Genomic DNA, 52,249 nt, shown 5'->3' on the forward strand with positions numbered 1-52,249 from the left:
AATCACCACTGGAAGTTCATACCAGAGCAAGACATGTATTCACTCTTCCATTGGTAAGATCCTTCTCACACACGTGTGTGCACACACACACTGGAAATTCATACCAAAGCAAGATGTATATTCACTCTTCCATTGGTAAGCTCTCTCTCTCTCTCACACACACACACACACACGTGCACGTGCGCGCGCATGCACACACACCTGTCCTGCCTGCTTTCCACCACACTTCAGCATCCTCTCCTTGCAACAGCTGGGAAGGACAGCTAAGGGCTCAAGCACAGGTCACAGAGAACGTAGCCCCCAGAAGGAGCTTCGGAAACAATTTCTTCAAACACTTGGCCTTTGAGTCTCTCCTCAAATGTTGCCTTTGAACCTCAGACTTTTCAGAACACAGTAGCACACTAGCTCTGGCCCCGGGGAGCCGCCCTCCCACTCTTGCCCCACTGGGGGCGCCACACACCTTGCTCTGTTGCTGGACTCCAGCGCAGAGCCCACAGCCCACAGCTCCGGGTGCTTCCTGAGCACAGCGGAGCTGAGGCGCCCAGGGGCCCAGCCAGGCCATCCCTGCAGAACCCCGCTCCCTCTGACTGCCAGCCAAAGTGCAGGCTCAGACTAGACTTCTCTCCCGGCTGAACACTCAGGCTTCCCAGCATATTTAAACATTGAATTTATTTATTTAAAAGCAGAGATACAGTAACAGAGAAATCTTGCAAGTACTGGCTAACTCCCCAAATGTCCACAACAGCCAGGCCAAATCCAATAGCTCAGAACTCCATGTGTGTCTCTCACATGGGTGGCAGGGACTCAAGTACTTGAGCCATCACCTCTTGTCACCCTGGGTGCTTACGAGCAGTGAGCTGGAATGCGAAGTACAGACAGACTTGAATCCAGGCACTCTGATATGGGATGTGGGTATCCAAAGTAATATTTTTTTAAGATTAATTTATTTGAAAGTCAAGAATTGTAGAGAGGAGGAGGAGGGGAGAGAGAGAGGGAGAGGGAGAGAGAGAGAGAGAGAGAGAGAATCTTCCGTCCTCTGGTTCACAGTGGCCAGGTGGAAGCCAGAGCTTCACCAGGGTCTCCAACATGGGCGGCAGGGACCCAGGCACTTGGGCCTTCCTTCACTGCTTCCTCAGGCCATTAGCAGGGAGCTGGACTGGAAGTAGAGCAGCCGGGACCCGAATAGGCTGGCCCCCAAGTGGTGTCTTAACAACTGCCCGAACCTTGCCCCCTACCCCCAGCACATACATCTACGCTGTCTCTTGCTAAAAGCCATCTGAGGCAACTTCCTGGCATGTCTGGCCCTTGGCCTCTCCCAGGCAGGGCACAGCCCATCTAGCGAAAGGGGTCCCGACTTCCATCAGGCTGCTGTCCCGGCTCCCAGCCTTGCCCGCCAGGCTCTCCCCATCCACTCCCTTCCAGCACTCACCCCACACGCTGCCCCCATCTAGGAGCTGGGAGGCCTCCATAGCTTGACTCAGGAAACCAGCTGCTCCTTGTACCCCAATTGCCCAGCACATGGTAGGTACAAAACACAGACTGAATGAATGGACACGCGGCCACGAGCTCCTGGGAATGGGCTACGGCTTCTTGGGGTGGAGGATGGTCACACAGAACTAAGATGTGTGCACTGGAACACCGCACACCAAGTCTACATACAAACGTGCGCACGCCCGGGAGCACACCCCCACGCTGGGGACCCCGGGGGCTCTAGGAAGAGGCCAGCCCCTCGGCGGCTGCTCTGTCTGACCCCTCGCCCTCCCAGCCAGAGTTCTTCTGCAGCTCTTGGAAGAAGAGCTGGTGCTGCAGGCTTCTCAGGCTCTCCAGGTCCTCGGGAGAGAGGTGCTCGGCGGGGCCCTGCTCCCCCTCCTCTCCGTCCTCCATGTCGGCATGTCCGTCGGGGGGCTGCGGGGAGCTCCTGGAGATGTAGCCCTGGTCTGACTGCACTGACTGCCGCTGCTCTTCCTCGTGCGGCGTGTACAGGTCTTTGAGGGCCACGGCGGGCCTCTCCCACCCCTCCTGGCCGGGGCAGCTCAGGCTCTGCTCAAACAGCGAGACCATCAGGCCTTCCAGCTGCTCCCTGACAGCCCCAGCCAGCGGCTCCGGTGACGCCAGCGGCTCCGGTGACTCCAGCGGCGTGCTGCAGAGAGGCGAGTCCTCTGGGTCCAGGGGGAGGAACAGGAGGCTGTTCCGCCGGGGGCCATGGCCCCCCAGCAGTGGACAGACCTCCCCCTCCTCCACCACAGCCAGCCGGCTTGCTGTACTGCTCCCGTCAGCAAGGGGCTCGGGTTCTAGCACGTGGGTCACGGCGACCTCCTGCCCAGGGAGCAGCACGGTGCGGAGGGCCTGGGCCGCCAGCTCCCCCTGGGGCTGTAGCTGAGGTTCCAGCTTCGACGGTCCCCCCTCGGCCTCGCCGACCAGCGGCTCCACTGCCACACAAGCCTGGCAGGCAGGCTCCTGCAGTAGGGGCCTCTGCCTGATGATGCCGCCCTCAGGGGGCAGCAGCGGCTCTTCAAACACCTCTTCGTCCAGGGACAGGGGGTCCTGCTCATCCGCCGAGCCAAGGTTCTCGCACTCAAACCAGTTGGGGCAGCGGGCCTGCCACTCCTGGAACCTCTGCACGGCCTCCTTGAGCTGCCGGCCGCTGGGGCTCTGCAGGTAGTTCTCCCCCGTGAGCTCCCCGATGCGGTGCATCCGGCCAGGCTCGAACATCTCCAGGTCCTGGATCCGGAAATAAACCTCCTCAAACTTGTCCATGAGGGCGTACCTGGGGGTGATGTTGAAGAGGTCGGGGACGTCGCTCTCACTGCTGATGCCGCTGAAGTAGCAGACGACGTAGGTGCCGAAGCAGGCCGGCTTCTTGAAGTCTGGGAGGATCACGTTCATGGCCACCGTGAAGAGGTCTCCCGCGGGCTTCCAGCGGTCGCACCGCAGCTGGACGGCGGGCTCCTCGCGGCCCAGGATGGCCTGCCACTTGGCCCGCGTACCTCGGGAGCACAGCACGATGATCTTGGAGTCGCTCTCCACCATCTCTTGCTTCTGGCGGCCCACCCAGGTCACCACCCCCACCTCCGAGATGACCTGTTCTTCCAGGAGGTCCAGGGCCACCTCGGTGCCGCAGGCTGTGAGCAGGAACTGGGCGAACTTGAGGACCACGTCCACGTAGAGGGGGTGATCGGCTGAGTAGATGATCCAGACTTTTCTTGGCCTCAGGGGTGGGGGGGTCAGGTCAGCCGCAGGCGGGGTGCCTATGGGACACAAGGGAGGCAAGACTGACACACAGGCTGAAGGCAATGACCCCTCTGGCCAGCTCAGGAGGGGCTGTGCCAAATGCAGAGCTTGGATCCCACCCCTCAGCCTTGGAAACACACCCGAGGCCTGCTAGAGGAAGCCTAAATGCTGCCATTTCACCCTATTTTGGCTATATGAAAAAAAAATTACAGTCCTGTGCCTCGAGGGAAAAAGAATCTTTCTCTTTGATTCCCACCTGGCCTTTGGCCGAAACTTGAGGCTTTTTAATTGAAAAATGAAAAAAGGCACAAAGGCCAGCCTGTGGAATAAACACCTGCTCTAGGGAAGGCCTCCTTTCCAAAACAGGGTGCCCTCCCTTCTGCTCTTTGTCCGAGTGACTGAAAACACAGCACTCTGGGCCTGGCTATTTGGAGGGCCCTGAAGGCCCTGTGTGGGCTGCAGAAGGTAGGCTCCCCCTGAGGGGACTGGGAGTCAGCACACAAAAGGTGACCCACCTCCTCATCCCAGAAAACCCTCCACCATGCCTTTAACACACACACACACACACACACACACACACACACACGCCAGCCCCCAGGAACCAGGAAATACTGACCAGTGAATCTGGTGTCATTACCACGTTTTTCATGAGATCCTGTAGGGAAAAGAAATACACTGGAGTGGCTCTTTGGAAAAAGAAGCAGGGACAGGAGCGCTGCCCTGAACCGACCAGTGGTTGCTCCAGGCCTCGGCCAGGGGGCAGGGTCTGATGGTTGTGCAGGTGCGAATCCTGGGTCTGTGACCTCACCTCTGCAAGCCAGTCTTCCTCTGTGGGGCGGTGCGTTACCTGACATCACATATGCTAACGTGCCTGGCATATCACATGCACTCAATCAGGTGGGCTCACTGGGATTGTTTTGTAGTAGCCGGGACCCCCAGAACAGTGCTGGGGGCCTCCACCCTGGTCCCTGGCTTCCTGGCAGTCTGGCCATCAGTAACAGACTCCACTGGAGGGAAAGCTCTCTCATTCCCAACTCTGTCCTTGCAGGAGACATATATATATGTACACACATACACACACATATATTTGTGTGTCTATATATGTACACACACAGATTTTTACTCTTTTTTGTTTGGAAGGCAGAATGACAGAGAGATCTATCTACTGGCTTACTCTCTAACAGCCAGGGCTGCACAAGGCAAAGCCAGAAGCCTGGAACTCAAGTCTTTGTGGGTGGCAGTGACTTGAGCCTTCGCCTGCTGCCTCCCACAGTGTACATTAGCAGGGAGCTGCAACTGGACACAGAGCTGGGACTCGAACCCAGGCACTCTGTATGGCCCAAACACCTGCCCCTCCTTCTAGAAGCAGCCCCCAGCAGGCCCACTTACAACATTTCCTCCCAGTATTTTTGAGGTGAGGAGGGGAAACCAACAGAGTGAAGCAACTGTTCCCCTCAGCGACGGTGAGGAAACTGTGGTGAGGGAGTTGGCTTCTCAGTGGCAGCTGGGATGAACGAAGCTCACAGGTGACCGAGCCAGGGACTTAGACGTTTCATTTCAATCCTCACTCTTTGGGCCTTTGCCCACAACTCTCAGAAGTCGGTGAACAGGGCTGGTGTGTGGAGCAGTGTGTTAAGCTGCTGCTTGTGACCTCTGTCACACACACAGGAATGCAGGTTTGAGTCCTGGGTGCTCTGCTTCCAACCCAGCTCCCTGCTAGTGGGCCTCGGATGGCAGCAGATGACAGCCCAAGTGCTAGGGCCCCTGCCACCCACGTGGGAGACCAAGGTGAAGTTTCTGGCTCCTGGCTTCAGTCTGGCCCAGATCTGGCTATTGTGGCCATTTGGGGAGTGAACCAGTAATAGAAGGTCTCTCTCTCTGCCTGTCCCTCTTTCTCTATCATTCTGCCTTTCAAATAAATAAATAACCTTAAAAAAGAAAGACAGTGACATAACCAGTGTGATGTTTTCCCTTTCCTTCATCAAGCAGTGTAGGGTATTTAGAAAATAGTCAGAGGTCTTAGTGGTACTCCAAAAGTTTGTGAACAATGCCTTTAGAAGTTAGAAGATGAGTATATTTTGGTGCAAAAATCTTTGAAATCCATATGCATTTCTATGAACTTTCTGAAGATTTTTCACATACATGCTCTTCTAAAAAACCTGTCATTTAATTCTGTTTCACATGAACTTTTTCAGTGGGTTAATCCTCTGCCTGCGGCAACAGCATCCCATATGGGTGCTGGTTCGAGTCCTGGCTGTTCCACTTCCAATCCAGCTCTCTGCTATGGCCTGGGAAAGCAATGGAAGATGGCCCAAGTCCTTGGGCCCCTGCACCTGCATGGGAGACCAGGAAGAAGCTCCAGGCTCCTGGATTTGGATCGGCTCAGCTCTGGCTGTTGTGACCATTTCGGGAGTGAACCAGTGGATGGAGGACCTTCCTCTCTGCCTCTGCCTCTCACTGTCTGTAATTCTATCTTTCAAATAAATAAATAAAATCTTTAGAAAAAAAAGATTTATTTAGGGGCTGGCGCTGTGGCATAGCGGATAGAGCCGCTGCCAGCAATACCGGCATCCCATATGGGTGCTGGTTCGAGTCCCAGCTGCTCCTCTTTTGATCCAGCTCTCTGCTATGGCCTAGGAAAGCAGTGGAAGATGGCACAAGTCCTTGGGCCCCTGCACCCGCATGGGAGACCAGGAAGAGGCTCCTGACTCCTGGTTTCAGATTGGCTCAGTTCTAGCTGTTGTGGCCATTTGGGAAGTGAATCAGTAGATGGAAGACCTCTCTCTCTCTCTCTCTCTCTCTGCCTCTCTGTAACTCTGTCTTTCAAATAAATAAAGAAATCTAAAATAAAAAAAGATTTATTTATTTACTTGAAAGTCAGAGTTGCACAGAGAGGAGAAACAGAGAGAGAGAAAGAGATCACCTATCTGCTGGTTCACTTCCCAAATGGCCACAACACCCAGGGGTGGGCCAGGGTGAAGCCAGGGGCCAGGGGCTTTTATGGGTCTCTCACGTGGGGATGCTGGTGTTGCAGGTGGTTTTGCCCGCTGTGCCACAGCGCCAGCCCCTGCATGAACTTCTTGAGGTCACTTCATCAACAGCAGAAATGAAACAAACAGCCCCCGACACCTAGAGAGCCACATGGCTTATTAACAGGAGCTCTTAGTTATGTTTCCCGACTCCCCCAGCATGGCTACCACACCACAACACCGAGTGGTTACTACCCCATCCTGCAGAGCCTTGGTCAGCATGGCAACAGCTTCTCCAGGGCCATACAAACAGCCCTATGACCACGTTCTCTCCAGCTGTCAGCACAGGAGGAGGCCACTGACTGACAGCCACCAGTACCACCCAGCAAGCACACTCCTGGACTGTCTCATGTGCTCCCATGGAATCCTCCCTTCAGCTCAGGCAGTCCCATTTTACAGAGAAGAAAACCGAGTCTAAGGTTTGTTAAGTGACTTGCCTCTGACTGGAGGTAAAGTGAGGTACAGCTGGAGTCCACACCCACCCCCTGGCCCAGAGCCCAGAGCCTGAAGCATCACTATCACACTGCTCTTTGCCCAGACCTCAGACGCACAGGTCTGGGGGTTGCAGGATGGGCTTGTTCAGGCTGCTCCACTTGCCTGGCTGATCACTCCTGAAGCAGGCAAACTCTACGCTAGCTCCTTCCAATGTGTTTATTTTAATAAAACTGATTTTAGTAGCAACAAATGTAATGGTGGCTAAGAGATGCTGAGCAAATATCACAACTCAAGTTCTATGCTAAGGACTCTTGTGCCTTATTTCACTTCTTCCTTGTACACGGCCCCAGCAGTAGGTGGTAGGGCTGGTATCTGAGCCCAGGTCCTAGGTTCCCAATAACTGAGTTGGAGGTGTGGCATATAAAGGGCCACATCTGTCCTTAAAATTAGCAATTGAAGAGCTGAAGGGTCCCCTGTGGGCACAGCCTCACAGAGAGGGTCTAGAAGGAGGAGAAGGGAGAAGGTTGGGAGAAAGCAGGGAACAGGGGACAAAGCCCCAGGCCCAGGCCCCTTACCAGAGATCCTCCACGTCATGCAGATGACCAACAGGATGACAGAGCCCACCAGCATGATGGAGATGCCTGTGATGAACACGTACACCCACAGCGGGACAAAGTCTGCAGGGCGTACAGCACCGTGAGCAGCCTGTGGGGGTTCCCAGCCCCTCTCCCCGACCCTTGGGCCCTGCCCTCCTGACCCCCTCCCCCAAGATGTTCCTTGACGTCACAGGTGACCTCACCACCCCTGCCCCCACGCCAGCTTCTGGCTCAGCCTTGTCTGCTTGGCTCTGGATGAGGCTCAGGCAGGGCCTTCTCACAAGGTCCCCAGGGGCTCCGGCAGCGTCCCGGGAAGGAGATCTGAGCTCACCTGCAACGGAGTCTGCAATGAGAACACAGGGAAAAGGAAAAGCAGTCTTCTTAGTTACGGGAGCGACCACAAACAGCAGTGCTGAAGCCTTTGATGACCCTGGCCCAGCCCCTGTGCCTGCCGATAGCACCGTGTGGATATGGGTTAAGGGAAACCACTGCAGGGAATACCCATGGCTGTGGGCCTGAGGACAGAAGCTCAGCTCCCACATGGGAGGCCGGGGCTCTCTCTCCTAGCCTAGGGCCACGTCTGCTGCTTCCTAACCAGTGTGGCTGTGGCCAAGGAAGTCACGGAGCACAGGCTTCTCAGTGGCAGTGCGGGGGAGGCAATGGGCTCCTGGGTCTCACAGGCTCAGGTCGGAACCGGGGGCTCGGCCGCGACCTCGGTGTGTCATCTTGGACAAGTGGCCTAATGTCTCCTCGGTTTCCTCATCTATGAACCTTGGGGTGGGAGTGTCTCCATTTCCCAGTATCCTCACAACTTGTGAGGATTAAAAATGAATGGTGTTGGGGCCGGCACTTGGTGTAGAGGGTTAAGTTGGGCTTGCAATGTTGGCATCCCGTATGAGCGCAGGTTGCAGTCCCAGCTGTTCTGCTTCCAATCCAGCTCCCTGCAAATGTACCAGGGAGAGCAGAGGATGATAGCCCAAGGACTTGGACTCCTGCCACCCATGTGGGAGACTTGGATGGAGCTCCGGGTTCCTGGCTTTGGCCTGGCCTGGCCCTGGTTGTTATGGGCATTTGGGGAGTGAACCAGCAGATGGAAGATTCTCTCTTTCTGCCTTTCAAGTAGATGAAAATCAAACAAAGACAAAAACTGAACTGTAACTCTGAGATAGTAAAATCCCATCCTTCAGTCAAGGAAATAGAGGATCTGAAAGGCTCAGTACTTTGCCCCAGGCTGCACAGCTAAAGAGGCAGACAGGAGTTCGCCCAGGAGTCTGTGCCTGGAATGCCCCACCCAACACCCCAGGTGTGGAATCAGCTCTGGCTGCCGACCCCCACCCCCAGGGTGACCCGCCCTGGACAGCCCCGGCCGTCCTACCTGGAACATAGAGGATTTCAGGGCAGGAGACGGTCACAGAGTGTCTGAGGCAGTCGTTCTGGCAGCTGCTGAAGAAGGGCTGGATCTGGAGAGCAAGAGCAGAGCAGGGGCACATGAGGCCCTGCGGCTCTGTGCAGGCAGAGGCAATGCGGCAGCAAGGGACCCGGGCTACTCCAGACTGTCCGTGTGGCTTTAGGACAGGACTCCCATCAGCAAGAGAGGGCAAAGGACCCCTGTCCACAGGAGGCTGGAAGAACGGCGCAGGAGAAAGGCAGACGGCGCCTTGCTGGGCAGAGAACTCTGGATGGTAGCAAGTGCTGGGTGCCTGTGGGGAGCATGAGTGCTCAAGCCGCCCTCCCTCCTCACCTTGCCCAGCCAGCAGGAAGGCCCACTTGCGCATGCTCTCCTTCACCTGTCTGCACACAACTCACCCACCTGCACCTGGTGGCGGCAGCACCACTCGGAGCTGTGCAGAAAGAGCGTGACGTTGCATCGCTGGTGGAAATCCTCCCGTGCGGGCTGCAGAGAGGGGAGAGGCCAGGTAAGCGTTGCTGATTGAGAACTCTGCAGCAGCGCCACATGGAAGCAGTGCTGCTCAGAAAACCCAACGCTTCCACAGGACGGGGAGCTAGTTGTTAAATCTCCCTCTGGCTGCTGGAGACCAGGGGGACACAGCAGCACTGGACTGCACAGCTGCAGGGAACAGCATTTTGTACTAACCCAGCTCCATTGGATTTCCCCTTTGTCTTAACCCCGACAGTTCTCTGGTCCTCAAATCCGTTCTTGAATAAAGTGGAATAAACATGGCAAAAACATAGAGAATGGGACAGAGAAGCCTGGAGGGCTGGGCAGGGCAGCATCGACTCTGTTTCTGTCAGCTACAGAATCAGCTGCAAGACCACAAGAGAAGTCAGCTACAGTCACCTACGAGAGCACCTCAAAAGGTTCACAAAAACTGGAATTAAAGAGAGAAACTTACATTGGTGCAAAAAAAATTTTGAAATTCATTTTGTTATGATGGGCATTTCTATTAACTTTCAAAAATTATTACTCATTTGAAAGGCAGAGACAAAGATCTTCCATCTGCCAGTTCACTCCCCAGATGCTAGCAACAACCAGGGCTGGGTCTCCCACGTGGGTGGCAGGGACCCAGCTACTTGAGTTACCCCCTGCTGCCTCCCAGGGTGCACACTGGTGGGAAGTTGGAACGGGCAGCAGAGCTGGGACTCACACCCAGGCACTCCAAGACTGGACGTGGGTGTCCCAAGCAGCGGCTAAACTGCCACGCCACACCCTCACCCCTCCACGAACATTGTGAGGAGCTCTCGTCTCCCTCAGCATGGAAAAGGGCAAGGCGCTCCATGAGACCACTGCTGACTGAGCAGTCTTGGGCTCCGAGTGGTGAGAGAGCTCGGAAGGCTGAGGATTACCGCAGGTATCTGATGAATGTGCTCGAAGCAGCTGCGGTTCTCGGCGTGGGGAAAACTGTTCAGCAGCAGCAGGTAGTGGGCAGACTCGTTCCACAGGGTGAAGCTCACCCGCAGCTGCTGGGCCTCCAGCGTCTCCACGGTGATGCTGGGGTCCCATAGGCTGCCTGCCAAGGACACACAGCAGGTCAGAGGGAGGAAGGGTGGGTGTGCACACACACACTGTGTGCATGTACCCGGCAGAGGTCCGCCCGGGCCAGCCACAGCTACCTGAGCTCACACACGGCGTGGTCATCTTCATCCTGGGGTCCTCGCAGCCTGCCAGCCCAGAAAGAAGAGACATCATTAAGCCCTTGCCTTAGGAGGTTTGTTCATCCAGACTCCTGATGCCAGGGGAGGCACAGGACCAGACCGCTGCCACTGGCTAGTGGACCCCAGGGTTAGGGGCTGCCCGGGCTGTCCCATTCTGTCTCTCCGTGGGGACCCTTATTCTTCCTAAGCTTGCTTTGGGTGACCAATCTGCCTTGGGTCACTCCTAATTCTTGTCACTGCATCTGCACTGGCCTCTCCAGAGCTGCCGCTGCCTTTGACAGGCAGAGCTGCACGGATGCCCTGCTGCGTTGTGCTTGTGAGTATCGCCTCAGTGACTCAGCAGGGCTGGGAGGGCATCGATCTGTCAGCACTGCTGGCCCATGAGCGTATCTCGACGACCACCATGGCAGTTACCTTCCCAAGCCCCTCTGCACTTGCCCGCCCCCTGCAGTGGTTTCCCTCTGCTTAGGACGGACGATGTGTGATAGATGTGTGATAGGTGTGAATAACCAGGAGGACAGGGGAGGTTCACTCATGCACCACGTTCTTCTTGAACATCTCTTGTGCCAGGCACTGTATAAGCACTGGAATACAAGCCCCAGCACTCAGGAGACTCGATTCTTGGGGAAGAGGTCAACACCAGCACAGCGGAAGCCTGAGACGTTGTGCCAGGAGCAAAGGATGAGCCCCATGCAGAAACAGACAGAAGAGTAAGCAGGCAGTGTGTGTGTGTGTGTGTGTGTGTGTGTGTGTGAGTAGGTGTCCAGGGATGAAGATTTTAAGGTTTTAATTTGAAAGGCAGAGAGAGACAGAGAGATCAATCCTCCACCCTCTGGTTCACTTTCCAAATGCCTGCAACAGCCACGGCTGGACCAGGTCAAAGTCAGGAGTCAGGACCTCAATGTGGGTCCCCCGTATGGGTACAGGGACCCAACTATTTGAACCATCACCTGCTACCTCCTAGGGTGCATAATAGCAGGAAGCTGGAATAGAAGGTGGAGCCAGGACCCTAACCCAGAGACTCTGACATGGGATATGAGCACCTTAACCATTGCACCAATGCCCGCCCCATCGCCACCCTCAACAAGAACTTCCTGACCAGCTACTGCATGCGAGAGGTTCTGAAGATTACACAAAAGGGAAGACCCAGACCTTGTCCCGTAGCTGGCTTTGAGCACCTGAGATGTGGGGAGGGCAGAGAGAAGAGGCACACATAGCAAGTGAGGGTTTAGAAGGTAACCCAGCTGTCACCATGGGCAGCATGGAGGAAAGGAGAGGAGGGTGTGTCACCCCAGGAGGGGTGTTAGAGAAACGCAGGTGGGACACGTTGACAATGGTGGAGGCTGGGGCTGGCCTGAGGCCAGGGCTACCACCCTCCTGAGAGTGGCCTGTTTCCCAGACACGTTCCAGGCAGGAAGTAGGCGGCTTCTCTCTCAAGAACTCTTGGGAGTGTGGGCCAGTACCTACGGCAGTGTCATGAGAGAAGGGGCTCTGTTTTGGGGAGTACAGCCTGCAGCCATACATCAAGGAGCTGGCTCCCAGTGCCTGGTGACTGTGGCTGCTGGGGGAGCTGTGTGTTGAGGTTCGGCTGAGCCACCAGTTGGTTTCCTCCCACAGAACCCCATGGTGAAGGCAATGGCTGGGCAGGATACTCTTACCGGGCACAAGAACGTTCCTGGACTGGTGGTTTGGGTCCCCATCGGGGATCGGCTTGGGCAGGTGGTGAACAGTCACCTCGTACTCCTGGCCAGGTTCCACCACAAAGTTACTGAAGCTAAAACGCCACTGAAAGGAAAAGAACTGGAAAGGTTACACGCACACCTCTCTCATGCACTTGGGCTCAAAGCACCCCCTTCCCCACCAGCTCCCCAAAATCAGTCAAAAATAAGACAAACTCCAAAATCCAAAAATCTGAGATTGCATCAGTATATCTGTATTCTAGTTTTTTTCTATATATATATATATTTGTTTTAGAAAAAGAATTTGAATTCTTATTTACTTGAAAGACAGAGGCGGGGAGTTAGCTAGCTCTCCTATCCACCAGTTCACTTCCCAATGGCTGCAATGGCCAGGCTGAAGCCAAGAGCTGGTAATTCAACCTGGGTCTGACACACAGGTGGCAGGGATCCGACTACTTGAGTCCTCACTGTGGCCTCACAGGTGTGCATCAGCAGGAAGCTGGGATCACGAGCAGAGCTGGGACTCAAACCCAGATACTCCGCTATGCAGCATGGGCACCTCGACTGCTGTGCCGAACACCCACCCATGCCTATTTCATACATCTTTTTTTTTTTTTAAGATTTATTTATTTATTTGAAAGTCAGAGTTACACAGAGAAAGGAGAGGCAGAGAGAGAGAGAGAGAGAGAGAGGTCCTCCATGCAATGGCTCACTCCCCAGTTGGCTGCAATGGCTGGAGTTGTGCCGATCCGAAGCCAGGAGCCAGGAGCTAGGAGCTTCCTTCGGTCTCCCAGGCAGGTGCAAGGGCTCAAGGCCCTGGGCCATCCTCTACTGCTCCCCCAGGCCCATAGCAGAGAGCTGCATCAAAAGTGGAGCAGCCAGGTCTTGAACTTGCACCCATATGGGATGCTGGCGCTTCAGGCCAGGTGTTAACCCACTGCACCACAACGCTGGCCCCTATTTCATACATCTTAGATGTGGATCTCATCAGTGGGTACTGGAGTCATAGACAAAAGAATTGGACAAGTGGAAGTAGCCATTCCCCTCCCATCAGCCTTCTCAAATTCTGGACAATGAGTGAATAGGGGCTGAACCAGGGGACTTGGAACTGTCAGAACTGGCATATAAGAGGCAGCTACAAACTCCTTGTTAAATGACTCTTTCTCCTTAAAGGGGAAAGCCAGGGTTCTCTTGAAAACATTCCAGGGCCGGTGCCATGGCTCTCTTGGTTAATCCTCCGCCTGTGGCGCCAGCATCCCATATGGGCACCGGGTTCTAGTCCTGGTTGCTCCTCTTCCAGTCCAGCTCTCTGCTGTGGCCCAGGAGTACAGTGGAGGATGGCCCAAGTGTTTGGGCCCCTGCACCTGCATGGGAGACCAGGAGGAAGCACCTGGCTCCTGGCTTTGGATTGGCGTAGCTCCAGCTGTAGTGGCCATTTGGGGGGTGAACCAACAGAAGGAAGACCTTTCTCTCTGTCTCTTTCTCTCTCACTGTCTAACTCTATCTGTCAAATAAATACAAAAAGAAGAAAAAAAACGTTCCAGAGCAGGAAAATGTAGAGGGAGAAGGAGATCCTCACCTACCTGGGCTGCACAGCTAACTGAGTTGTGCTGAGTTGTTTTCCGAATGGCTCGGAAGAACTCTCATTCTCTCCTCTAAGTAGAGTTAGGAACCTGTTCCTCCCCTTCCACACAGCAGCCAAGTTTGGGGGAGGCTCTGCCTTGCTACTTGTGTTTGTGGGACATCTCGCCTGTTGAAGAGGGCTATTTGCAGATTTCAACCAGGTGTTTTCAAATTAGAGCATGCTCCAGAATCATGTGGAGGGCTGTGGACCCCAAGAACTGGCCTTACCCCAATTTCTGATTCAGAATGCCTGGGTGGGGCTTACAATATAAAATATGAGGGTAGGGACTGACATGTGGCAGAGTGGGTAAGGCCACCACCTGCAATACCGGCATCCCATACAGGCGCCAGTTCTAGTCCCGGCTGCTCCTCTTCCCATCCAGCTCTCTGCTATGGCCTGGGAAAGCAGCAGAAGATGGTCCAAGTGCTTGGGCCCCTGTACCCATGTGGCAGACCCAGAGGAAGCTCCTGGCTTTGGATCGGCCTAGCTCTGGCCATTGAGGCCATCTGGGGAATGAACCAATGGATGGAAGACCTCTCTCACTCTCTGCCTCTGTCTCTCTGTAACTCTGACTTCCAAGTAAACAAATAAAATCTTAAAAAAAAAAAAAAAAAAAAAAAGAGGGTACTTCAAAATGTCCATGAAAAATGGAATTAAAAGGTGAGTTTATTTTGGTGCAAAAAATTCCAAAATCCATGCATAGTTTTTTCAAAATATGCATTTTCCCTGAAATGTCTGAAGATTCCTCATATGTATGGATTCCAAATTTTTTTTTACATCAAAATAGACTTGTTTATTTGAAAGGCAGAGAGAGTGAGTGAGTAAGTGTGTGTGTTAGAGGGAGAGAAGGAGAGAGAGAATCTCCCCATGCACTGGTTCACCCCACAAATGCCTGCAACAGCCTCAGCTGGACCACGATGAAGCCTGGAAGTGGAGACTCAATCCAGGTCTCCCATTTGGGTGGCAGGGACCCAAGCACATATGCCATCGCCTGCTGCTTCACAGGGTGTGCATTAGTAGGAGGCTGGAACCGAGAGGCTGAGGTGGGACTTGAACCCAGGTACTCTGACATGGGATGCAGGCATCCCAAGCAGCATCTTTTTTTTTTTTTTAATTTATTTATTTGAAGGGCAGAGTTTCAAAGAGATAGAGAAAGAGAGAGAGAGAGAGACAGAGAGACAGAGAGAGAGAGAGAGAGATCTCCCATCTGATGGTTCACTCCTCAAATGGCCGCAACGGCTAGAGCTGGACCTATCCGAAGCTAGGAGCCAGGAGCCTCCTCTGAGTCTCCCACATGGGTTCAGGGGCCCAAGCTGTTGGCCATCCTCTACTGCTTTCCAAGGTTGTTAGCAGAGAGCTAGAGTGGAAGAGGAGCAGCTGGGACACAAACCAGTGCCCATATTGGATGCCAGCACCACAGGCAGAGGCCCAGCCTACTACACCACAGTGCTGGCCCCCAAGCAGCATCTTAACTGGTACACCAAACACCCTCCCCTAAACTTATCTTTTTATTTTTTAAAAAATATTTATCTATTTTCAACTATTTGAAAGGCAGAGAGAGAGAGAGAGAGAGAGAGAGATATCTTCCACTGGCTGGTTCACTCCCAAATGCTTGCAACAGCTAGGGCTGTGTGGGTGATCCTGTGGGACTGCCTGCCCTGCCCATGCGGGAGGTTGGGAGGGACCCCACAGCCTGGCTGCTGGCAGGCAGCAGGAGCTCCAGGCCCATTTCCCCCATCCTTCCTTCCTGTTGGAAGCCTATGGCTCTGCCTTTACAATTGATAAACAGAGAGCCGATAAGCAACTCCCACATTCCAGAAGTGGGCAGGTTGTACAAAGCAGGCCAGGGGCCTATGTGGCCTACATAACCTATAAGTTGATTGGTTAGGGGTCTTTTGGCATGCTGCCCCTTCTGCCCTATAGAATCGCCATTACTACCCCAGGTTTTTTCTTCCCCTCTTACCCTATAAAAGTCTGTGCCTGATTGCTAATAAATGGACATGCTCATCAGGCTTGTCCCCGGTGTTTCTTGTCGAGAGACACTGTGGCTCTTCCAGCCCGACAGGTGAGGGTCTCACACAGAGAGCTCTACCTCAGGGCTGGACCAGACCCAAAGCCAGGAGTCCAGAACTCCATCCAGGTCTCCCACAGGTGTGGCAGAGGCCCAAGAACTTGAGCCATCATCTGCTGCCTTCCAGAGGCATTAGCAGGAAGCCGGATCAGACTCCGAGGAGCCAGGATTCAAACTGGTACTCTGATGGAATGTGGGACTCTCAAGCAGAGTATTAGCTGCTACATAAAATACCCATCTCTGAACTTATCTTTTAACCCCATTTTCCAAGCACTTTTTGAAGTATTCACATACACAAACCCCGGGTGGCTGCTGATGCTGTTGCCCCAGGGCACATACTCTGAGGTCCACTGCTTTAAGCAAACTGAATAGGCAGAACGTTCTCCCATCTGGCGGTGAAACCACCGCTGGACTCGCAGCTCCGCGCCACCCACAGCAGCCCTTTGGTCTGGACACCGTGTTTTATTCCTGGTGGCCATCACCAGATTAATTCCAGGTGCAAACAAAAATGGCAAGAGGCAGGGCTGTGGAGGTCATGTGCCAAGTCCACTTCCTCGCAGAGTGGAAAGGGAAAATGGGGAGAAAGCACAAGGCTGGGAGGTCAGGGAGGCGCCCACAAACACACCACCCGTCTTGGAAGCAGCCTCCATGGTAAATCTGCGCCTGCCTTTGGGGGCAGGTCCACACTGGGGCAGGGAAGGGCACACGCTGCACTCACAAGCTCTGTCCTTACCCGCCTGTGGTGATGCTTCAGTCTGGAGAGAAACTCAAACTTGACACATAATCGCTCATTGGTGTTCAGCTGCAGGATGGATAGCTCTGCACCCTCCAGGTATAAGATGCTGGCTGAAGGTCAGAGTGCGGGAGAGGAGACAAACAGATGCAGCTCAGCCATCATAACCACAGGGTGTGTCACTTCCCTCTCTGCCATGCTTGCTCACTTCCTGTCTTGCCTAACTCTCTGCTTCCTGTTCCTCAGATCACTCTGGGGCCTTGATTCGCCTCTGCGTGTGGACAGTCACATCTACCGGACAAGGACAAGGACACCTTGTTCTGGGCTCTCAGTGAAGGCTCTGCACATTTCAAAAGCAGAATATTTAAAGCACATTCGCTAGAGTAACATGTGCTTCTTTTACTTTTATTTATTCATTTGAGAGGCAGAAGGAAAGAGCTCTCATCCACAACAGACAGGGCTGGTCCTGGTCTCCCACACGGGTGGCAGAGACTCAACTACTTGAGTCCTCACCGCTGCCTCCCAGGGTGTGCATTGGCAGGAAGCTGGAGCCAGAAGCACAGCTGGGAAGTGAGCCCAGGCACTGTGACTTGGGACATGGGCAATCTTAACCACCAGGCTTTGCAAATCTGTGGCTTGGGAATGGGCAACATGGCATGGGTATCAAATGCAGCCTTCCCACCACCCTTCCCCACCTGCAGCCAGCAGGGAGCATTCAGGCTGGGGCTTTACACGGAGAACCTCCTCCATGCCCTGTTCACTGATCTGGGCTGGCTCTCACAGCACCTTATCCTCCCAGTTCTGCAACACAAACACTCTCTGAAGAGGTTCAGGGCATGTGTTTTCAAAAGTGTTGGCCTCTAAATGAAGGGAAAAAGCAGGCTGGCCAATATGTTACTGTTTTCCCAGTAAGTATCTGGCACTGTAGTCCTAAGATTAACTACTTGCCTCCCCTCTCCCCAGAGTGATAATCAGACTGCAGGAAGGCCTTTTATGAAGGACGGCGTGATGAAAAGATATTACTGGGGGTTGCTATCTAAAGTGCAGAAAAAGCATTAACTGCATGCAACGATGGGTCCTTCCAGCTCTGAATCTGGCTCCTGGTGTCTGAACACAGGCTTGGGAACCCAACTCTGAATCAGAAGGGGCAGGTGGTATGGAAGTGGCAGAATCCCATGATACGCCCACTCACCATCTGTCTGTAGCATCCATTCGACGTGAACCACAGGGACAAGGTCTCCAGACCGGGTGTAGGCCAAGTGCAGCTGGATCTGGACATCTTTAGGTGATGAGGGGGTCAGGTTTCGAGGGTGGATCCAGCTGTCATCCAGGCAGGTACCTGGCAGGGAAAGGCGGGAATCAGAGTTGAAACTGAGGCCCTGTGTTGGCCCGGCAGCAGGTCCAGAGAGCTCCACTACCACTATTCCAGTACTTGCCTGGGTTATTGCAAAGCTCTGATGTCTAAAGGGCATTTTAGGAGCCAAAAAAAGTACGCAGGTTGGTTTTTAGATGAAGCAGTGGTTAGAAATACGGCCCAGGAGGGATGAGGTATGTCAGGACACTTGAAATATGCACCTTTTCTGGAATTAAACAAAACCTGACCAGCAGTACAGGTGTCTGTGACTTTCCACAAGCAAGTTGTGGTGACTAAAACTGGCTTACAGCTGTACTAGGGCAGCACCCCAGAGAATCCTTTCCAAACCCAACCCACAGTTCCATCCCTCATTTCCTGACTTTGGCTTCCACGCAGGCAGTGCAGGTACACACATCCAGGGCTCTCCACAGTGCCTCCCACGGAGCGTGCAGCCACACGGGCCCCGGGGTGGGATGGTGGGGCCCGTGTCAGAACTCAGCACGAGGCGATCGCTTTATAGCACAGCCACACCAGGAGGAACAAGGGGAGATGACTTACTGTTCTTCACTGTGCAGTTTAGCTCCTGTGGAGAAAACGAAGGTGGCAATTACAGCCGGGAAGGAACTTCACTCACATGTCGGGCCCCAAGCTCTGCCCTGGCTCATTTCCAAGAATAGGATTCATGGGATGCCCATGCACTTCGGGAGGGCGCTCTGGGGAGGGGCCTCTTCTCACAGCATTCTCACCCCACCCAACTGGGGAGCCGGGATGACAAGAGGCACAGCGGATGGCAGCAGGGAACTGGGGTTTTAGGAGGAAGTAAGGTTACGACCCCGGGGACTTTAAAATTGTAAGACAGAGAGAGGATGGCAGACATCTGGCACAGTGGTAAAGCCATGGCTTGGAAAGCCTGCATCGCAAATGGAGTCCCGGCTCCATTTCTGATTCTGGCTTCTTACTAATGCACACCCTGGAAGGCAGCAGGCTCAAGCTACTTGGGTCCTTGCCACTCGTGCGGAAGACACAGACTGAATTCTGGGTGCCTGGCTTCCACCTGGTCCAATCTTGTTTGTTGCAGGCCTTTGGGGAATGAACTAGCAAATGAAATATGGCATAAAAGTAAAAAGACTTAAAAACTTATCTTTTAGTTCCATTTTTCCATAAACATTTTGAAGTTCCCACATATATGTATTCAAAGATTTATTTATTTATTTGAAAGGCAGAGAGAGAGAGAGAGAGAAATATCTTTGCTAGTTACTTCCCAAATGGCTACAGTGGTTGGGGCTGGGCAAGGCGAAACCGAGAACTCCATCTGGGTCTCTCACATGGGTGGCAGATGCCCAAGTACTTGTGTCATCGTTCACTGCTTTCCCAGGTGCATTAGCAGGGAGCTGGATCAGAAGTAGAGCAGCTGGGACTCAAACCGGTGCCCATGTGGGATGCTGGCATTGCAGCATTGCAGGCCATGGCTTAACCTGCTATACCACAACATCAGCCCCCTGACTCCACTCTTGATTCTAGCTTCCTGCTAAGACAGACCCTGGGAGCCAGCAGTGATGGTTCAAGTACTTGAGTCCCTGCCACCCATGTGGGAAACCTGACTCCTGGCTTCAGCCTGGCCCAACCAGGACATTGTGGTCATCTTGGGGATAAACCCAGTGAATGGAAGATTGCTCCCTCTGTCTCTGCCTATCTCTAACTCTGCTTTCAAAGTAATTAATTAATTAATTAATTTTAAAAAGCCAAGCTGAAAAGAAAGGGAGCCACTGATTAACCTGCAGACATTGAGTGCCAGACACCAGACAAATACTTTTTCAGGTACTTGGGCTCCTGCACCCATGTGGGAGACAGGGATGAAGCTCCTGGCTCTGGCCTGGCCCACCTATGCCCATTGTGGCCATTTTGGGGGTGAACCAGCATTTGGAAGATCTCTTTGTTTCTCCCCCTCTCTGTAACTGCCTTTCAAATAAACAAAATAAATATTCAAAAAAAAAAAAAAAAATGGAGCCAAGACTCCAAACCAGGCACGCCGATGTGGGATGTGGGATGTGGGATGTGGGATGTGGGTGACCCAACCAGGCATCTGAAGGGCTAGGCAAAAGCCCACTCCCAAAACAATCAGAATTTTCAAAAATATTCCTAGAAGACAAAAGATCTTGCTGGGAACAGAATAAAATTAAATCAAACAAAATTAAAACAGCCCTCAAAGCTGAGAGGACAATGCAGCATGGAAACTATGGAAGAATAAGCAAGCACAGAACAGAAATGAACACTGTGAACACTTTCTCTGAAAGCTGAGCAAATTATAAACAGATACAGGAAAAATATGATTACAGAACTAAATTAAGAAGTACAAGATATGATTAATTGGACTTCCAGAGTCATATTACAGGAAAACAACAAACAGGAAAAAATTATTTAGGGAAAAACCCAGAAGGGCAGGCACTTGGTGCAGTGGTTAAGAGATGGTTTAGGGACCGGTGCTGTGGCATCGCGGGTAAAGCCACCACCCGCAGTACCGGCATCCCATATGGGTGCCAGTTCAAGTCCTGGCTGTTTCTCTTCCGATCCAGCTCTCTGCTGTGGCCTGGGATAGCAGTAGAGGATGGCCCAAGTCCTTGGGCCCCTGCACCCACATGGGATGCCCGGAAGAAGCTCCTGGCTCCTGGCTTCAGATCGACGCAGCTTTGGCCATTGCAGCCATCTGGGGAGTGAACTAGTGGATGGAAGACCTTTCTCATTCTCTGCCTCTGCCTCTCTGTAACTCTGCCTTTCACATAAATAAATAAATCTTTAAAAAAAAGTTATGTTTACAAACTATTTTTTTTAAAAAAGAGAGATGGCTTAGGATTCCTGCATCCCACCCTGGAGTGCCTGGGTTCAAGTCTCGGCTCTGCTCCTGCTAGCATGCATCCTGGGAGGCAGCAGGTGATGACGCAAGTACTTGGGTCCCTGCCACCCACGTGGGGGATGTGGATGGAGTGAGTTCTGGGCTCTTGACTTTGGCCTGGCCCAGCCCCAACTGTTGCAGGCATTTGGAGATTCAGTCAGTGGATGGGACATCTGTATATCTCTCTACCTTTCAAAGTAAATAAATAACCATTTAAAAGAAATGTGCATTTTCCTTGAACATTCTGAAGACTCCTCATATCTGTTAATTGAGGAAAAAACATATGACAAATCTGAGAGAAAAGTCTAAGCTAGTTGTATAGAAGAAATACGCTTGCCTTAGTCATGAAGAGTACTTACTTGATATAAAAATATAAATGCTGATTATTGATTTAGCTGATTATGATATAACAGAGGTGACAAGTGGTAACAGTTAATGTAGTTTTCTATTTAAAAATTTTAATATATTTGAAGTTTTTACTTTTTGATTTGAAAGGCAGAGAGAGAGAGAGAAAGAGGTCACATCTACTGGTTCACTCTCCAAATTCCCAAAATAGGGCTTGGCCAGGAGAAAGCCAGGAACCTAAAAGTCAATGCCACATAGGTGTTAGGAACCCAAGCACTTGAGTCATACCCACTGCTCCCAGGTATGCAGGAGCAGGAAGCTGGAATCAGAGCAAAGCCAGGACTCAATCCCAGCTACTCTGATAGGGGATGCAGGTGTCCCAAGTGGTATCTTAACCGCTGCACCAAAGGCCTGGCCCTGTTAATTTTTATCTATTGTAGATAATGCCTAAAATTGATAAATCTAAAATTAACACTATCGGTGCATTTAGAAATATGGAGGCTAGGGCCAACAAAAAGAATTCCTTTTGGCACAACATAGTACTCCCTATCTGTGCAGACACCAGTGTAGACATACTTACTGCACTGCCAGTCATCTAAAAGGACAGCACAGCAGTGGGGGTGTAGCCTAGCAGTTAAGATGCTGGTTCCGATGCTGTGTCCCACATCAGAACACCTGGGTTTCATTCCGGGCTCTGTTCCTTATTCTAGCTTCCTGCTAATGCTGACCCTGGGAGGCAGCAGTGACGGCTCAAGAAATTTGGTTCCTGCCACCCATGTGGGAGATCGGGATTGAAATTCTGGCTCCTGCAGCCATTTTGGGAACCAGTAGATGGAAGCTTGCTCTGTCTCTCACATAAATAAATAATAAAAATATAAAAGTATAGCACAATTGTGTACAGTACATAGTACTTGATACTAATAAATGACTCTTTCTGGTTTATGCATTTGCTTTACTATACGTTTATTGTTCCTTTAAGAGTATATTCCTGGGGCTGGCACCGTGATGTAGCTGGTAAAGCTGCCACCTGCAGTGCCAGCATCCCATATAGGCGCCAGTTTGAGTCTCTGCTGCTCCACTTCCCATCCAGCTCTCTGCTATGGCGCCCCCAGGAGGGAGACCAGAAAGAAGCTCCTGGCTCCTGGCCCAGCTCTAGCAATGGCAGCCAACTGGGGAGTGAACCAGTGGATGGAAGACCTCTCTCTCTCTCTCTCTGCCTCTCCTTCTCTCTTTGTGTAACTATTTTAAGTAAATAAATAAATCTTTTTTAAAACAAGGAGAGAAAACTGAATCATATAAAATGCTCAATTAAAACCACAAAGAGAAAAGAAGTGGAAGATTAAAATAGGAACCAGGGGCCTGCTATGCTGTGGTGTAGCAAGTAAAGCTGCTGCCTGTGGTGCCGGCATCCCATATGGCTGCTAGTTTGAGTCCCGGCTGCTCCACTTCCCATTCAACTCTGCTATGGCCTGAGAAAGCAGTAGAAGATGCCCAAGTCCTTGGGCCCCTGCACTTGTGTGGTAGACCCGAAAGAAGCTCCTGGCTCCTGGCTTCAGATTGGCCAGCTCCAGCTATTATGGCCAACTGGGGAGTGAACCAGCAGATGGAAGACCTCTCTCTCTGCCTCTCCTTCTCTCTGTAACTCTGCCTTTCAAATAAATAAATAAATCTTAAAAAAAGGCTTTTTTTTTTTCAAAAAAAGAGTATATTCCTTCTACTTACAAAAGTATTCATTATAAGACAGTATGCCTTGTGGGCAGACAGCAGCTTCACATATCGCATGTGGACCAAGTCTCTTGACTGTACCAAGAGATCACAGCAAGTGACTGATGTACACCATATATGTCTGTGTAAGAACATGTATGACGTTCTCATGGTGACAAAATCACCTAAGGACACAGCCCCCAGGATGTTCACTGTTTACTGATTAACAAAAACCTCAAGGCACAGGGACTTCAGTTCATTGGCCCAAGGTCCCAGAGAGCTGGCACTCAAACCACACAGTTTTGCTCTGGAACCCAGGATCTTAATGCTCCTAGTCTGCCTCTTTAAACACAAACAGGAACACCCAACACTGGGAGGTCAATATTGTCTTCGGTGGCAGTGAAGACCAAAAGGAAGAAATGCAAGTCTCCATTCAACTGTGAGTGCCTGAGAGGCGGGCTCTGAGGCTGCAGGCTTAGCCCTCACTCACTACTCACTACCTGTGTGACCGGGGCCAACACCTTGCCTCTGCAAAGCAGGGAATCATGCGGCCTCCAAGGCTGTTGCACGAGAACTGTGTGTTGAGTGAGCATGGACCGAAGGCATGGTTTTTTCACAACATGCATCTTCCTTGTGTTAGGAAAAAAAATTGTTTTGCACAAAAATAAACTAGTATGTTTCATTCCATTTTTCCAGAAACTTTTCTAAGTCCCCTCACACACATGAGCCACGTGCACAACGCCTGGCTCTGACAAAGCTCCAGGCAAATGCTCTTGCATGGCTGCAGTGTGCCCAGCCTGATGCTCTCACATGACCAGCGGGCAACGCGACCAGTGTGGCGAGGAGCTTCCTTTCCCAGAGGGGGGACACGCGCTCCTCACAGGGCCGGGTGCGGGTGACAGAGGAGGTTGACCAGCCCAGGTCTTCTGAGTCTGAGCCTCAGGCTGTTTGCAGAGTGCCAGTGGACGTTATACAGACTCCTGAGAGAGACAGCCTGGCCAGAGCAGCGAGCAGCCAGGACGACCAGCCAGAGGCAAAGATCGAGAAGCCTGCTAGCTTTGCTGGTTCTGTTGCTGACTGCAAACCCGGCCCTGCCTGCCCAAGGGCCTACACCACACTTGAATGCCCATGGAACACGATTTTTACACTCTGGAGGGTGGCATGGCTGCAGGCAGCTCTGGCTCCCAGCAGATAAGAGGGTTAAGCCCAACAGTTCTTCTACTATCACAAGTCAAAACCACAAGCAACGAAACACACATCCTGTTTATGAAGTTGTATGCTACCATTCACATTACCAACTCCCAACTGTGGCTGTCTTTCCCTGTGGGTTTTGCTGTGGGCTGGCAGTCATGGGAAATGTGCAAGAAAGCCCAGGCAGTGGGAAGGGTTCAACCAAAAGATGGCACCAGGAAATGCGATGACTTAGGGTTTGCTGGGGTTTGGTTTCTGCAGGGAAACCAGCGCCCTCTGGGACTGGGGCTATGGCTGGTCTCCTGGCTCTTCAGGCAGAGGTAAGCACTCATTCCTTCACTCATTGCTTTGTTCTTTCACACATGAATTAGCCCCAGCACTGGAAGCCACCTCTGTCTGAGAACAGAGTCACTGAGCCCTAAACCCCACTAGGCTTTTACATGTGGAGTCTTCAAAAATTCATGACAAATGTATACTGAGAAAAAATCAGAAATGTGTTTCAAAAATGTTTGTGCCATAATAAACTTATCTTTTCTTTTGAATTAGTCATGAAGCAGACAGACGGAGAGTAAGCTCATTCCCGAAAAGGCTGCAACGGCTGGGGCTGGGCCAGACTAAAGCTGGCAGCTGGGAACCCAATCCAGGTCTCCCACACGGGTGACAAGGGCCCAACTACTGCAGCCATCACCACTGCCTCATGGGGTGGGCATGAGCAGAAAGATGGCATTAGGAGTGAGGTCAGGACTGGAACCCAAGTTCTGTCCGATATGGAGTGCAGGGGTCTCAAGCTGAGGCTTAACCCTCTGTGCCACAATGCCCACCCTGAACTTCTTCTTTTTTTTTTTTTTAAGATTAATCTTATTTACCTGAAAGGCAGAGGGAAGAGACAAAGAGGGAAGAGAGCGAGCTTCCATCTAGTGGTTTATTCCCTAAACAGCTGTAACTGCTGGGTGGAGCCAGGCCAAAGCCAGGAGCCAGGAATTCCATCGGTCTCTCAAACCGGTAGCAGGAGCCCAGGCACTTGGGGCATCTTCTGCTGCTTTCCTAGGCACAGCAGCAGGGAGCTGGGTTGGAAGCACAGCAGCTCCAGTATGGGACATCTGCACTGGAAGCAGCAGCTTACCCCACTGTGCCACAACACCGGCCCCTATTTTTTTTTTTTTTAATGTTTCTTTATTCTTACTTGGAAGTAAGAGTCAGATAGACTCTCTCTCTCTCTCTCTCTCTCTCACACACACACACACACAGAAAAAGAGATCTTCTATCTGCTAGTTCACCCCCCAAATGGCTGTAGTGGCCAGGGCTGGGCCAGGCTGGAGCCAGGAGCTTCATTCAGGTCTCCCATGAGGGAGGCAGGGGCACAAGCACCTGGACCACTTCCTGCTGCTTTTCCCAGGCCATTAGCAGGGAGCTGGATCAGAAAGGGAGCAACTGAGACATGAACCGGGGCCCATATGGGATGCCTGGTGTCACAGGTGGCAGCTCTACCTGCCACGCCACAATGCCAGTCCTTAAACTTATCTTTCATTTCCACATTCCGTAAAGTTTTCGAAGTACTTTTCTATTCGGGACAGTTGTGAGGGCTCACTTTGAAATGGTGCAACTTGTCTTTTTCATTGTGGAAATGAGGAATCCAGGCCCACACAGCCTAAACTACCCAAGATTGCGACAACCATCAGTGGTGAAGTCGGCATGGAAACCAGGTTCTACTGAAACCCTCTCTGTGCCCCGTGGCATCAGGAAAAACTCCAGAGGAGGGCGAGAAGAGCAGGGCTTTGCTGCACAAGGATAAGTCAGTGGAGTGGGGAAGCCATTGTCAGTGGAGAGTGAGTGGGTATAGGTGTGAGAGGACGGCAGAGGTCGGGAGCTTGCAAGCAGGGTGGCCAGCACACCTGGCTCACCAGCCCTGTCTCCATCAGCTGTGTCCTGCTTCACTGTGCAATTCATGTCCCCACCCTTCCAGCCCAGCTCTCACACCCTGACACCCTGGAGACTATCTCCCTTTCCTGCCACACAGACCCCCACCTGTGGCCACACCCCTTACCCTGTCCCACTCAAGGGCCTTGGCCAAGCCCTTGTCACCACCGCTCAGTGCTGCCCAAATGTCTTCTCCATGAAGAACACCCCAGCTGGCACTCTCTCGACGCCTGTCCCCTCACCCGCTGTGCAAAGAGCAGGGCTCCAGGCTGCCCTGCAAGCCAGTAGCCTGGCTCCCAGCCGGGTCCCGCGTGGACGACGCGAGGCCTTGGACACCAGGGTCCCAGGAGCACTTGTTTACAGTTTCAGTTCCTAGCGGAGGACTTTCGCTTTGCAGGCACCTGACAAACGGTCAACAAACAACTTCCGCACCGGGTCTGCAGGAGGACCTGGTCAGCAAGCGCCTCCCGCCTTTCCCCAGTCGTGCCAGTCACAAGGACATTTCCCAGCAGCGTTCGCATTGCAAACACCCCCATCCCCCCCACCTCAGCTGTGCAGCAGTCACTGGCCCTCCACCCTCTTTCGGTAAGCCTTCCACAACATTAGCCAAGGAGCATCAGCCCTGGGCTTCACAGCCTCTGACTCAGACCTGAGCCCTATTCCTCCGGGTCTGCGGTGGGTGGTGAAAGGTACAGAAAGCAGAAGGGGGGGGGGGGGCTACCTGGCAGAGAGGAGGGTCTTTGTGGACGGCACGCTGTTTTTGTTGTTTCTTGTTGAAGACGGCCCTGGTGCCACGCGACAGGCAGGCGTGTCACTGCCAGTGGACCCAGCAGGCTCCTACTGGACAGCTACCCACTGGCCGATGGCACACTTAGCCCATTTCCAGACCCAGGTTGGGGGTGTGGACAGTGGGGTCCTGATAATCAACCGCCCCGTCCTCAGGGCATCGCCCTTTAGGGACAAGGCCGTTCCCTGAAAGATCAGGCCACTCCGCGCCCCAGATTCCACCCCCCACCCCCGGTCCCGGCCAGCATTTTTGCTTCAGGACCTAAGTGGGGTGCCCCCGGGGGCGGGGCTGAGGTCCGTCGGGGACGCCCCCTTCCGCACGACCGCACCCGAATCCCGGCGCAGAGTTCAGGCCACAAGGCAAGAGGGGGCGCTTCTGGGCGCGCGTTCAGCCTACCCCGGCCGCGCGCGGCGAACCGCGGCCCAGGGCCTCGGTCGCTTCCCTAAACTCCACGGCCCTGGCGGGGCCGTCACTCCCGCCTCCCGACGCACTTTGGCAGGTCACGCTTTGCAATATGCGCCGCACGACCCCCTGCCCTCCAACTCCCTCTTCTCCCTCACCGCTCCTAGGGTCCTCCCCAGCGCGCTGCGTTCTTTATGGCCAAACCCCCGACCCCTCTTGGACACCCTCGCGCAGGTTTCCCGCGCCCCTGCCCGGGCGCGTCGTCCCCGGTGGCCTGCCCACATCAGCCTCGCTCGTCTGGGGCTCACCGGCTGCGAGCAGACGGGCGCCGGGTGGTCCAAGATATGCAGAGCGGCGCGGCCCGGGGCCAGCGCGCCAGAGAGAAGGAGCAGCAGCCACAGCGGCGGTCCCCGGACAACGGGCGGCCAAAGGCTCGGGACCCCCATGGCGCGGCACGGTGGCGGGGGCGCACGAAGGAACGCCCAGGGGTTTTTCCTCAGGCGGAGAAGCCCAACTTTACTGCGCTCAGCCTGCTTCCGGCTTTTTGCCCCGGCCGGAGGCGGGCCGGGTGGGGGCGGGGAGTGGGCTGGGCACCGTCCCTCCGCCGGGCCCGCCCCGTCCGGGCGTCCCTGGCGCGCGCTCACCGCCCTTGACAGCGCGCAGGCGCCCTGGCCTCAGCCCGCCTGTGCGCTTCTCCTGACTTAGTTTCCGCGCGCGCCCGGCGACTACCCCAATGTTGGGATTGCTCGTACAACGCTCAACTCGGCACTCGAGGAGGAACATTTTCTTGGTCCGGTCCCGTTGCCTCCTCCCCCCCGCCGTCTTCAAGGGTCCTCGCTCCGCGTTCCCGCGTTTTCCCTTGTGCTCAAGCCGAGGGCAGCCCCAGCTCCCAGCGGCGGTGAAACACTTGCGAGCTCGGGGAGACTGAGTGCCCGGAGCGCGGGTGCGTGGACCTGGTCCGCTCGGGGTCCTCGCGGGCCTCCCGTGCCTGCCAGCGGCGGCTCGATCCCGGCTCAGAGCGGGTTTCCCTCGCTCCTCCAGCTTCCTCCGTTCTCTCTCACTCGGGGGCCCTTTATTTTCCTGGTGTTCTGACCTTTCCTGAACCCCACTTTCTGTCCTTGTCTGCCTACACTCACCACCATCTGCATTTCTTTCCGTGTCCAGTCTAAATGCCTGGGGCTGTCCTCAGGTGCCCACAGACTAAAAAAGCCACTTGACTTTCTGCTGTATTTTCCACCGTCTGGGATAGAGGTCCCAGCGTGGGGCGGTGGATGTCCCTTTGTGCCAGGGGCTCATTGCCCCTTGCAGACTGCCTACCACAAATGTCTATTTTTCCCCCTTTATCCTCTGCATCTACTTAAACTTAGGATGAAAATGTTTGAAGTCATCTTATAAATGCAGGAGAAAAAAATTCTTTTGGAAAAAAAAAGGTATTTGAAGACCACTGAGTTTCAGACCACTGTGGGGAGACACGCCTTGAGCCACTCTGTCTGGGAGATGTTCGGTTGCGGGGAACTGAGAAGGGCCGGTAAGAAGTGGAGGTCCTGAGACAGCGCTGTGGGGCAGCGGGTTAGACCTCCACCTGCTGCACCTGCACCCCATGGGAGCTCCTGTTCAAGTCCTGGCTGCTCCACTTCTGATCCAGCTCTCTGCTAATGTGCAGGGAAGATGGCCCAAGTGCCGGAACCCTTGCATCCATGTGGGAGCCTTGGATGAAGCTCCTGGCTCCTAGCTTCAGCCTGGCCTGCCTTGACTGTTGAGGCCATCTGGGGAGTGAGCCGGTGGATGGAGGATCTCTCTCTGTCTCTCCCTCTCTCCCTTTAACTGTGCCTTTCATATAAATAAATAAACAAATTGAGATTTTCACTTTGTAATTACAATTACCAGTGTGTAATCGACCACAGTAATATAAAATAATACACACATGATGTAACTATTAAACAACAATAAACTATTTTTTGGAATTCACCTTTTAATGAGATGAGTTGATCTTTTTTATTCCTAATGAGTTTAGGTACTGTGGATGAATATTGCTTATTCATTGAATGAAAGAGCATTCAGCGTTTTAAAAATAACTTAGATGTAAATCTTGAAAATCCTTCCTTACATTATCATGACATTATTTTTGTCATAAACATTTCATTCAATTCTTTGGATCCCTTCTGTGTTACATGCTGATCATCACGTGGCCATCTGTCTTCAAATATTTTTTATGACTCAGCAGAACAGCCTGCAACTTGATGAGTCTCAGTTTTGGCAAGGCAACATTTGGAACCCCCCTGACATGCAAAAGTGTCTATGTATCTATGTACCTTCCTACTTAGGGAGTGACCCAGTGATCAGAGTCCTCTTAGCACTAGTGTTGGAGTTGTTCCTTTGTGCAGTGCCCACAGTTGTGTTTGTGGCATGTGTGTTTATGCCTGGGACTGGTGAGAAGTCCACATTTCTTCTGCAAGTGGGAAGACAAGTGTGAAAAGAAAAGATGGTAAGGGGCCAGCGCTGTGGTGCAGTGGGTTAACGCCCTGGCCTGAGGTGCCAGCATCCCAGGCTGCTCCAATTCCAACCCAGCTCTCTGCTATGGCCTGGGAAAGCAGTAGAAGATGGCCCAAGCGCTTGGGTCCCTGCACCTGCGTGGGAGACCAGGAAGAAGCCTGGTGCTTCTTTCTGGTCTCCCACACAGGTGCAGGGCCCAAGTGCTTGGGCCATCCTCCACTGCCCTCCCGGACCACAGAGAGCTGGACTGGAAGAGGCCCAATGGGACTAGAACCCGGCGCCCATATGGGATGCCAGCGCCGCAGGCAGAGGATTAACCAAGTGAGCCACGGCGCCAGCAAGTAATTTCTTGATATAATAACACCAATGGAATATAATCAATATTGCTGTAGTCGTGCATCTGTTGTGACAAGGATACATTCTGAGAGATGTGTCTCAAGCTGTTTTCATTGTGGTACACACATCACAGAGTATATTACACACATGAGGATGTCTTTAAGCCTGCTCTTGTTTTCTCAGTGCCACCTCAGAGATCTGAAAGCATTTTGCTTTCTGGGAATAAGATTATAGGCACTAAGGTAAGGAACTAGCTACTTTTTTCACCAAACTTTGGTTCTTTTAGTGGTATATGTGGGGTCTTCAAAAAATTCATAGAAAATGCATATTATAAAAAATTACATGGGGATTTAAAAAGTGTTTGCACAAGGGCGGATGTTTGATGCAAGAGTTAAGATGGTGCTTAGAACATCCATTTCCCATAGCAGAATGCCTGGGTTCAAGCCCCAGCTCTGTTTCCATTTTTTTTAAATTTATTTTATTTATGTGAAAGACAGAGTTAGAGAGAGAGGTAGAGACAGAGAGAGAGAGAGAGGGTTCGTCCCCTCTGCTGGTTCTGATTCTACTGAATCTGCTGGTTCACTCCCCAAATGACCGGAAAGGCCAGAGCTGAACTGATCTGAAGCCAGGAGCCAGGAGCTTCTTCCAGGTCTCCCAAGCAGGTGAAGGTGCCCAAAAATGTGGGCCATCTTCTACTGCTTTCCCAGGCCATGGCATAAAGCTGGATTGGAAGTGGAGCAGCCAGGACTCGAACCAGCGCCCATATGAGATGCCAGTGCTTCAGGCTGGTGCTTTAACCTGCATCACCACAGCACTGGCTCCATCTGGGCAGTGAACCAGTGGATGGAAGACCTCTTCCTCTCTGCCTCTGCCTCTTTGTAACTCTTTCAAATAAATAAATAAATATTTAAATAAAAAAAGTAAATCATAGACAACAATGCTTCCAATATAATTCCCACTTTACCTGATTTTTAATTGTTGCTGTGCTATAAAATTATTTTAAAATTATTTTATTTAAAACATATCTGTGGGGAGCAACTGGGAGCAACTTGGACTAGACTAAGTTACTGGAATTAAGACTTATTCTATGCATCTGCTCTCCCACAATATGGCGCTGAGAAGGGAGAAACAGTTTCTACACAGCTGCCTCCAGTTCAACCAATAAACAGCAGGACCTGCTCCTGATTGGAGGAGAGCAGCGTACTCGGCGTGTGGGTAGCAGAGTTGGGATTGGCGGAAGAGGACTATAAAGGAGGAGAGAGACAACATGCACCAGGAACATCTAAGAGGAACACCTGTGCAGCCCCCGAGAGAGCCGGCCGGCGGTGTGCCGCTCCCCCGCGGAAGTGGGGAAAGTGGCCAGGGGGAACCGCCCTTCCACGGAGGTGGAAGGGTCGGTAGCCAACCCGGGAAGAACCAGCAGCAAACCCGGGGAGGGCTGAGCAGACGAAAGAACAGCGCAGGGTCCTGTGTCGTTCCTCCGCGAAGAGGGGGAGCGACAATATCTATTTGAATTCAAATCAACATTTCCAGCTAAATTTGGCAGAAGTAGGAGTTCCACATTACTAAATATATTTCATGCTAAAATATTTCATATTTCATGGAACAGATTGGAAGATGAGAAATATTACCTGAGGGAAGAATGCCATCAAAATGATTAGCTTTGATTTTTTAAAAAAGATAATTTATTTGAAAGGCAGTTACAGAAAAAGAGAGAGAGAATCTTCTGTCCTCTGGTTCATTCCCCAAATGTCAACAACAGCCAGAGCCGGGCCAGGACAAAACTAGGAGCCAAGAACTCCAGCTGGGTCTCCCACAGGAATGGCAGGAGTTCAAATACTTGAGTCATCATTTGCTGCTTCCTGGGAGCATTAGCAGGAAGTTGGAATCAGAAACCGAGTAGCTGGGACTCAACCTGGCATTCGGATATGGAATGTGGGCATCCCACACAGCAGCTTAACCCCCTGCACCACAATGCCTGGCCCTAGCTTTGATTTCTGGGAGGCAAATGAGCAGACGCTTGGGGCCTTGTTGCCTCAACCCCTTCTATTCTTCTTCTTCTTCTTCTTCTTCTTCTTCTTCTTCTTCTTCTTCTTCTTCTTCTTCTTCTTCTTCTTTTTTTGTAAGATTTATTTATTTAATTTGAAAGTCAGAGTTACAGAAAGGCAGAGGCAGAGAGAGAAAGCGAGAGTGAGCGAGAGTGGAGAGAGAGAGGTCTTCCATCCGCTGGTTTACTTCCCAAGTGGCTGCGACAGCTGGAGCTGTGCTGAGCCAAAGCCAGGAGCTTCCTCTGGGTCTCTCACGTGGGTACGGGGTCCAAGGTCTTGGGTCATCTTCGGATGCTTTCCCAGGCCATAGCAGAGAGCTGGATTGGAAGTGGAGCAGCCAGGACTCAAACCAGCACTCATATGGGATGCCGGCACTGCAGGTGGCGGCTTTACCCGCTGTACTGCAGCGCCGCTCCCTCCCCTACTTCTATTCTTAGCACAGGGTCTTTCCAGAATCTTGATCATCAGAATGTGGCTGAGGGATGTTGGAACCACTTTTCTTAACAGGCATGTTCTTAGTAGTTCTAGAAATGGCTCCTTTTTTGTTTGTAAGAGGAATTGGGGTTCGAGTCAGAGAGAGCTATTAAACAGGGGATGGGGGAATCCAGCCCAAGTTCATGGAGAGGCTCTAGGAAGTTCGCAAACATTTAGAAGTAATTTGCAAAATATTTGTGTGGCTCTGTTTTCCTGGAAAGAGAGCCTCTAAATTTCATCAGGTTCTTGAAAGATTGCTGGCTCTAACAAAGCAGAACTAATCCTATACCAGTTACATTGTCCAATCTTTTCACTTACCAAATGCAGACTGGGGCTCTGATAGAGTCAATTGCTTGCCTGAGGTCATGCAGTTAGTGGCAGAACCCAGGGCAGAGAGAGCCTGGTGGTGACCTTGGTAAAGAAGTTGAACATTCCTAACTCTTAGTCTGGGAGTCTCCATGTTGCACGAAGCCAGAAGAGTAAAACTTTTTTTTTTTTCATTTTTAAACTTTTATTTAATGAATATAAATTTCCAAAGTACAGCTTATGGATTACAATGGCTTCCCCCCATAACTTCCCTCCCACCCGCAACCCTCCCCTTTCCCACTCCCTCTCCCTTTCCATTCACATCAAGATTCATTTTCGTTTCTCTTTATATACAGAAAATCAGTTTAGCATACATTAAGTAAAACTTTACATCCAGGAATTATGATTATAAAATTGTAGATATTTATCTGAAAGGCAGAGAGAGAGAGAGAGGCAGAGGGAGAGAGAAACACTCGCATCTACTGATTCACTCCTTGAATGTGCACAGCAGCCAGGACAGGGCCAGGCTGAAGCCAGGTGCCAGGAGCCGGGAACTCAATCCAGGTTTCCCACATGGGTGTCAGGGACCCAGTCACTTGAGCCTTCACCTGCTGCCTCCTGGGGCCTGTGTCTGCAGGAAGCTGAAATCAGAAGCAGAAGCAGGACTGGAACCCAGACACTCTGACATGGGATGTGGGCACCCCAAGAGCACCGGACTACTGCATCAAACACCTTACCCTAATTGTGTGTGCGTGTGCGTGCGTGTGTGTTTAAAGGAACATCGGGGCTGGTGTAGCGGCACAGTGACTTAAACCACTGCTTGTGACTCTAGTTTACAATCTCAGAGCTCTGGTTGGAGTCCTGGTTACTCTTCTTCCAATTCAGCTCCTTACTAAGTGCCTGGAAAAGCAACAGAAGGTGGGCAAGTGCTTGTGCCCCTGCCACCCAAGTGGCAGACCCAGATGGAGTTCCTGGTTCCTGGCTTCTGCCTGGTCCACCCTGGCTGTTGCAGCCATTTGGTTAGTGAACCAGTGGATGGAAAAAGATCTCTCTCTTTGTCAGTCCCTCTCAGTCACTTTCCCTTTTAAATAAGTAAATACATTAAAAAATAAAAAGAAGCATTGACATTTAAAAGGGGCGAGGGGAGGGATGAAGATGACGGAAAAGAAATAGTGTTGGAAGAGATTGAATAAGATGAGTCCATGGAACCAGAGGCTTAGAAGTGAATCCTGTTTGTGAGAAGGAGTGAGAACAATGGTGAGAGGTGTGGAACTGTGAAAGTGCTGTCAGTCACGTGGCCAGGAAACAGTGCCCACTGAAAAGGAAGGAAACTTGGGGTCAGCGCCGTGGCTCACTTGGTTAATCCTCCACCTGTGGCGCCGGCATCCCATAAGGTTGTTGGGTTCTAGTCCCGGTTGCTCCTCTTCCAGTCCAGCTCTCTGCTGTGGCCCGGGAGGGCAGTGGAGGATGGCCCAAGTGTTTGGGCCCTTGCACCCACATGGGGGACCAGGAAAAAGCACCTGGCATCTGGCTCCTGGCTTCAGATTGGCGCAGCGCCATCCATAGCAGCCATTTGGGGAGTAAACCAATGGAAGGAAGATCTGTCTCTCTCACGGTCTAGAACTCTACCTGTCAAATAAAAAAAAAAAAAAAAAAGGAAGGAAGGAAACTTAAAAATTTTTGCAGACTATTTCTCCAGCTCTCTGCTATGGCCGGGGAGTGCAGTGGAGGATGGCCCAAGTTCTTGGGCCCTGCACCCGCGTGGAAGACCAGGAGAAGCACCTGGCTCCTGGCTTCAGATCAGTGCAGTGCACCGGCTGCAGTGCGCTGGCCGCAGCAGCCTTTGGGGGGTGAACCAATGGAAGAGGAAGACCTTTCTCTCTGTCTCTCTTTCTCTCACTGTCCACTCTGCCTGTCTTTAAAACAAACAAACAAACAAACAAACTTACCAGTCTATTTTTTTTTAAAATAGGAATTGGCAAGTTGTTACTAAGATTTATGTGGAAACTCAGAGGATTTAGATATATCAAAGCAGTGTTAGAAAAGAGAAATGATGAGGCGGAGCTGTGGCAGTGGGTAAAGCTGCCACCTGCAGTGCCAGCATCCCATATGGCTGTCAGTTCGAATCCCGGCTGCTCCACTTCCAATCCAGCTCTCTGCTGTGGCCTGGGAAAGCAGTGGAAGATGGTCCAAGTCCTTGGGACCCTGCACATTCATGGGAGACCTGGAAGAAGTTCCTGGCTTTGGATTGGTGTTGTTGTGGCCATTTGGGGAGTGAACCAGCAGATAGAAGACCTCTTTCTCTCTCCGTAATGCTGCCTTCAAATAAACAAATCTAAAATAAATAAATAAATAAATAAATAAATAAAAGAGGAATGCAGGGAGCTGGCACTGTGGTGTAGTGGGCTAAGCCTCTGCCCGAGGGGCCGGCATCCCATATGGGTGCCCAGTTCAAGTCCCAGCTGCTCTTAGTCCAATTCTGCAATGAAGATGTCCCAAGAGCTTGGGTACCTGTTCTGATGTGGAAGACCCAGAAGAAGCTTCTGGCTCCTGGCTTCAGATGGGCCCAGCCCTGGCCATTGTGGCCATTTGGGGAGTGAACCATCAGATGGAAGACTTTTTTTTATCTCTATATAAAAGAAGTTATTTCTTAAAAAAATTTACCACATGTCTACCTTGTAATCCACATTATTAGGTATTTACTCGAGAAAAAACCAAGCATCTACAAAAAGCCTTGTACAAAAATGTTTGAACAAGCTTTATAGTAGCTCCAAACTGGAAACAGGATAGGTGTCCATTAGGAGGACCAGGGATAAACTGTGGCATATCCATACATGCCACAGTTAAACACTCCAGCATGAATGAATCCCCCAAATCTATATGTAAGGTGTCTTACACAAAACAGCATGTATTTTATGGTTCCAATTTATGAAGTTGCACAGTTGGGTAACAGGCAAAACAAATATATGATGGGAAAAAGATCAGACAACAAATTGGAAATGAGGTCTAAAGACTTGATCTGTTTTAGGTTAACATTTTCGGCAAGAACACCTCCCAGGTGAATCTGTATCCGTGATGTGCTGTCACAACAAGCGCCCCTAAGGTCAGGTTGTTCTCACTGCTTCTTAGGTTCATTTTTACCAGCTTTATTGGGGTCTAATTGCATTCCATGCACTTCACCTGCTTAAAATGTTCAGGGCTAGGTATCCACAGGGTTGTGCAATCACCACCATCCTCAATCCCACTGTTATTGAGGCTACCTTTGATCTCCTGGGTAAGGTGGTGACCACCAGATAAGGGAGGCATTTTAATTTCATAAAAGATCCATTGATCTCTAGGAGCCAAGCCTTGCACAGGGCCCTACAGCTAGCAAGGACACAGGATGGGAAGTTTAAGAGGTTGCACCTGACTAATGAGAACACAATCCCAGTGGTTTATGGGGATCGAAGTCAGGTCCCAGGGAGAAAGTGGGTGTTGGGGGAGTGGAACTCTCACCGAGCAGAAACTTATGAAGCCCTAAAAAATGTCAGGGAAGCAAGTTCCAGGGTGGTGTCGGGTGTCATAGAGCAGAGTGAGTCCCTTGCAGTGTTGAGTAGAGCTCTGGGAAGCCCCGAGCCCTTTCGTTCTTTCTTTCGTTCTTTCTTTCTTTAAAGATTTATTTTATTTATTTGAAAGAAAGACTTACAGAGAGAGGTAGAGAAAGAGAGAGAGGTCTTCCAACCACTGGTTCATTCCCCAGATGGCCGCAACAGCCAGAGCTGCGCTGATCAGAAGCCAGGAACCAGGAGCTTCTTCTGGGTCTCCCATGTGGGTGCAGGGACCCAAGGGCTTGGGCCATCTTCCGCTGCTTTCCCAGGCCATAGCAGAGAGCTGGATGAGAAGAGGAGCAGCCAGGACTAGAACCGGCGCCCATATGGGATGCTGGCGCTTCAGGCCAGGGCTTTAACCTGCTGTGCCACAGTGCCAGCCCCTAGAGCCCTTTCCTCTGTCCTCCATGCACCGTACCTGTATTCCTGCTCTCTTGTCTCTACCTGCTCACTTTCCCAGTTCCTCGGGCCGTAAGTCCCATGTTTGCTCAAAACAGCTCGGTACATCGGCTCAGGAAGTGCAGCTCAGCTGAGATATGAGTGGAGGAAACCAGTGTTAGCTGGGTATCGACTGGATGCCAGGTCCTGGCATGGGTACCCAGGTTATCTTGTTGACCACCTGGTGGGGGGGTCAGTATTTTATAGAACAAACAAGTCTGTGGAGATTAAGTAGTTTACTCAAAGTCACATCGCAGGGCTTTTGTGTACACGAGAATTAAGTCTAAATACAGTTTTGAGGAAGATTTCAAGGTTCCCCTAGTTGCCCCACACCTTCAGTACCCGCGATTCTGGGACCTCCCAGAGGTCCTTAGTTCTAAAACCTGCCCTCTTCCTCCCAGTCTTAGAGCCCTCTTTGGTCTGTTTGCTTATTGAGCCAGGTGGACCATCTCTGCCCATCTGGGTTCTGAACTGGTATAATGACCACTGAAGTGGAAATAACGTCGATTTTGTAATCCATGGGAATGGCGCCCTCTGCTGGTGCAAGGTACACAAGTTAGGCCCCTGTATGTGATGACTCAACTGGGATTTATTTCTTCCTTTTGTATTTCCTCATTTCAATTTTTAGCTTTACTTATTTTTAAAAAATGTTTATTTACTTTATCTGAAATGCAAAGATAGATACAAGCAGAGATACAGAAAGTGCCCCCATCTGCTCATGCACTTTTTTAAAAAAAGATTTATTTATTTGAAAGGCAGAGTTACAGAAAGGCAGAGTTGGAGAGAGCAAGAGAGGTCTTCCATCCACTAGTTCATTGGCCCCAGCAAATAAACATTTAAAAAAGTACAAAACCAGTAAACAAGAAAGGGATAGGATAATTGAGGGTCTTCAAAAACATTCATGGAATGCATGCAGAATATGCATGGAATGCATATTCTGAAATACCCAGTTCCATATTTCCACAAACTTTATAAAGTGCCCTTCTACATGAGATCAAGGTTGTGGCCGGCGTGATTAGACCTGGCCACCTGGTGCATCCTTGCTCCTTACCCAAGCACACCTGAAGTTCATTATTCTCAGACATCTGCCCCGAGTGAGGAGCCTCCCAAGCCAGGGTTCCCCAGAAACACAGGCCTGCTGCCTTTTATGTTGTTCGTGGGCTCACATGCACCAGGAGGCCAGCATCCAAGACCCTTCTATTTTGTACAAATCTCAGGGACTATTCATGCACTTGTCAGTGCGTGCAGGGGCCAAGCCAATTCCAGCTTGATGTAGGTCACCTTTCAGTTCTCAAGACAGACTGGATGCGTGATGCACTCTCCCTCAAAGCCTCTGCTTTCCCTGTGATGTGATGGCCACATGGCCTGCCTTATATCTGTCTCACAGTTTCCTGGTAGGGCTCCCCAAGTGCTATTTTCCCTATTCCCATGCAGTTCCTTGAGTTTACCTGGTTAACCCTCATGGAGTGGAGCTTACGAATTCAGGCTCTGTGGAAGTCACTGCCTGCCTCAGGACACCGTCACAGCGAGGTAGTCACCCAGAGGCGCAGGTGCCCAGGACGCTCTGCCCTACCCGTGGGTTCTCCAGGGCAGTGTTTGGTGGCGGCTTCCAAGGCAGTGCTTTCTGCTTCCCTTGCAGAACTTTTTCCTTGGGTTGCAGTTTGTATTGTCCCTGGATATCCCTGCCACCTACTCAGTGTTGTCTGGATTCTCTGAGATTGCCTGACTCAGTCTGGCCCCTCATCCCTGCGTCTGCTAGTATCAGACACAAGTTTTGCTTGAGGCAAAGAGACCTGGTATAACATCAACTTCAAAGAAGAGAAGCAGTTTTCTCTTTACATAAAGCTTTGGTTAGTATAGGGGCTCAGCTTTGTGAAGCCATGTGTGGGCCAAGCTCTCCCTACCTGGTTAGTCCAGTGTTCCTGGGGATAGCATTTCAGCCAGTGGGAAGGGGAGAGGGAAGGGGAGGGAGAGCCCCGTCCATCGCAGTGTGTAGCCTGGGAGGTGCAAGACATTGCTGCTGCTTGTTTCCCCTGGACTGGGACTCTGGCAGGACTGGAGGCTGGGCAAACAGGCATGTCAGATCTTGGACTGTGAACCTCCAGAGCTGTGAGTCCAAGTAAACCTCCTGGTATGGTAACATACAACTTGCCAACAAAGAGCCCGACCTCAGCATTTGCCAGCTGACAAACCCAGACGGGCTGCACAGGGACCAGCCTGTCTCCCACGTTTTGTAATTGTTCACTTCCAGCCTCTGCTGAGCCTCCTCACCCCCGCCTGTTGTCTCACTCTGCCTTTAAAGCCCCAGTCCCCGCTGTACAGATCAGAGTGTAGTCCCCACTGAGCCCGTCTCCCTGTCTCAGCAGAGTGTTGCTGGTGCAGCTCTGCCCACGTCTCTTTAACTAGTGTCTGGCTTGTTTGTCTTTGACCCCTCTCACCATCACTCACTTGATGAGGCTGAATTTCAAATTTCCCCAATCTGTCCAGAGGGGAGGGGACATTGAGGTTATGGGATATTTATAGTCTAGAGTCCCTTATTCCCTCCAGTGGGCCACTGATCCCGTGTCACAGACTCCATAATCACTGCTGCTGAAATGACAAAAGAAATACTGTTTTGGGGGCCAGTGCTGTGGCATAGCGAGTAAAGCCACTGCCTGGGACACTAGCATCCCAAATGGATGTTGGTTCAAGTCCCAGCTGCTCCACTTCCAATCCAGCTCCCTGTTAATGGCCCAGGAAAAGCAGTAGATGGCCCAAATGCTTAGGCCCCTGCCACCCACATGAGACCCAGAAGAAGCCCCTGGCTCCTAGCTTCTACCTGGCTCAACCCTGGCCACTGCGGCCATCTGGGGAGTGAACCAGTGGAGGAAAGATCTCTCTCTCTCTCTCTCTCTTTCTCTGGCTCTCCCTCTCTCTCTATGACTCTTTCAAATAAATACATAAATATTTTTAAAAAGAGAAATATTATTTTATTTTAAAAATTATTGATTTCAGAAGCAGAGACAGAGAGAGACAGAGATTTTCTACCTGCTGGTTTGGTTTACTCTGCAAATGCTTGCAATTACTGGGGCTGTGCCGGGGCTGGAGCCAGGAGTCAAGAACTCAATCCAGGTCTCCCATATGGGTGTCAGGGACCAAGCTATCACCTGTTGTCTCCCAAAGTCTGCATTAGCAGGAAGCTGGAGTCAGAATCCAGAGCATGGGTGGGAAACCTTTTTTCTGCCAAGGACCACTTGGATATTTATAACATCATTCACGGGCCATACAAAATTATCAACTTAAAAAATAGCCTGTTATAGATTTATTAAGTTTCAAGTGCTGCCTGTGGTTGCCTTGGTAGGGCCAGACCAAAAGATCTCATGGGCTGGGCTTTTCCCATTCCTGATCTAGAGCCAGGTATTAAACCCAGGTGCTCTGATATGGGACATGGCCTACAACTTAACCACTGGGCCAAATGCCAACTCCAGCCTCTGATTCCTTCTTCCTCGAGGAACTGGTCCAGGGGAATTCTCCGTAATGCAGTAGGCCTGAACTGAGGGGTGGACTTGGTGTAGGAGACATTGTTGTACATGAGCCCTGAGTCACTGGCTTATGTAACATTCTTGGTCCTTTTGTCTCCTTGAGCTCAGATTCTTATACAAATCTCCCCCTGATGACAGATGCTGTGCTGCACACCCAACCTTACGAATAACATGAGGTAACGTAATGTTCATGGTGGGAAGCTCAGCCACCTTACACCTGTGATTACATGTGTAATCTCTACCGAGAGCTGGTAGCAATTTGGAAGGTGTTTTTCAAAAGAAGAATTGTTATTTGAGGAAGGAGGCATACCTGTATTAAAAAATCTGCGAGGCCTGAGCTGTATTATCCTATTGGTTTCTGTCAGAGGCCGTAAACACACTATTATTTTACACAAATACTCAAAAAATTGGGCTGGTGTTGTGGTATAGTAAGTTAAGCCGCTGCCTGTGACACCGGAATCCCATTTGGGTGCTGGTTCAAGTTCCAGCTACTCCACTTCTGATCCAGCTCCCTGCTAATGCCCTGGGAAAAGCAGTGGGAGATGCCCTAAATACTTTTGCCCCTGCACCCATGTGGGAGACTCATATGAAGCTCCTGACTCCTGGATTTGGATTGGTCCAGCTCTGGCCTTTGAGGCCTTCTGGGAAGTGAATCAGCAGATGGAAGATCTCTCTCTCTCAGTCTCTTCTCTTTCTCTAACTCTGGCTTTCAAGTAAATAAATATTTAAAAAAGCACCTGCTGAGTAATAAAGTCAGTGAAAACCAGCTCATATTGCAGCCTGGGCTTGCTACAGAACTTTCCTTTGCTCCGATCCTTACTCAGAACTGTCAGCCCATGGGCGACTTCTAGTTTCTTCCAAAATACAAAGAAGACCACCAAGCACTGAACCTCTTTGCTGTAGTTAGCTAGCAGGCATCATGTGACTGCTCTCTGAGGCATCTCAGTAGATGATGAGTTGGCATCATTTGAGTTTAAATTTGATGGATTTATCTGTCACCTGACTTTTTATAAAAAAAGATCTATTTTATTGACTTGAGAGGCAGAGTTATAGATAGAGAAAGGGAGAGACACAGAGAGAGAGGTCTTCCATCTGCTGGTTCACTCCCCAAATGGCCTCAATGGTTGGAGTTGGGCCAATCTGAAGCCAGGAGCCAGGAGCTTCCTCTGGGTCTCCTACATGGGTAAAGGGGCCCAGGCTCTTGGACTATCTTCTGATACTTTCCCAGACCATCAGTAAAGAGCTGGATTGGAAGAGGAGCAGCGGGGACATGAATTGGCACTCATATGGGATCTCAGCACTGCAGGTGGAGGCCTAACTTACTATGCCACAGTGCTGGCTTCACACCTGACTTCATAAAAGGGAAAAATGCATAAATGCAGGCCTGTGTAATGATAAAAATGGAGGACATAATGACAGCTTCAAAAGGAATCATGTAGCTGTGCAGTTACCATGCAATAAAGCAGAAACCCTGCATTCCTGCTGAAGAGACATACATCATTTCCGTGCCTTGGGTAGGAGAGAATTTAGCAAGAGACTCACAGGGATCAATCAGCATAGTATGCAGATGTAGACACTTGTAGGAATGAGCATCTGAGGGCCTTCTCAGTAGCACAGTGTTCTCATGGGGGAGGAGCCTGTTGACTACAACACACTTAAGGAAGCATGGTGGCCTAACCAGCTGGGACAAAATGCCAGCCCCTCCAAGTTCTTGTTTTGGCCCGAGGGAAGCATTCAAAGTAGACATGAATAGAAGTGCAGGAAGGAGAGCAAGGTTTACAATGAGGAAAGAACAGTGTCTGTGTCTACCAAAGTTCGGGTCATCCCTTTATAGGGTATGGGGTGGTGCCCTAATTGAACATACAAATGGGGTGGAGTTTGGGTGGGGCTTCAGTGCAAGTGGTGATCTCTAGGAAGGTGTCCTGGTGTTTTCATGTGGCCCTCAGCATACATGTGGTCATCATGGTGTTTGGTGCATGAAGGGGATTGAGGCTCAGGTGCATGACGGGGAAGTAGGGGTGCCAGGCCTGCAGCCATGTTGAATCAGACAGAAGGGGCTGGGGTTTGAGTGGTGGGGGAGTTCCATCAAACAGACCACTGGCAGTCTCTCAGCTCCTTGTGTCTCACTGGCTCCCTGTCTGGCCCCCATCATCACACAGATAAGCACAAGCTCAAAGGCAATTCTATGAAAAGACGGTGGTAATTTTTTGGGATGCAGAACATGTTTTAAATCAGAAGCTTCTGTATAGTTCTTTCTTCCCAGCAGGAAGAATAAATGGATCTGGGAACCAAGTGATAGAAATAGCAGCGATTTCACTGCCATCATTCCCAATGATGCCCAGGCATTTTTGGTTTCTCACTCTTCAGGGCTGGATGTTCTTTCCTCAAGGGGGGGGGGGCTCTTATTTGCCATAGGACAAAGAAAATGTTCCATTAAATTACAACGACAACCTTAGCATTTTGGATCTCTTGCACTCAGGGCCTACTAGGTTAATGGAAGAGCCATTATTTTGACAGGTTAGTTGACTATAATTAGCAGGAGGTAAGGATGGTTTACCTAATAAGGTCAGGGTAACATATTTATGGAACCCAGGGGATCCACTAGGCATCTCCTATTCTTCCTTACCCCACCACTGCTGAATGAACCCTTGATGGCTGCCCAACCTGAAAAATTACAATTTCCAAGGGCTGATATTCCACCAGAATTTATGTATGCGCCACATCATCAGATAATCCATCAAGACCAGTAACTCTAAGATCTCTTACAGGGAGTATATTAATTAATGGCCAAGATACTGCTCTTCCAGATCCACCCCATTTTGGGATGAGGCCACATTTCCTGTGGATTGTTCAATTTCTTTTCTCTTTCTCTTTTTTTTTTTTTTTTTGACAGGCAGAGTGGACAGTGAGAGAGAGAGACAGAGAGAAAGGTCTTCCTTTTGCTGTTGGTTCACCCTCCAATGGCCGCCGCGGCTGGCGCGCTGTGGCCAGCGCAACGCGTTGATCTGAAGGCAGGAGCCAGGTGCTTCTCCTGGTCTCCCATGGGGTGCAGGGCCCAAGCACTTGGGCCATCCTCCACTGCACTCCCGGGCCACAGCAGAGAGCTGGCCTGGAAGAGGGGCAACCAGGACAGAATCCAGCGCCCGACCTGGACTAGAACCCAGTGTGCCAGCGCCGCTAGGTGGAGGATTAGCCTATTGAGCCGCGGCGCCGGCCAGCAAAACTGTTTTAATAGGCAGTCTTGGCTGAAGGACTCACTAGTATGGCTAAAACTTTCTTCCTCCCTCCCTCCCTCCCTCCCTCCCTCCCTCCCTCCCTTCTTTCGTTTCTTTTCTTTTCTTTTCTTTTCTTTTCTTTTCTTTTCTTTTCTTTTCTTTTCTTTTCTTTTCTTTTTTTTCTTTCTTTCCTTTCTTTCTCTTTCTCTCTCCCTTCCTTCCTTCCTTCCTTCCTTCTCTCCTTCCTTTTTCTCTCTCTTTCTTTCTCTCTCTCTTTCTAGATTTATTTATTTGAAAGGCAGAGTAACAGAGAAGCAGAGGCAGAGAGAAGGAGAGAGATGTCTTCCATCCGTTGGTTCATTCCCCAAATGGCCGCAACGACTGGAGCTGAGCCAATCTGAAGCCAGGAGCCAAGAACCTCCAGGTCTTCCACGTGGGTGCAGAGGCCCAAGCACTTGGGTCATCTTCTGCTGCTTTCCCAGGCCACAGCAGAGAGCTGGATTGGAAGTGGAGCTGGGAGACTCGAATAGGTGCCCATATGGGATGCCTGTACTGCAGGTGGTGGCTTTACCTGCTATGCCACAGAGCCTGCCTCTAAAGCTTTCTTAAGAAAGAGCATTGCACTGCATCCACTGATAGGTCTGGAATAGTTGGCTGTGGTTCTTTTGCTCTGCACCAGGCTGCAAAAGAAAAATACCTGTGGTTTGTCTTAGTGGCAGCTCAGATTGAATTAGGAATTATATTTATGGCCAGCGCCATGGCCCAATAGGCTAATCCTCTGCCTTGCAGCACCGGCACACTGGGTTCTAGTCCCGGTCGGGGCGCCGGATTCTGTCCCGGTTGCCCCTCTTCCAGGCTAGCTCTCTGCTATGGCCGGGGAGTGCAGTGGAGGATGGCCCAAGTGCTTGGGCCCTGCACCCCATGGGAGACCAGGAGAAGCACCTGGCTCCTGGCTCCGGCCGCAGTGCGCGGGTCGCGGCGGCCATTGGAGGGTGAACCAACAGCAAAAGGAAGACCTTTCTCTCTGTCTCTCTCTCTCACTGTCCACTCTGCCTGTCAAAAAAAAAAAAAAAAAAAAGGAATTATATTTATAGAAAAAATATTACTGCAGTTTAAAAACCTTTTCTTTCACTCAATAAATCTCTTACCTATGTAATCACACGTCGACAGTGACTTTTTGAACAAAGAGCACTAGCACACAAGACTTTCCCCAATCTCCCAAACTTTGCTTAACTATAAGAAAGAGTAACAGAGAGGTAACGCAGAGGGATAGCAATGGTAGAAAAAAAAAAGGCACTAAAGGCCAGCACTGTGGCACAGCAGGTTAAAGCCTTGGCCTGAAGTGCCAGTATTCCACATGGGCACTGGTTCAAGTCCTGGCTGCTCCTCTTCTGATCCAGCTCTTTGGTATGGCCTGTGAAAGCAGTGGAAGATGGCCCAAGTCTTTGGGCCCCTGCATCCACATGGGAGACCTGGAAGAATCTCCTGGTTCCTGGCTTTGGATAGGCTCAGCTCTGGCCGTTGCAGCCAACTGGGGAATGAACCAGCGGATTGAAGACCTCTCTCTGACTCTACCTCTCTCTGTAACTCCGTCTTTCAAATAAATAAAATAAATCTTTTTTAAAAAAGCCATTCAGATAGCAGATATAACCACCGATGTTACTGAATTGGATAGTTTTAGGACTTACACAGTTCTAGAGTCAAGGCCAGGTGAGCGATGATTTTCTCAACTCAGCACACCATCAGTTATGAGGTCTTTACCTTATTAATTACCTAATTAAGTAATATCTTAAAGCTATATTTCTAGGTCCCATTCTCTTATGGAGCTACCACTAATCAATTATTACTTCCTAATAGATAGCACATTAGGCAAGAAACAACGCTGACAGTGAGGTAGCTAGGTCAGGACATAGTAATGTAAGGATTGCCAAAGTTGATGGTGCAGATACCTTGCGTTAGGATGAATCAAGAATTTGGCATCTCTGAGGCTAGAGCAACAACCTGTGAACACCTTCCTGCCAGGCCTACTGTGTGTTGTTGCTTTTATCAGCACCACTTCTTATGTGATTATTTTTGCCACTTGATGGCTTCCCATATTTTCTAATCTGCTTTATTTCTTGGTTGATTTAATGTCATCAAATTCAATAACTTTCACCCAAAAGTCTGTCTTCTTTAAACTGGTTTACTTTTTTTATTTTTTCACCTTATGCACTTGTTTTGAATTCTGAAGATATTTCATATTTCAATCCTTCTCACACCAGAGCTATCTGTTGGGGTCTTTCTGATGCTAAGCCTTATTGGAGGTAGTGTTCACCTGCTCTACTGCAGATCTGCCATCCTGTGACATTCTCTTTCCCTGAGGCATCTATTATATATTTTGGATTCTATATGTTTCGTTCGTTTGGTTTAGTATCTCATTTATGAAACACATTCTGTAGAACATCATAAGATTATGGGAGCAGATTTTGTGAGTCCTTAAATGGCCAAGTTAATGAATAGCTGAATACTAGCTTGAAAATCTTTTCCATTAATAATTTCAAGTATTTCATTAATATCTTATTATTCAAGGTATTTCATTATTTTTTTTTAAAGTTGTTTATTTGAAAGACAAAATGAAAGATCTTCCACGCGCTGGTTCTCTCCCCAAATGGCGGCAATAGCCAGAGCTGAGGTAATCCAAAGCCAGGAGCCAGGAGCTTCTTCCGGGTCTCCTATGTGGATGCAGGAGCCCAAGCATTTGGGTCATTTTCCACTGTTTTCCCAGGTGCATCAGCAGGGAGCTGGATCAGAAGTGGAGCAGCCAGTACTTGAACTGGGGCCCATATGAGATGCTGATGTTGCAGGAGGTGGCTTAATCCACTATGCCACGACACCAGCCTCATTGCTATTATTGTTTTTTTTTTTTTTAATTTTCAGGATGTATTTTATTTGCTTGAAAGGCACAATTATAGAAAGAGAAAGAGCTCTTCCATCTGCTGGTTCACTCCCCAAATGGCTGCAACTGCTGATCCGAAACCAGGAGCCAGCAGCCAGGAGCCAGAAGCTTCTTCTAGGTCTTCCACATGAGGGCAGGGGCCCAACCACTTGGGCCATTCTCTGCTGCCTTCCCAGGTGCATTAGTATGGAGCTGGATTGGAAGTGGAGCATCTGGTGCTCATGTGAGATGCTGGCACTGCAGTCGACAGCTATACCTGCTATGCCACAGTGCTCATCCCTCTATCATTTTAACAAAAAAGAAATTTAGGTAATTTCCTTTCCTTTGATATTTAATTTTTCTTGATATTTAATTTTAATAATGTAATATTTAGTTTTTTTATAATATGACAAATAATTTGAAGATGAACATTTCAGTAATTTTATATTTTGTCTTCATGATATTATCCACATTGCTTACTTATTTAAGATTAACTGCTGTATTGTAGTCATTAGATAGAATTTGCCAAGTTATTTTACTGTATCATATATACAGATATATACACAGATTTAATATAAACAAGATAACCAACAATTTAGGGAACATCAGAAAATTTAAACTTAACGTTTCTTTTCATATCACATTAAAGTCATTTCTAAATAAAAAATAGGTATATAAGTCCCAAGTTAATTGAAACACTTCCCTTGGGGCCAGTGCTGTGGTGTGGTGAGTAAAGCTGCCGTCTGCAGTGCCAGCATCCCATATGGGCACCGGTTCGAGTTCCAGCTGCTCCACTTCTGATCCAGCTCTTTGCTATGGCCTGGGAAAAGCAGTAGAAGATGGCCCAAGTCCTTGGGCCCCTGAACCCACCTGGGAGACCCGGAAGCTGCTCCTGACTCCTGGCTTTGGATTGGCGCAGCTCCGACCATTGTGTCCATCTGGGGACTGAACTAGCGGCTGGAAGACCTCTCTCTCTTTCTCTGCGTCTCCTCTCTCTGTGTAATTCTGACTTTGAAATAAATAAATAAACCTTAAAAAAAAAGTTCCCAAAAAGGAGTAACACCTTTCTTCATACATTGTCTGTCTCTGAACCAGAGAGAGAATTGTATGAAATGCTGCACAAAAAGATAATATATTTGTTTAAAATAGGATACACAAATGTGAAAGAGAATATAGCCATCAGTTTAATATCATTCAGATAGTAATTCTTGATTAAATAAAACCGTTATTCTCACTTTTTGTTTTTTTTTTGTTTGTTTGTTTGTTTGTTTTGTTTTTTCTTTTATTTTTTTGGCCTGGCTGAACATCAGCTTTATGTCTGTTACTGTAGTTCCAGTCTTCAGTTCCACCCTGAAGCTACTACGGAGGCTACGTTCTGTGGCTCGGTAGCCAAGAGATACATGGTACAGTACATAATACCAGTGTTCTACAGTCTGCCTGCCTGTGGGGAGCAATCCGGACTGGACTAAGTTACTGAAATTAAGACTTATTCTATGCATCTGCTCTCCCACAATATGGCGCTGGGAGAGAAGTAAACAGCTTCCGCACAGCTGCCTCCAGTTCAGCTAATAAACTGTAGGACTTGCTCCTGATTGGAGAGCAGCGTACTCGGCGTGTGGGCAGCCGAGTTAGGATTGGCGGAGGAGGACTATAAAGGAGGAGAGAGACGGCATGCACCAGAAACATCTATGGGGAACATCTAAGGGAACCCGTGCAGCCCCCGAGAAAAGCCGGCCGGCGGTGTGCCGCTCCCCTGCGGAAGTGGGGAATGCGGCCAGGGGGAACTGCCCTTCCACGGAGGTGGAAGGGATAGTAGCCAACCCGGGAAGAACCAGCAGCAAACCCGGGGAGGGCCGAGCAGACGAAAGAACAGCGCAGGGTCCTGTGTTGCTCCTCCACGAAGAGGGGGAGCGACATAATGGTGCCGTGACTCGGATATGAAGCCTAGGCAGCGTTTAGTGTCGTTCCTCCACGAAGAGGGGGAGCGACACCTGCCCATTGGCTTAAATTTGCAGTTCAAAGATGTTGACTTTATTCTGTGAAGCTTTAAGTAGTTTGGGCTCTGGCTACCTCAGAAATCCCTTCTCTCTCTCTGCTGTATAATCACAACTCAAGAGAGGCTACATGCTCCTAATCAGAGTTCTTGAATTTCTTTTGAAAGAGTTACAGAAAGAGATCTTCCATGTGCTGGTTCACTGCCAAATGGCTGCAACAGCTGGAGCTGGGTTGATCTGAAGCCAGGAGCCAGGAGCTTCTTCTGGGTCTCTCATGTGGGTGCAGGGGCCCAAGGACTTGGGCCATCTTCTGCTTTCCCAGGCCATGGCAGAGAGCTGGGTTAGAAGTGGAGCAGCTGGGACTCAAACCAGCGCCCATAAGGGATGCCAGCACTGCAGGCAGTGGCTTTACCCTGTATGCCACGCACCAGCCCCTGTAATATAATTTTAATCAAGTAATAGATTTCAAGGAAAAAAGGAAAGAAAAGTAACCTGTTTCACCTAAATGCTATTGTGAGGAAGTTACAGCCTAATATGCAGTTAGATCAGGTCTCTGTTGGAATGAAAAAAGGGTAGAGTCCCTTTAAGACTGGACAAGTACTTGCAAGGCTATCAATCTCCACTCCTCTAATGAGTTTTATATTTTTCTCTGATGTTGTTATCTCAGCCTCTGATTGGTTATTATCCTAGCCCTCTGACTGGTTGTTATCCTAGCCCTTTGATTGGCTGTTAGCTTTATTCTATTTCTCCCCTGATTAGCTAACTCTAGATAGCCACTTTATGTATAAAAGTCCCATCACTGGCAAGTTTCCCCAGGGCAATTCCTCCTTTGCAGCCACCCTCCTGACTGCTGCAGCAGGAAGTTTCTCACTTAAATAAATCTTGGTTTGCTCACTGTCCCTGTCCACCTGGCAATTTTTCTTCTACATGAGACAAGAACTGAGACTGCTTCCATTGTCCTGTAACACTGGGACTCACTGGGTAGCTGGGGGATCACAACATTAGAGTCACTGGAAATCTAATCCTACTGTACTGTCTGATTTGGCATTAGGTATTTATGGTTGTCAATGGATAGATATTTTATGGGTCTTTCACTTACAGACAAAAGCACAGAAGTTTGAAATTGCTCTATACAATTTTTTTATTAAAGATTTATTTATTTATTTGAAATTGCACAGAGAGAGAAAGAGAGGCAGAGAGAGAGGAGAGGCAAAGAGAGAGAGAGGTCTTCCATCTGCTGGTTCACTCCCCAGCTGGCTACAACATCTGGAGCTCTGCTGATCCAAAGCTTCCACTCAGTCTCCCACATGGGTTCAGGGGCCCAAGGACTTGGGCCATCTTCTACTGCTTTCCCAGGCCACAGCAGCGATCTGGATCGGAAATGGAGCAGCCAAGACTTTAACCAGCGCCCCTATGGGATGCCAGCACCGCAGCCAGAGGCTTTATCCGCTATGCCACAGAGCCGACCCCAACTGCTCTATACAATGTTAATGTCGCTAACCTTGAGCATGAAGATGTAAAATTAAAGGTAGTAATAGAAGCCAGCTAAAAGTGGATGGGGAGGTAACAAGTAGATAGAAGAAAGAATTAACATCCCTACTTTGAAAAATAAGGAATCAAGAGCTTCTGTTGAAATTTGCAGCAGCAAGAAGCAGAAGCTTAGCTATGCTTTTTGGTGTACAAAGACAGCTAATATTCTTTTTAATGTAACTATCACTACTTGGAAGGAGGGAAAGAAAGAAACCAACTAAATTCTCAAAACTCAGACCAGAAGTCAAAGGATGTTATTCTATTGGCAATTCAACAAATAACAATATTATTTCGAGGTGTGCAGAAAATCAAAACAACTAAACCCAAAGTTAGTTAAGAGAGTTTGCTTCAAGGGAATATTATGGGGACTGTTGGCCAATGGGCAGAGGGGTAATGAAGAACTGTTATTTCCATTTAAAATCTTTGCACTATTGAATAATTCATCAGAAACACAAATAACTTTTATAAATTGTTTTTAAAAGGAGAAAATGAAAAGAACAGGCATTCAAAACAGCATGTTTAAATTATCAAAGAAAACCATTTTTAACATAAAGAACTTCGAGATTTTCAAATAACTTCTGGCTTTTTAAATTTACACTTCCCCATTTGGTTTAAAAATAAAAGAAAAATCATAATTTTATGTTCTTAGAATTCTATAATGAAAGTTGACCCCCTCCTGATGACTACAATTCCAAATCTATATTATTCGACATGAAAAGCAATTTCCTAACAAATCCAACAATTCTAAGTAAGGGATCAATGCATTAAAATGTGTTTTCAGCCATTATTACCTAAGAGTGGCTGTGTTTTCCTTGGCAGAGAAGATTATAGTGAGAACTGGTATTTAAAGGGCTGCAAGATGTCCTGCTATTTTCAATGACAGCAATTCCATTCTAGCTTAAAAGCTGTGATCATGGTAGTTATTAAGTTTCTCAGTCTTGACATGGGATAAAGAAGATAGTGATTTCAGGCACTTGTCCCTTAGGGTAAAGAAAAATGAGGAAGTATCAATAATTTATATTTTTGGTGTAGCTTTCACATGATCATACACCATTAAAAGTGAATTTAATAGGAGATGATGGAGTACCCAGCAACTTGGATCTGGGAAGGGGGTGCACAACCGCCCTGGTAAAACAGGAGAGATGGGCATCCAGGGCCCGTGCCCAAGAGGCAAAGCTTGGTGAACTGTACCCCTTCATCCACTGGGGATCCCTGGGAACAGCAGGGTGACTGCTCACCCAGAGAGGGGAGTAAAGGCAAAAAAGTAGGGCTTCTCTGTTTGTCCCCTCCTCCCTCCCGCAACAGCAACCTGCAGCCAGCGGTGAAGGGCTGGCACCGTTTTTGGACTTAGGCACTTAGTGGCCACTCCAGATTGTGTGCAGCACCCAGCATTTCTTGTGGTCACCCTCCACCCAGTCAGCAGAGGCACACATAGCAGCGCAGGAGCAACCCTCTGAGGTTGCTGCCGTTGCATGCCAGCTGCACCCACCCGCCATCAAGACTGAGGGGGAAGCTTCCCTTTGGAAGGGAAGTGCAGCCTGTGGGGCTCTCTTAGGCACCCAGCACAGTTGTGAAGCAAGCAGGTCTATCTGTGGCTGGGAGGTACAGTGCCTGCCTGCGACCCAGAGATCTTCCCAGAGGAAAAACCCTGGTACCTCACTGGTATCACATCTGGTTAGGAGGACAGGACATGATCCAGTGGGCTGAACACATCCTGTGGCCCCTCTGCTGTCAGGATGGGCTAGCTGGGTGGAGTGGCTCCACTTGTACTCCCTGGCCCTGAGAGCCCTGGGTGCTGAGACTAAGAAAACACTGTAATCCTCTGAAAGGAGATAGGGTGTGTCTGGGTTCTGGGCAATCACAGAGTGCTGCAGCGCACTCTCAGAGCTCCTTGTGGCCTAGAATAGCTCATAGGAGAGAGAACAGTGCTTACAGGAGGGGCTGGGTAGATCATTTGTGTGTCAGTGTGGATGAGTGCTGAACACATTGGGGGCTAACACCTGGGCACTCCTCAGCCTGGAGGAGAAAATGTGGTTGCACCAACAGAGACAATTGTTCTTCTCCCTCCGGTTAATCAGAGGAAAACTACTACGCCGAACCTGGATGCTACCCCAGATACCCATCCTGGAGCACAGATCAGAACTCCTTGGCCACACCCACTACACATTTCTTGGTATTCACTGAAAGAGTAGATATTCCACTATACCACACAGGCGTAATTCAAAGATAAAAAAAATCCCCAAGAGGGGGGGAATCTTACAAATGCCTAAAAATAAATGCAAAAACCCAAT

General features: G+C 50.1%; 1 protein-coding gene and 1 non-coding gene across 5 annotated transcripts; one reads left to right on the forward strand and one right to left on the reverse strand.

Annotated features, from left to right (window-relative positions):
* Nucleotides 1-654: 654 nt before the first annotated feature.
* On the reverse strand, nt 655-27,828 carry IL17RA (interleukin 17 receptor A). 4 transcript variants are annotated; one of them, XM_008259876.5, is made up of 13 exons: nt 27,411-27,828; nt 18,425-18,449; nt 17,705-17,851; nt 16,513-16,625; nt 12,064-12,190; nt 10,364-10,411; nt 10,097-10,260; nt 9,102-9,185; nt 8,667-8,751; nt 7,623-7,634; nt 7,271-7,372; nt 3,848-3,886; nt 655-3,248 (listed from the first exon to the last, which is right to left on the reverse strand). In XM_008259876.5, exons 1-13 carry the CDS (start codon nt 27,546-27,548, stop codon nt 1,711-1,713), a joined length of 2,622 nt encoding a protein of 873 aa, XP_008258098.3. In that variant the 5' UTR covers nt 27,549-27,828; the 3' UTR covers nt 655-1,710. The 4 variants fall into 4 exon arrangements, with proteins under 4 accessions (XP_008258098.3, XP_089160559.1, XP_051706058.3 ...); XM_089304433.1 differs by lacking the exon at nt 27,411-27,828 and adding an exon at nt 26,635-27,355; XM_051850098.3 differs by lacking the exons at nt 18,425-18,449; nt 27,411-27,828 and adding an exon at nt 18,280-18,391.
* A 16,315-nt stretch (nt 27,829-44,143) lies between these two features.
* On the forward strand, nt 44,144-44,265 carry LOC149124676 (small nucleolar RNA SNORA31). The gene has a single exon (XR_016213804.1). It is a non-coding gene; the product is annotated as a small nucleolar RNA SNORA31 (small nucleolar RNA).
* Nucleotides 44,266-52,249: the final 7,984 nt, after the last annotated feature.

Source organism: Oryctolagus cuniculus, chromosome 9 (assembly GCF_051225735.1).
Source record: "Oryctolagus cuniculus isolate XC-2025 breed Fujian yellow rabbit chromosome 9, ASM5122573v1, whole genome shotgun sequence".
In the NCBI taxonomy this organism is placed as follows: Eukaryota; Metazoa; Chordata; class Mammalia; order Lagomorpha; family Leporidae; genus Oryctolagus; species Oryctolagus cuniculus.

Coding starts and splice junctions, on each gene's coding strand:
- IL17RA (XM_008259876.5), bottom strand. CDS start 27,548: ATGGGGGTCCCGAGCCTTTGGCCGCCCGTTGTCCGGGGACCGCCGCTG. Junction 10,412..12,063: donor CAGGAACGTTCTTGTGCCCG/GTAAGAGTATCC, acceptor CTGGGCTGGCAG/GCTGCGAGGACCCCAGGATG. Junction 9,186..10,096: donor ACATTCATCAGATACCTGCG/GTAATCCTCAGC, acceptor CCCTCTCTGCAG/CCCGCACGGGAGGATTTCCA.